This window comes from Mus musculus, chromosome 1, assembly GCF_000001635.26.
Source record: "Mus musculus strain C57BL/6J chromosome 1, GRCm38.p6 C57BL/6J".
Classification (NCBI taxonomy): Eukaryota; Metazoa; Chordata; class Mammalia; order Rodentia; family Muridae; genus Mus; species Mus musculus.
Genome location: NC_000067.6, coordinates 173774237 through 173826202, shown reverse-complemented (window position 1 = coordinate 173826202; position 51966 = coordinate 173774237). Strand labels below are relative to the sequence as shown.

The window sequence follows — 51966 nt, the reverse complement described above, 5'->3', positions numbered from 1 at the left end:
GAAGATTCATATGTGGCATTATATACCTTGTCAATTCCTATCACAATAGGTCAGTATTGTCAGTAGGAACTAGAGAGAAACCATACAATGTATTGTCAGGTTTCCTTTAAAATATTCATATTTCTATCCACAGATTAGTGCTACTCTCGGCCTTGATCAGAGAAGCTGCTTTGTGACAGTGAGTTCCTTTTAATCTCAATGACTCAGAACTAGGAATAGGCTTTGTGACTACACTTTGGTTTTTGGAATTTGAGATGATACAGGAGCAATGAAAGTGATGGTATCTGGACACATGATCAGTGTCAACTATGAGATTGATAATACAATTAGACTTGTTTGCTTTGAATTGACCTCAAATGCAGATGAGAGGTTTCTGAGAGCTACAAGGTACAGTTACATGGAGGTATGTGCTTCAGGGAAATAATAGTCTTCCTAAAATTAGTTTCATTTAATACTCTACCAAAACTTGAGTGATGGAGTTGTGTAAAAAATTCAACAGGTGGCATGAAAATTCAGTTTTGCCCCATTAATGCAGGTAATATTTTCTTATCATCAGTTTGCAGTAAGAGTGTCTTAGTAAAGATAGGAAATATGGAGAAACTCCCAAACTATAATCCCCTAAGGTAAATAGTAAAATAATTATATTTATTTAGAAAGAGATGTTTAGTGGAAATTTGCATTAGTTATTTCAAATCCTGGCTCAGTAGTTTTTCAAATGACTAAAGACTTAAAAGAGAATCAGAGTTCTCACCTACAACATGGAAATAATGTCTATCAAAGAGGATCATAAGGAAGACTCACAGTACACAGGAGTTCACAAGGATACCCAGAGCACATCAGGCCACACGGCACTGGCACTAGAATCCTCACTCTTTGTCAAGCTGACATACATATCCGTGTAGAATGCTTACTACACCAAAATAAACTCATATAAAATTCAACTTGAAAAATTCCAAGATTTGACCTCTTCAGGCCCATAGAAATGCTATCTGATCTCTATTGCTACAAGAATCCTCACCAAGTCTCCAAAGCTCATCTCACAGCACCTGCTCTAGGCACACTGCTTGTGCTCTTTCTGAATTCCAAGGGCGACTTTCCACACATTTTACCTTAAATACTGTAGCTCCTTTCTCCCATTGTATCACGCCCCCCCCCTCTATCTTGCTGATGACTGGTAGGAATGAATAGCATATGTCATGGTGTCATGAGAGGGAGGAAAGCTGACTCCCAGGAAAGAAATCCATTACAGACGGTAGTCAAGAGTAAACAAAAAAAGGTGGCTCATAGAGACAAGATACTGTGCACAAGAGAGAAGTCTGTGACCAGCTGTATAGCAACTGATCTGACTTCATCATTTTCTTATTCAAGGTCGTCATGCCGGAAAAATGAAGAACAGGGATGTAAGCCCAATTCAATGGTGGAAATTTCCTTATGAAACATGGGTGCCATGGAAAATGGCAAAGAAATGTATACACGTTGAAATATAATACACACAACAGCCAGTTCTTAATTGTGGGTAACAATGCTTTAGCTTATTCTTTATAAAATTTTTATAAACTTTCAATGTTTGCATGCTAAAGTTTCAGAACATGAAAAAAATAAATGCTGTACATTAAGCAATATTTCCAGTAATTTATCTCTTTAATCTGTGAGTTACTTTAAAAGTATTTGGTGACCTGCTGAAGATCATATTTGTGAAAGATTTGTGTCAAGCAATATCCAAATTTATGTTTTGAGTGTGATATTTAAGGTAAAGAGCTCCTGTAGGAACAAAGAGGCTATGTTATCTTCAGGAAAATCAAGATTCATAAAAAGGTAGGGTAGGTAGAGACTGAAATCTAGTATAGAATGCAGTTGAGGGGAGCAATTCCTTCTATGGTTTTCCATGAGTACATTTCAGTACGCTACACAGTTTAGTCGTTTGAGACAAGAACTTTACAAAATGAAGATGTTAACCTGTAATCTACTATTAGCCACTATAAGGAATCACATCTACAATTTTACATACAATAATATAAAAGGAGTCTTGAAAGAACAAAGAACAAGTCTTAGAATTAAGGGGCACAAAAATAAATAGAAAATGGATAAATAAAACAAACATAATACATAAACAAATGGATGAACAAGTACTGAAGATGCCCAACAAAGGGAACACAGATTTCCACATCAAGAAACCAAAGTACCTAACCCTCAACCCCAAAGAAACAAAATAAGTACCCCTCCAAATTAGTATTCCCATAGTACTAGTCCCAAAGAAATATCATCTGTAAATCGATGATTTCAAAAAATAAGTAAAGAAATTTTCAAGGAATTTGAACAGAGTATGGATAAATATCAAAATGAAGACGGGAAAACACACAAAAATAAATGAAATATGGAAACATATCAAGGAATGAAACTAATAATTAAGAAGCAGATAGAATCTCAGATGAAAAGCCAAAATGAAATAATTCTAACAATAAAATACAGGAATTAAAGCAAAGGACGTGGAGGAAGGTATAGATTGGAGCAGTGCAAGAGCTAATAGGTCTTGAAAACAAGGTTAGGGAAATTATATTGCTCAGTACTCAGTCAAACAAACTGTTAAACAAAAAATAACAAAAAGATAGCAAACAAAACACTCACTAGCCATAAACAGAGCACTTCAAAGTGTAAGTCACTTTTAAAAAGAAAGTGTAATGGTCGCATGTGAGGTTCCCAGCATTCATACTAAGAAATCAGGACCACTTCTCATTAGTTACTGGGGATATGATGCCTTTTTGCCACTGACTGCAGTTCCATATACATGTTGTACATAATCTCATAGGCACACACACAGTACACATAAATAGAAATAAGAAATCTCTAAGAAAGAAGGTAGAGATATAACAGTTTAGTTTTTATGAGTTCATTATTCATTTGTATAGTTTGTATTTGAATCAGAAAGGCTAAAATGTTTAACCATTATCATTGTCTTCTGTATATAAACAAAGCAACAACTGTCAAATTCATCCAAATATTCTAAGTAGGAGATCCATAATTATAACAAACTGCTTTTTTGAGGCATGCTAACTGCTTACAATTTTACATGATATGGAAACAATAAGCAATACCATAGTTAATCTTCTTACATTCAGGAAATACACTTAGGTCTTGGTAATGACAGTTGCCTCTAACAGAATATCCAAGGCTTCTGCCACTCTGTCAGCTGCCAGGGGAGTAGATATTGAGGATTAACTTCATTTAACTGCCAGGGTCCACCTCCAATGTGGGGTGTTTCTTCTTTTCTGTCAGTTCTTCTTGAAGCAGCATAGGAGGAAGAGCGTAGGTGGAGGGTAAGACTTTGTTCTAGGGTAAGATTTTGTCTTACAAGAAATTTAAGGTTGCTGTATAATAAAAAGTTTACTTATCTAAGCCTAAATTACTATGCTATTGTAGCTGACCTGCCTTCTGTGATCCTCTGAGGCCAGAAACTGCAGTCTCAGGCACTCAGCACCTCATCTTAAAACAGCAGGAGATTAAGTAAAGGATTAGTTGCTAGAGCCTTTTCCCTATTGTCCAGATGCCTCTTGCTTCTCAGGCTAGGGGGAAGTTTGGAGCAATAAACTTCTAAACCAGGAGAAGATAATAACCCTTGCAGAAGGAAAAACTTTTACATAAGCAAGTGTGCATAATCTCACTTAAATTCATATTCAGTTTCATTCATGCTCATTTATTCATTTTCATTCAAACCTAGCTGGGCCCAACTTGCATGCATTCTCACAGTTACATACTTACACACACATCCATACTCACATATGCATATGGAGCAAAAGACCAAGCACCGGTGCAGAAAAAACTCACTCATTCTGGATGAAAATTTTTCTCCAATCTTTATTACATAGAGAAAGAAAAGGTTTCTTCCTTTTTAATGCTAACTGAATTAAATCCATGTTTGTAAGAAAAAAGCTTTGTTTCTTTTAGTAAGACTAAACCTGCCTTGTCCTTACCATGGGACCTGTTCTGTCCCATGGTAAGGAGAAGCCTGCCTGCCCCTTCTGCTCTCTGTGACATCTTTTTTCCTCTTTCCTTCTGCGTTCTGCACATTCCTCTCTTAATATTTTATGTTACCTACAGTTTCTAAGTTACTCCACTTTGCATTCTCCCTCTAATCTAAAAAGTGTTCTAAAATCTTCTCCTCAGCTCAGTTCCTCTCTCAGCTCAGTTCTTCTCACCTCCGTTCCTCTCACCCCACTCCCTCAGTTCTGAATCTTCTCTTTGTCCTCAGCTCTTAAACATCACTCAGAATACATGATCACATGTTACAAAGTTCATCAAAAGTTTACACAGAAAATCAAATCATAAATTGAATTAGAAGTCTACAGCAGAGAATGTTTACATGCATATCCATTAGGAGTGATTATCTAGCTAAACACCCATCACCTGTCTCAGCTCCACAGGTTCACCGAAGGTTTACAACCATAACTAAGTTATAACTGAAGTTTGGTATAGATAAACCAGTCAATATTTTATCTTCTGTCCTAGCACCTATAATAAATCGTTAGTTCCTTTTTTATGACCTTTGGTTAATTGTTTTACAACCTCTTGGAATGTGCTCTGAGTAGGAGAAGGTCTGGTTATCACCTAAGAGCAATTAACTGGTGACAGTTGAGAGACTGGCAGAGTTCTCATTGCAGCTTTGATTATCAGAAAAGGACCTAACAGCAGTCCCATTATAAAACAGCTTAATAATCACAGATATTATTTTAGGAATTCTTATAGGATCATCATGAAGCCTGGCAGTGGTGGCACATGCCTTTCATCTTAGCACTTGGGAAGCAGAAGCAGGTGGATTTCTGAGTTCGAGGCCAGACTGGAATACAGAGTAAGTTCCAGGAAAGCCAGGGCTATACAGAGAAACCCTGTCTATAAATAAATAAATAAGTAAGTAAGTAAGTAAGTAAGTAAGTAAGTAAATAAATAAATAAATAAATAAATAAATAAATAAATGGTTTACAGACACTATTGTGGATGCCAGCAAGTGCTTGCTAATACAGAAGTGGATACTCACAGCCATTGATTAGACTGAGCACAGTGTCCCCAAGAGAGGAGCAGAGAAAGGACCCAAGGAGCTAAAGGGGCTTGCAGACCCAGAAGGAACAACAATATTAACCAACCAGTACCCCCAGACCTCCCAGGAACTAAGCCACCAGCCAAAGAGTACACATGGAGGGACCCATGGCTCCAGCCCCATATGTAGTAGAGGATGGTCTTGTGGAACATCAATGAGAGGAGAGGCCCTTGGTCTTGTGAAGGGTCGATGCTCCAGTGTAGGGGAATGCCAATACAGGGAAGCAGGAGTGGGTGGGTTAGTGAGCAGGAGGAGGGGGATGGGATATTGGAGGTTTTATAGGGGAAATGAGGAAAGGGGATAAAATTTGAAACCTAAATAAAGAAAATATCTAATAAAAATGAAAAAAGAAATGGTTTAATCCTAGTCTTTTTAAAAAATTATTAATTTTTTTAAAATAATTAAGAAATGCAAGATAATAGTCAGATAGTCAAATTCATGGTCATATTAGAGTATAATTTAGTTAATTACAATAAAATGTTTTCAAGGTTATTCAAATAGTAAATAAGTAAATTATTTTTTACCAATTCACATAGCTAAAGATAGACAGTCTTCAAAAGCGTCAGGGATCCACAGACTGTGGCATTCAAAATTATTTTACTATTAAAAGCTCACTTGACTACAAAACAGATCTGCCCCTGATAGTATCCCTATTTCACATCAAAGAAGATGTTGGGCATCAATACCTCCATGTGTTGTTTAAAGCTTATTGTAAATATAAATGTTTTATGTGTGTATTGTTTCTAGGAACTAAGTGTTCAAAGGAGTGATGGACACTCAGACTGGAATTAAAATTTTCTACAATATACTGTACTTTCCTCCTTCCTTCTCCTCCTCAATCTCCATTCTTGGTAACCCATGAACTGTATCAAGAAAGTGGAAACATAGCTTCAGCAAGAAGTTAATATCTAACCGAGCATATCTGTACATAACCAAGTTACCAAGGTTGGTAGCAATAGTGCTTGTAGTATAGAGAGATAATAGACTACACACCAAAGAATTTCTGATTTAATTATTATCACCTAGCATCTCCCCATATCCTAATCCAGAGATCTAAAGCCCAGGGCTTGCAGCAAATTAGTAACTTGAATCAGTTCCTCACAGATAAAGTAAAAGTAAAGACTTCCAGTACAAAGCCAAGAATGCAAATACAAGGCAAATCTGAACCAAGCACTCCCTTGGGGGAAAGCCAGGAAATTCTGCATGAATATCCCCACAGGTCCTTGCCATTTGGTGAGCCAGCTTAGAGAGACCAGGAATACAAGGTTCATATCTAAATACAATAAAGGCAATATAAAGCAAGCCAATAACCAATATCAAATTAAATAGAAACAAAGTAATTCTCTACTAAAATCAGGAACAAGACAAGGATGTCTACTCTCTGTCTGCTATATAGTACTTGATGTCCTAGCTAGAACAATAAGACAACTAAAGGAGATCAGGGAGACACAAATTTGAAAGAAAGATGTCAAAGTATCACTATTTGCAGATGACATAATAATATGTGTAAGTTATACCAAAAAGTTTACAAGAGAGGTCTGACACCTGATAAGCATCTTCAGCAAAGTGGCTGGACAAAAAATTTACTAAAACATCAATTGCCCTTCTTTATCCAAATAATAAGCATGCTGAGAAAGAAATGAGAGAAACAATTCCCTTCACAGAGCCACAAAAATATGAAATATCTTTTTATGACTCTAACCAAGGAAGTGAAAAACCTATATAAGAAAAACTTCAAGTCTCTGATGAAAGAAATTGAAGAAGATATAGAACAATGTAAAAATCTCCCATTTTCATAGGTTGGTAGGATGAATATAGTAAAACTGGCCATCTTACAGAAAGCAATCTACAGATTCAATGCAATTCGCATCAAAATCCCAACACAATTATATTCAGTCCCTGAAAGAACAATTTTCAACTTCAAGTGGAAAAAACAAAAATCCAGGATAGCTAAAACAATACTGAACAATAAAAGAACTTTTGGAGGTATCACAATCCCTGACTCTAAACTGTACTACAAAGCTATAGTGATAATAACTGCATGTTATTGGTATGGAAAGAGACAGGGTGATCCATGGAGTTGTATTGAAAACTCCATGAAATAAAACCATATAACTATTAATTTAAGACAAATTAGACAAAAACCATACAATGGAGAAAGAGGCTTCAACAAATACTGGTGGTCTACCTGGATGTCTACATGTAGAAGAATGCTAATAGTCCCCTATTTATCACCCTGCACAAAACTCAAGTCCAAGTGGATCTAAGACCTCAAGATGAAACCATATACACTAAATATCATAGAAGAGGAAGTGGGGGAAAAGTCTTGAATGCATTCGGGTAGGAGACAACTTTCTAAGCAGAATGCCCATATTTCAGATACTAACATCAACATTTAATTAATGGGACCTAATGAAACTGAAAATCTTCTACAAGGCTAAGGACACCATGAATTGGACAAAACAGCAGCCTCCGCAATGGGAAAAGATCTTCACCAACCCTATATCCTATTTCTCAAAGTTCTGTCAGATGATCCTGGTCTAGAAGGCTTTAGACCAATGCTTCAACATTTTGAAGTATGGGACTCTCCAGGTGATCAGAAGTCTCTATAAATTTTGGAAGCTATATTTTTGCTTGTATTTTCAGGTAATATTAGTCATTCTTGGATTTCTGAAAGGGTTGAAAAACTACATAGTCTCCAACGAACCCAGGCTATTTACTTTGAGAGAACAGATTTGAGGGAACGGTTTTCACATGGCATTCAATCTAAGTCCAGTACATAAGACAGGTACAGAATTATAGTGGTTTTTAAAAAAAATTTTTATTACGTATTTTCCTCAATTACATTTCCAATGCTATCCCAAAAGTCCCCCATACCCTCCCCCCCAATCCCCTACCCACCCACTCCCCCTTTTTGGCCCTGGCATTCCCCTGTACTGGGGCATATAAAGTTTGCAAGTCCAATGGGCCTCTCTTTCCAGTGATAGCCGACTAGGCCATCTTTTGATACATATGCAGCTAGAGTCAAGAGCTCCGGGGTACTGGTTAGTTCATAATGTTGTTCTGCCTATAGGGTTGCAGATCCCTTTAGCTCCTTGGGTATTTTCTCTAGCATCCTCCATTTGGGGCACTGTGATCAATCCAATAGCTGACTGTGAGCATCCACTTCTGTGTTTGCTAGGCCCCTGCATAGTCTCACTAGAGACTGCTATATCAGGGGTCCTATCAGCACAATCTTGCTAGTGTATGCAATGGTGTCAGCGTTTGGAGGCTGATTATGGGATGGATCCCTGGATATGGCAGTCTCTAGATGGTCCATCCTTTTGTCTCAGCTCCAAACTCTGTCTCTGTAACTCCTTCCATGGGTGTTTTGTTCCCAATTCTATGAAGGGGCAAAGTGTCCACACTTTGGTTTTCGTTCTTCTTGAATTTCATGTGTTTTGGAAATTGTAACTTATATCTTGGGTATCCTAAGTTTCTGGGCTAATATCCACTTATCAGTGAGTACATATCATTTGAGTTCTTTTGTGATTGGGTTACCTCACTCAGGATAATGCCCTCCAGGTCCAACCATTTGCCTAGGAATTTCATAAATTCATTCTTTTTAATAGCTGAGTAGTACTCCATTGTGTAAATGTACCACATTTTTTGTATCCATTCCTCTGTTGAGGGGCATCTGGGTTCTTTCCAGCTTCTGGCTATTATAAATAATGCTTCTATGAACATAGTGGAGCATGTTTCTTTCTTACTAGTTGGTACATCTGATGGATATATGCCCTGGAGAGGTATTGCGGGATCCTTCAGTAGTAGCATGTACAATTTTCTGAGAAACCGCCAGACTGATTTCCAGAGTGGTTGTACAAGCTTGCAGTCCCACCAACATTGGAGGAGTGTTCCTCTTTCTCCACATCCCCGCCAGCATCTGCTGTCACCTGAATTTTTGACTTAGCCATTCTGAATGGTGTGAGATGGAATCTCAGGGTTTTTTGATTTGCATTTCCCTGATGATTAAGGATGCTGAACATTTTTTCAGGTGTTTCTCAGCCATTTGGTGTTCCTCAGGTGAGAATTCTTTGTATAGCTCTGAGCCCCATTTTTTAATGGGGTTATTTGATTTTCTGGAGTCCACCTTCTTGAGTTCTTTATATATATTGGATATTAGTCCTCTATCTGATTTAGGATGGTAAAGATCCTTTCCCAATTTGTTGGTGGCTTTTTGTCTTATTGGCTGAGTCTTTTGCCTTACAGAAGCTTTGCAGTTTCATAAGGTCCCATTTGTCAATTCTCGATCTTACAGCACAAGCCATTGCTGTTCTATTCAGGAATTTTTCCCCTGTTGCCAATATCTTCGAGGCTTCTCCCCACTTTCTCCTCTATAAATTTCAGTGTCTCTGGTTTTATGTGGAGTTCCTTGATCCACTTAGATTTGACCTTAGTACAAGGAGATAAGTATGGATCGATTTGCATTCTCCTACATGATAACCACCAGTTGTGCCAGAACCATTCGTTGAAAATGCTGTCTTTTTTCCACTGGATGGTTTTAGATACCTTGTCGAAGATCAAGTGACCATAGGTGTGTGGGTTCATTTCTGGGTCTTCAATTCTATTCCATTGGTCTACTTTTCTGTTGTTATACCAGTACCATGCCGTTTTTTAACACAGTTGCTCTCTAGTAAAGCTTTAGGTCTGGCATGGTGATTCCACCAGAGGTTCTTTTATCCTTGAGAAGACTTTTTGCTATCCTAGGTTTTTTGTTATTCCAGATGAATTTGCAGATTGCTCTTTTTAATTTGTTGAAGAATTGAGTTGCAATTTTGATGGGGATTGCATTGAATCTGTAGATTGCTTTTGGCAAGATAGCCATTTTTACAATGTTGATCCTGCCAATCCATGAGCATGGGAGATCTTTCCATCTTCTGAGATCTTCTTTAATTTCTTTCTTCAGAGACTTGAAGTTCTTATCATACAGATCTTTCACTTCTTTAGTTAGAGTCATGCCAAGATATTTTATATTATTTATGACTATTGAGAAGGGCGTTTTTTCCCTAATTTCTTTCTCAGCCTGTTTATTCTTTGTGTAGAGAAAGGCCATTGACTTGTTTGAGTTAATTTTATATCCAGCTACTTCACCGAAGCTCTTTATCAGGTTTAGGAGTTCTCTGGTGGAATGTTTAGGGTCACTTATATATACTATCATATCATCTGCAAAAAGTGATATTTTGACTTCTTCTTTTCCAATTTGTATCCCCTTAATATCCTTTTGTTGTCGAATTGCTCTGACTAGGACATCAAGTACAATGTTGAATAGGTAGGGAGAAAGTGGGCAGCCTTGTCTAGTCCCTGATTTTAGTGGGATTGCTTCCAGCTTCTCACCATTTACTTTGATGTTGGCTACTGGTTTGCTGTAGATTGCTTTTATCATGTTTAGGTATGAGCCTTCAATACGTAATGTTTCCAAGACTTTTATCATGAATGGGTGTTGGATTTTGTCAAATGCTTTCTCCACATCTAACAAGATTATCATGTGGTTTTTGTCTTTGAGTTAATTTATATAATGGATTACGTTGATGGATTTTCGTATATTAAACCATCCCTGCATCCCTGGAATAAAACCTACTTGGTTAGGATGGATGATTTTTTTGATGTGTTCTTGGATTCCGTTAGCGAGAATTTTATTGAGTATTTTTCCATCGATATTCATAAGGAAAATTGGTCTGAAGTTCTCTATCTTTGTTGGATCCTTCTGTGGTTTAGGTATCAGAGTAATTGTGGCTTTATAGAATGAGTTGGGTAGAGTAACTTCTACTTCTATTTTGTGGAATAGTTTGTGAAGAACTGGAATTAGATCTTCTTTGAAGGTCTGATAGAACTCTGCACTAAACCCATCTTGTCCTGGGCTTTTTTTTTTTTGGTTGGGAGAACATTAATGACTGCTTCTATTTCTTTAGGGGATAGGGGACTGTTTAGGTCATTAACTTGATCCTGGTTTAACTTTGGTACCTTGTATCTGTCTAGAAATTTGTCCATTTCGTCCAGGTTTTCCAGTTTTGTTGAGTATAGCCTTCTGCAGAAGGATGTGATGGTGTTTTGGATTTCTTCAGGGTTTGTTGTTTTGTCTCCCTTTTCATTTCTGATTTTATTAATTAGGATGCTGTCCCTGTGCCCTCTAGTGAGTCTGGCTAAGGGTTTATCTATCTTGTTGATTTTCTCAAAGAACCAGCTCCTCATTTGGTTGATTCTTTGAATAGTTCTTCTTGTTTCCACTTGGTTGATTTCGCCCTTGAGTTTGATTATTTCCTTCAGTCTACTCCTCTTGGGTGAATTTGCTTCCCTTTGTTCTAGAGCTTTTAGGTGTGTTGTCAAGCTGCTAGTGTGTGCTCTCTCTAGTTTCTTTGTGGAGGCACTCAGAGCTATGATTTTCCCTCTTAGAAATGCTTTCATAGTGTCCCATAAGTTTGGGTATGTTGTGGCTTCATTTTCATTAAACTCTAAAAAGTCTTTAATTTCGTTCTTTATTCCTTCCTTGACCAAGGTATCATTGAGAAGTGTGTTGTTCAGTTTCCATGTGAATGTTGGCTCTCGATTATTTATGTTGTTATTGAAGATCAGCCCTAGTCCTTTGTGGTCTGATAGGATGCATGGGACGATTTCAATATTTTGGTATCTGTTGAGGCCTGTTTTGTGACCAATTATATGGTCAATTTTGGAGAAGGTACCATGAAGTGATGAGAAGAAGGTATATCCTTTTGTTTTAGGATAAAATGTTCTGTAGGTATCTGTTAAGTCCATTTGTTTCATCACTTCTGTTAGTTTCACTGTGTCCCTGTTTAGTTTTTGTTTCCATGATCTGTCCATTGGTGGAAGTGGTGTGTTGAAGTCTCCCACTATTATTGTGTGAAGTTCAATATGTGCTTTGAGCTTTACTAAAGTTTCTTTAATGAATGGGGCTGCCCTTGCATTTGGGGCAGAGATATTCAGAATTGAGAGTTCCTCTTGGAGGATTTTACCTTTGATGAGTATGAAATGTCCCTCCTTGTCTTTTTTGATAACTTTGGGTTGGAAGTTGATTTTATTCGATATTAGAATGGCTACTCCAGCTTGTTTCTTCATACCATTTGCTTGGAAAATTGTTTTCCAGCCTTTCACTCTGAGGTAGTGTCTGTCTTTTTCCCTGAGATGGGTTTCCTGTAAGCAGCAGAATGTTGGGTCCTGTTTGTGTAGCCAGTCTGTTAGTCTATGTCTTTTTATTGGGGAATTGAGTCCATTGATATTAAGAGATACTAAGGAAAAGTAATTGTTGCTTCCTATTATTTTTGTTTTTAGAGTTGGCATTCTGTTTTTGTGGCTGTCTTCTTTTTGGTTTGTTGAGGGATTCTTTTCTTGCTTTTTCTAGGGCATGGTTTCCGTCCTTGTATTGGTTTTTTTTCTGGTATTATACTTTGAAGGGCTGGATTGGTGAAAAGATAATGTGTGAATTTGGTTTTGTGGTGAAAAACTTTGGTTTCTCCATCTATGGTAATTGAGAGTTTGGCTGGGTATTTTAGCCTGGGCTGGCATTTGTGTTCTCTTAGGGTCTGTATAACGTCCAGGATCTTCTGGCTTTCATAGTCTCTGGTGAAAAGTCTGGTGTAATTCTGATAGGCCTGCCTTTATATGTTACTTGATCTTTTTCCCTTACTGCTTTTAATATTCTATCTTTATTTAGTGCATTTGTTGTTCTGATTTTTATGTGTCGGGAGGAATTTCTTTTCTGGTCCAGTCTATTTGGAGTTCTGTAGGCTTCTTCTATGTTCATGGGCATGTCTTTCTTTAGGTTTGGGAAGTTTTCTTCTATAATTTTGTTGAAGTTATTTGCTCGCCCTTTAATTTGAAAAATCTTCATTGTCATCTATTCCTATTATCCGTAGGTTTGGTCTTCTCCTTGTGTCCTGGATTTCCTGGATGTTTTGAGTCATGATATTTTTGCATTTTGTATTTTCTTTGATTTTTGTGCTGATGTTCTCTATGGAATCTTCTGCACCTAAGATTCTCTCTTCCATCTCTTGTATTCTGTTGCTGATCTATGGTTCCAGATTTCTTTCCAAGGTTTTCTATCTCTAGCATTGCCTCACTTTGGGTTTTCATTATAGTGTCTACTTCCCTTTTTGTCTTGGATGGTTTTATTCAATTTCATCACCTGTTTGGTCGTGTTTTCTTGCAATACTTTGAGGAAATTTTGTGCTTCCTCTTTAAGGTTTTCTACCTGATTAGCAATATTCTCCTGTATTTCTTTAAGTGAGTTATTAATGTCCTTCTTGATGTCCTCTACCACCATAATGAGATATGCTTTTAAATCTGGGTCTAGTTTTTTGGGTGTGTTAACGTGCCCAGGACTGGGTGGAGTGGGAGAGTTGCGTTCTGATGATGGTGAATGATCTTGGTTTCTGTTAGTAAGCTTCTTATGTTTGCTTTTTGCCATCTGGTAATCTCTGGAGTTAGTTGTTGTAGTTGTCTCTGGTTAGATCTTGTTCCTCAGGTGTTTATGTTAGCCTCTATCAGCAGACCTGGGAGACTAGCTCTCTCCTGAGTTTCAGTGCTCAGAGTACTCTCTGCAGGTAGGCTCTCCTTTTGCAGGGAAGGTGCCCAGATATCTGGTGTTCGAACCTGCTTCCTTGCATAAGTTGTGATCCACTCACAGAGGTCTTAAGATCCCATGGACGGTCCTGTGTATACCTTATGGTTGTCCTCAGACTCCACGCCCAAGGTACCCCTGTGTTGGCTTAGACCAGAAGGGACTTGTGCCCCTGATCAGGCCGGGTTTTCTGTTTCCCTAACTAATGCAGTCTCAGGTCCCGCGTGATTGGATTGGAGGAGATGCTGTGTTCCACTCACCAGAGGTCTTAAGATCCTGTGGCGGGTGTTGTGGGTAGCTGGCGGGTGTCAGCCGACTCCGCGCCCTAGCTACCCTGGTGCTGGCCGGACCGGAAGGGCGAATTATTGTGTTTCATGTTAAGATAGAGGACAGTTTTAATTTACTAACAAAATTTTGGACTGGGTATTAGGTCTATCTTATACTAGATTAGTTACAAAATAGTGATAATTGTGCTCAATTTATATTTTGAGAGAAATCCTTTTTCTTTAATTAAACAGAAAGGGTGACATTTTGCAGGATTTTCCCTGTCTAATCACATAAGGGTAGCAAGAAGCCTGTGACTTAACAGGGAAAAGGGAAATAGAGCTAAGGGTGGCAGAGAGGGAGCACATCTCAAGGGAGAAGAAAGAAGGAGAATGGAGGAGAACATGAACCAGTGTTGCTTGACCAGCCTCAGTTATGATATCATAAATTTGGAATAATTGGGATAAAGCTTTTATCATTAACAATGGGCTCTGAAATTATTGTATTGGCATGTTGTAAGTTGTGATTTTATTGATACATAAATCTGATTGGTTAACTATAAGCTTTACGAGTTTTAATTCTACAGGGTCATTGGGTGTTGAGATGACTGACCATGGGGTGCGAGGGGAATTATGTGATAGCAAGAGGAACTCAGAGGCTCCTGCCAGAGAGTTGGTGGGCTGAGAGACCTCCAAGTTGACAGCATCTAGTGGGAGCTCTGAGGCCCAGCAGGGTGGGAGAGTTGGTGGGTTGAGAGATGCAGGAGCACGGAGAGTTGGCAGGTTCTTTTTAATATTTCCCACAACAGCTAATATACAAAATACATAAAGAATTTAAGAAGTTTCACACCAACAAACCAAAATATCTCAATTAAAAATGGGATACAGAGCTAAATAGAGAATTCTCAACATAAAAAATCTCTAAAGGCTAAGAAATAATTAAAGAAATATTCAATGTTCTTGGTCATCAAAATGTATAAGTCTAAAGGACTCTGAGATCACATGTTATACCCATCAGAGGGCCAAGATCTAAGCAAAACTAAAGGGAAAATACATGCTGCCCAGGATGTGGAACAAGGGGAATATTCTTTCATTGCTGCTGGTAGTGCAAATCTGTACAACAATTCTGGATATCAATTTGTCAGTTTCTCAAAAATTTGGAATAATACTATCCCAAGACCCAGCTATCCAAGATCCAAGACTACTCCTGGGCCTATACAAAAAAGATGCTCCTCTATACCACAAGGATGCTTGTTTATCTATGTTCATAGCAACTTTATTCCTAATAGCCAGAAATGAAACTACCCACATAAAAATGTTGTTTATTTACACAAGAGAATACTATTTAACTACCAAAAACAAGGACATCATGAAAGTTGCAGGCAAATGGGTAGAACTAGAAAATATCCCAAGGCCCAAGTAAGGATGCTTAAATTCCACTTAGAAAGAGGAACGAAATAATCATGGGAGAAAGCAGGAAGAAAAAACATGGGTGGGAGAGAGAGGGGGGAGAGAAAAATGGGGCCAGGATCAAGTATTGTTAGAGACAGAAGATGGGCCTAGAGGGCCAGGAGAATGGATGGAAACATGCAGCTGCTGGGGCTTCAGGAGTGGGAAGAACCTCTAGAAAGTATTATAGACCTGGTATGATGGAGGCCCCCAAAGCTAAATGTGTGTGACCTTAGCAGAAATGCCCAACAGCAGAGATATAGAACCTGAAGAGATCACCTCAGTAGTCACACCAGACTCGTAGTGGAGGACCCGCCTACAAAGCTTTTGAACCCAATTTGTTCCTGTCTGAAAAAATGCAGGGACAAAAATGGAGCAGAGACTGAAGAAATGACTGACCAGTGACTGGCTCAACAGGCACAATCTCTGACACTATTGCTGATTCTATGTTGTGCTTGCAGAAAGGAGGCTTGCTTGGCTGTCCTCTGAAAGGCTCTACCAGCAGCTGACTGAGACAGATGCAGATACTCACAGCTAAGCACTGGAAACAGGTTAGGGACTTTTTGGATGAATTGGGGGAAGGAAAAAGAAGCTGAAGATTATGGCAACTTTTAGGAAGAAAAACAAGGTTAATAAGCCTGGATCACTGGAACTTAGATACTTGGCCACCAACTAAAGAGCTGTAGGGAGTGTATGTGGGTGACTATACCTAGCAGTGAGAGTTATGGAACCTGAAGTGACCACCTTTTGTTTCCAGGCAGTACTCCCAGTAGAGAGATAAGGACACTAACCAATTCTCAAAAACTTGGTCTCAAAATGTGTCCTGTCCATAAGAAGTGCAGGGACAAAGATGGAGCAGAGATGGAGAGAATGGCCAACAGATGACTGTCCCAAATTGAGACCCATCAAATGGAGAAGAACCAATCCCTGAAACTATTAATGGTATTTTGTTATGCTTGCAGACAGGAGCCTAGCATCACTGTCCTCTGAGAGGTTCAACCCAGAAGCCAAAATAAACAGATGCAAGATCCATAGCCAAACTTTAGACAGAGCTCAGGAGTTTTATTGAAGAGTTGAGGGGATAGAGTCTCCACAAAAGACAATACTGTCAATTAACCTGGACTCCTGGGTACTCTCAGAGACTGAACTACCAACCAACGCATAAGCATAAGCATAAGCATAAGGATAAGCATAAGCATAAGCATAAGCATGGGCTGGACCTAGGGCCCCCACACATATGTTGCAAATGTGCAGTTTGGTCTTCACCAACAACTGTAGAGGAAGCTGTCCCTGACACTGTTGCCTGTCTATATCCTCTTCCCCTAACTGGGCTGTTTTGTTTGGCCTCATTTGAAGAGGAAGTGGTTAGTCCTGCAGTGACTTGATGTGCCATGGTGTTTTGATACCAAGGCGGTTTGTCCCCTACTTTTCAGAGAAGGGTTTGAGGAGTGGGCTGGGAAGAGATGGGAGCTGCAATCTCTGAATATAAAGTGAATACAGAAATTAATTAATGAAACAAAAATAAATGAAGTTTCTAGGTCAATGCCAGCTTGACTTCTCCATGTCCTATGACTGAAGGGTGTGGCATTTTGTCAATATGGGTTTCATATCTATTAAGATATCCATTCACAGGTTGTCACAATCATAAATATATATGCACAAAACACAGGGCACTAAATTTTATCAAAGAAATTCTATTTGTTTTAGCAAGAGGCTTTTTTATTAGATATTTTCTTCATTTACATTTTAAATGCTATCCCCCAAGCCCCCTATACCCCCCGCCCTCTTCCCCAACCCACCCACTTCTGCTTCCTGGCCCTGGCCTTCCACTGTACTGGGGCATATGATCTTCACATTACCAAGGGCCTCTGCTCCCATTGATGGCTGACTAGGCCATCCTCTGCTACTAGATACACAACTGGGGGTGGAACTGGTTAGTTCATATTGTTGTTCCTCCTATAGGGTTGCAGACTCCTTTAGCTCCTTGGGTACTTTCTCTAGCTCCTTCATTAGGGGCCCTGTGTTCAATCCAATAGAAGACTGTGAGCATCCATTTCTATATTTGCCAGGCATTGGCGTAACCTCACAAGAGAGAGCTATGCCAGGGTCCTGACAGCAAAATCTTTCTGGCATACGCAATAGTATCTGGGTTTGGTGGTTGTATATGGGATGGATCCCCAGGTGGGGCAGTCTCTGGATGGTCTTTTCTTCTGTCTCAGCTCCAAACTTTGTCTCTGTAACTCCTTCCATGGGCATTTTGTTCCCCGTTCTAAGAAAAAGAAAAGTATCCACACTTTGGTTTTCCTTCTTGAGTTTCATGTGTTTTGTAAATTGTATCTTGGATATTCTAAGTTTCTGGGCTAGTATCTGCTTATCAGTGAGTGCATATCATGTGTGTTCTTTTGTGATTGGGTTACCTTACTTAGGATGATACCCTCCAGATGCATCCATTTGCCTAAGAATTTCATGAATTCATTGATTTTAATTGCTGAGTAGTACTCCATTGTGTAAATGTACCACATTTTCTGTATCCATTCCTCTGTTGAGGGACATCTGGGTTCTTTCCAACTTCTGGCTATTATAAATAAGACTGCTATGAACATAGTGGAGCATGTGTCAACAAGAGGCTTTTTAAGACTTATGTTATTATTTTAAATTATGTACGTATGTATGTATGTATGTATCTATGTATCTATGTATTTATGTATGTGAGGTGTGGTATGTACACATTAATTCAAGTCCCCACAGAGCTGATGTTATGGGTAGTTGTGAGCCACCTGACTTGGGTTCTAGGAACCAAAATGGAATTCTCTATAGGAGCAGTGGGTTCCTTCATGGCCCCTTATGAATTCCCTGACCTTTATGATTATTTGATATAAAACACATTAATCTGAAGATTCAAAGCTGATATCTAACAATAAGAAGAAACATATAATTCTAGTCTTTCTGAGTCTGGGTTATCTCACTTATAATGATTGTTTCCAGATCAATCCATTTACATACAAATTTCATCATTTATTATTTTCTTAACAACTGAATAATACTCTATTTGTAAATGTACTATATTCCATTATCCATTCATCATTTGATAGACACCTTGAATATTTCCATTCCTGGATATTGTAAATAGAGCAGTAATAAAGATGGATGAAAGGACATTTCATGAAAGGGCAAGATAGCCTTTGGAGATAATTCATCAGGAATGACTTTCTAACATGGGATGGGTCTCAAGTTGGGCCAGTCATTGGTTGGCCCTTCCCTTAATCTCTCTTTCATCTTTACCCCTACACATCTTGTAGACAAGAAAAATTGTGGGTTGAAGGTATTGTAGCTGGATTTGTGGACTTCCATTGGAAGTCTTCTCTGGTTACAGGAGATGGCTGTTCACTACAATTTGATAAGCCAAGGATGGTTGACACCCAAGGGAGAAAAAAAAGGAGAAGTAGAAGAACTAGAGGTAGAGAAGTGGTGAGGGAGAGACTAGGAAGAGAGGATGGATGGGAAGAAAGAATCAGGCTGTAAGGCAATTAAATAACTTAATAAATAATACCTCCTATTAATGGTTATTAAGTAATTTGGATCAACACACTAGTAAGTATATTTGACTTACTAATAACTTAGTATTTAGTTAGGACATTGAAAACATTTGTAATTTTATTTTTAACAACTACCATATAAACTAGGTAAATTTCCTACTATTCCTTAATATTAAGATAAATTAAAAACAAAAATTAATAAAATATAAAATTGGACACCAAGTTAGTTCTTCTTGACACAAATATGATTTTCTGCTGTTGGTTTCTGTCAAAAAATATATGTTGTGAATCAGAAATAATATATAATAATAAAAGTTCCATAAATATATGCTTTTTAAAAAAGGAGTTGGTTCTTTGAGAAAAATCAATGATTGTTAAGTCCTTAACCAAACTTTCCAAAGGCTGTGAGAGAGGATACAAACTAACAAAATTAGAGGCAAAGGGGGACAGAACAACAGACAGTGATGAAATCCAGAGACTTAAAAGGACCTACTTTAAAATCTGTACTCCACCAAATTGGAAAAATCTAAAAGGAATGAATATTTTTCTTGATATATACCACCTACCAAAGTTAAATCACGATCAGAAAAGCAATTTAAACAGATATATTCCCTTAGTATTAGAGAGGCAGTAATTAAGTCTCCTAAAAACAACAAAGCCCAAGCCCGGGTGGCTTTAATACAAAATTCTATTAGGTTTTCAAAGAAAAATTAACACTCTTCAGATTATTTCAGAAAATAGAAACAGAATTAATATAGCCCAGTTCATTTTAAGAGACCACAGTTACTCTAATATTTAAACCACATAAAGACCCAGCAAAGAAATAGAATTACTTTCCAAATTCTGTCACGACTAGACCTACAAAAAAAAATCTCAATAAAATACTAGCAAACGAAATCTAAGAATACATAAAAAAGATCATGCACCATGGTCAAGAAGGCTTCGTGCCACAGACTCTGATTCAGGGGGTATATATATATATATATATATATATATATATATATATATATATATATATATATATATATATATACCCGTAATTTCTTTGACAGAAGCACAATTCAGAGATATTTGACTCTGCCTAGAGAAGAGATTCAACATATATAAATTTATAAAAGTGATCCACATTCAAACATAATGAAAGACAAAAACTACATTAATGTCTCATTTGGCAAAGGACAGTGTCAATAGGACAAAATGGCAACCAACAGGTTGGAAAAATACCTTTACCAATCCTACATACAATAGAGGGCTAATATTCAATATATAAAAAGAACTCAAGAAGTTAGGCTCCAGAGGATCAAATAATCCTATCAAAAATGGAGTACAAAGCTAACAAAGAATTCTCAACTAAGGAATATCGAATAGCCAAGAAGCACCTAAAGAAATGTTCAACATCCTTAGTCATCAGGGAAATGCAAATCAAAACAACCCTGTGATTACACCTCACACCAGTAAGAATGGCTAAGATCGAAAAACTCAGGTGACAGCAGATGCTGGCAAGGATGTGGAGAAAGAGGAATACTCCTCTGTTGTTGGAGGGATTGAAAGCTGGTACAACCACTGTGAAAATCAGTCTGGCAGTTCCTCAGAAAATAGGATGTAGTACTACCTGAGGTCACAGCCATACCACTCCTGGGGATATACTCAAAGATGTTGCAACATATAACAAAGACACATCCTCTACTCTGTTCATATCAGTCTTATTTATAATAGCCAGAAGCTGGAAACAACTCAGATGCCCTCAGAAAAATGGATACAGAAAGTGTGCTCCATTTACATAATGGAGTACTACTCAGCTATTAAAAACAATGACTTCATGAAATTCTTAGCAAATGGATGGAACTAGAAAATATCCTGAGTGAGATAACCCAGTCACAAATGAACACACATGGTATGCAATCACTGATAAGTGGATATTAGCCCAGAAGTTCAGGATACCCGAGATACAATTCACAGATCATATAAAGCTCAAGAAGAAGGAGGACCAAAGTGTGGATGCCTCAGTACTTTTTAGGAGGAGGAGCAAAATACTCATGGGAGAAGAGTGTGGAAGGGACTTGAGAGGAAGAGAGGAAGAGGAGAGGGGAAGGGGGACAGGATCAGGTATGGGAGGAGAGAGGGATGATATACAGAGGAAAAGGAATTTGAACAGCGGTGTTTAGCAATGGAGGACAGGAAAGGCCATCAAGAGACTGCCCTACCTGGGGATCCATCCCATGTAAGACACCAAACCCAAACACTATTGTGGATGCCAAAGTGCTTGCTGACAGGAACCTGGTATAGCCATCTCCTGAGAGGCTCTGCCAGAGCTGACAAATACAGAGATGGATTCTCACAGCCAACCATTGGACTGAGCACAGGGACCCCAATGAAGGAGTTATAGGAAGTACTGAAAGAGGTGAAGTATTTTCCAACCCCATGGGAACAACAATATCAACCAACCAGATCCCCTCTGGCTACCAGGGACTAAACCACCAACCAAAAAAAGTACACATGGAGGGACCCATGGCTCCAGCTGCATATGTAGGAGAGGATGGCCTTTGTTGGGCATCAATGAGAAGAGAGGCTCTTGGTCCTGTGAAGGCTTGATGCCCCAGGGTAGGGGAATGCCAGGGCGAGGAGGCAGGAGTGTGTGGGTGAGAGCACCCTCATAGAAGCAGAGAGAGTCAAGTCAGGGATGGATAGCGAGTTTCTCAAGGGGAAACCGGAAAAGGGGATAACATTTGAAATGTAAATAAATAAAAATCCAATTTAACTTTATATGCCTCAGTACAGGGGAATGGCAGGGCCAAGAAGTGGGAGTGGGTGGGTAGAGGAGTGGGTGGGGGGGAGGGTATGGGGGACTTTTGGGATAGCATTGGAAATATAAATGAAGAAAATACCTAATAAAAATAAAGAATAAAAATAAATAAACAATCCTATTTTTAAAATCCTAAAAACATACAATATCTTGGAATGAAAGTAACCAAAGAAGGAAAAGATTTGCACAATGAAAACTTTAAAACAATAAAAGAACTTGAAGAAGTTAAAAGAAGATAAGACGCTTTCCAATTTCATGGGTTTCCAAGAGCTGCCAAACACCAGCACTTGGAAAGCAAACCTCGATGATTTTCTACCCAGGTAAATCTGTGGACCCTGCCAGATGAATGATGGTATCCCTGGAATCGCACTGTTTCTATATTGGCTTTAAAGCTTCCTATAAAGCATTTCCCCATGTCTGACTATAACAATAGTACAGACACCATCCACTATCCTACAAAGGAAGAAACAGTCAGTCAAACACTGCTTTAAGCTCTGAAGCTACCAGATGTTCAGCTTTTTTCCTTGAGTTTCCAAGGCTTCATCTGCTGGCACTACATAGCCCACAATCTGCTGTCATTTCCCATTAAAAATCTCTCAGGGGTCATTTTCTTAAACAGTTATAGAAGACAGTGAAGCCATAGTACAGAGGGCAGTTACGCCCAATTACTTTTTTTTTAAGCTGAGGTTGAAGTTGTATGTTTCTTATAACACTATGCTCTGGGGAAATATGGCCTAGGAACCACTAATGAATGAATGGATGCTTTGGAAATTGCTTAAACCAAAAGTGATTCATCACAGATATTTCCCTATTCAGGAAATGTTCAAGCAAGTACTGTTGTGGTCCGCAGATCACAGCACAAAGCACTCAGAAACTGATCTCAGTTAAACAAGGCTGGTTTATTGAACACACACCCCAAGACTGATTGAACAGGGCTCAGCTCAGATACAAGAGTTATTTTCCAGGGTCAGTTTATATGAGTGAAGGCTACAGATTGGGAATTTGATGATGACGACGACTATTTAAGCCTCAGAATATGGTCAACTTGACCTTTCTTTCAGTCAAACTTTTTTTGAAAATGATTTTATCTTCTTTTTTTTTTCATTTTATTAGATGTTTTCTTTATTTACATTTCGGATGTTATCCCCTTTCCTGGTTTCCCCACTGAAGACTCCCTATCCCCTCCTCCCTCCATCTGCTCACCAACCAACCCACACTGGCTTCCTGGCCCTGGCATTCCCCTATACTGGCTGTGCCTACAGTCAAGCTGCTTTTGTGTCAAACAAGCTGGCAGGCATGAAACAAAAGTATTACAGCTGAGGTAGCAGGCTTCATCAAATCCAAGGAACAACAGACTCTCAGGCGCTCCCCTCTGACCACTTTCATACTGAACAAACAAAGAAGGGTGAGGTGGCTGAGTGACTCGCTTGTATCTCCTTGTGATTCATCTTCTTTCAGATGAGAGTGATTCCTAGTGACCCACTTGTAAGTCTACTAGACATAAAACATGCAGTGTTGCAATTTCTCTCTCTCCTGTGTGTGTGTGTTTGTGTGTGTGTGTGTGTGTGTGTGTGAGTGTGTGTGTGTGTGTGTGTGTGTATGCTTCTTTCTGGAAATTACATTAATAACAGGAAATAAAGTGCTCTATTTTAAGAGCTGGGGAAATGGAAAGCTATGAACAGTGCTGGGAGGAGCCCAGTTTCATCTTGTTTCCCAGGAAGACAGCACACTGTAAAACATCCAGCCCTGCTCAAGCTAGGAACTTACTTTAACCAGTTCTCTTGTTCCCCCCCCCCCGTTATTTTGTAAATACTACATTTTCTCAGCATTTAATAAGATTGCAATGCATTCTGGTGTACTTTTTTGAGTCATTTCTCTTTCTACTCAAAACAGAGAAACTGCATTTCCTGACTTGAAGATTTATAATCTGAACATTGTTGAGAAATTTCCACGGAGGTAAGTCTCTCCCCTTTTATATATAGAAGAGATAGCTCCATGAAACCCACAAGAACATAGGGGATCAGTGTGGTTCTTCCCAGTGGCTGGTGGGGTGAGCACAGATCGTTCAGCTGCCAGCAGGGCAGTGAACCTGCTGCAACAGGTTCTGATACCTCATTCAGGAAGATGACAGCATCTTTCTTTCTCCATGCTTCGAGCTTGAGGTAAGAAAACATGAGCTTTGATTAGTGCAGGTTATAAAATTAGCTTCCTAAGTATAAGTGTCAATGAATGGAAAACAAGAAGGCTTCAGTAGCCTGGGCTGGGCGGTGCAAGGGAATCTGGTGGCTGGACTGAGTAAAAGACAGTTTAGTGATATAAAAAATTACTGTGATATAATATTCAGTGAAATCATGCATTTGAATAAGGAGCTTCATCATCTGGTCTTATTTTAATATTAGACAGCATGAGAACTAGTGGACATGTGCAGTACAACGTTCCTAAGAATCACAAATACAGTTATTCAAATACTTCCTGTTTCAATATGCATATGTAACTCTTTCTTTCTCTCCCCTTCAAAAAAGGGAGTAAGAATAGTATTTAGTCACTGAGAGAAACTTTTTGTCATCATGAAAGTTATTCTTTGTGATAGGCTAAATTTTATTTATTTTTGTTTTTATTTTGTTGTCATAAAATATAGGGACTATGAAGGTCAGTTAAATACAATCATTTCTGTTGTCTATTTTGTCTACTTTTAGGATATTTTAAAGGCTTTCTGTATCCTCTGGCATAGGACTCCGTGTGTACTCAAACTTTGTAATTTAAATGTCAATTTGAGATTTGTACCTGGATTAGACCTATGTTGCTAAGTTTATCAGTTATCCTGCTCAAACTTTCCAGATTTTTCCAGATCTTTTTACCCTACTAACTCAGTAATGACTACACTGTCATATTAACTGTAAACCTGTGGGTTCTCCTTTTTATCTTTTTTAAAAAATTACAGATTTGTGTGCTCTCACAGATATTGAATGTATGTGATGTATATGTATGTGCATGGATACGTGTACTTGTGTGAAGATATATTCCATGTTTCAGTAGAGCTGTGAAATAATGACGAAGAACATGCACTATTATTAACTGAAAAATCCATAGTTAAAACTACCTTCTTCTAAGATGGGAGGGTTTATCTTTCTATGGTATTTAATAATAGTTTTGCCTTCGGTACTATTAAAGCTCCACTAATGTAGATAAATAGGATGTTCTTTAGTTTCTAGTGAATTTAATTTTAGATTTCTCTACTGTTGGGGAATCTTTTATAAACAACCTATAGGTAAATTTCTTAAATAACAATTGGCAGACCTTGTCATTGGACTGGTTAGCGCTCCCAGGGTAGAGTGGCAATCAGCAGAGTTTTGTTTTGCTTCTGCTACTGTTGTTTCACCCAGGATGTTCTTTATATTCTCTTCCGTCTGTCCCTCAACCTTGGTAATGTACTTCCTTTTAGGTGCACCTACTCAAGTTTGAAATTTTCATTATAGAAGAACTGTATTTTCTTTGATAAGTGCATTTTGCTTATATTCACCCTCTTCCCCCTTCCATAATCCCTTCCAGGGATATACTGCCTCCCCTACCCACCCAACTTGGTATTTCCTTTTATTTTTGAAACCCATCAAGGACATTTTCTGTTCAACCAACCAGGGGCCTCATATGCCTTTAATAAGAATGATTCTTCCTTTCTCAGCAGCTATCAAGTGTCAAAATTTCCTTAGCTGGTTATGTGACTTAGTGTCCAATGCCCCCTCCCCTCCTCACTTCATTCTGTGATTTTTGTCTGGTATAAAGGTGCACAAGGCTCCTGATGTGTCACAACTGTGTTGAGTTCAGATGTGCTACTTCCCAGCGGAGTTTGGCAAACACTGTGCCCCTGTAGTCATCTGCCACCCCTGACTACTAGAATTTTTCTTCCCCCTCTTTATAAAGTATTTCTGACCAGAAGGGTAAGATTGCTGATTGTGTTTCTCTACATAGTGTGCACAACAAAGTGTGCATAGTTAGAATGTAGCTTCTGGGTCAATATAAGCTGATTTTCCTGTATTCTATGACTCAAGGATGTGGCGTTGATATCAAGTTATGGAAGGATACTAAAAGCATTATAAGATTTTGGGGGATAATATATATATATTATATATATAATGTAACCTATATAGATAAAGGTAGAAATTTAATTTCTATTGCTTACATATCATTTTTGTGTGAAATAGTTGTGATCCTATTCTTGATACATTCTCAGAAGGATAGTGATTAATACCTAACTTTTTACTCTTGGAAAAAAGTTTCTATCCTCTCTGGCAGTTTCTACACGTACTTTTACCTCCAAGGAAATGGGAGATTTAGATTGCTTTGTTGATTTTCTGGCATTGGGGGAACGTCTGACCTTTTATGCCCTTTACGACTTCGTTATTTGTTCTATAAATTGGTACTGTCATTTTTTTAAAGAAACTGTCTCCTAAGTTCTTGGAATATAGTTATATCTTTTGTAGAACAGTTCAGTAAGCCAGGATTATTAACTTTAGTGATTCCTGATGCTTGCTCAGGATGACTATAGAGGCAGCCAGAGAGAGCCAGGAGAAACAGTTCTTTGTTTTAAGAAAAAGTTCCAGGCTCATCATAAATTCAGCTGTAACCCTGACTAACAAAGTGGCATTAAAACTTACCATACTGCCAAAGCCAGGAGGAACTGAAGGATAGGAGCTCCCTAGGATTGGAGCAGGAGTCCACAGTAGGTCCAGTAAATCCAAAGGTCCTTGTCAATGGGACGGAATCTATCTATTGTATTGCCATAAGAAGCTCTAGTCACAAAACAAAACCATTGCACCATTCCCAGGGTTTGTAGCATGGCTTCTGTTGTGTGTGTGTGTGTGTATACATACATATATGTGTGTTTACATCTATACACATATATGCATATATGTATATATACATTAATGTGTATATAAATATATAAGGAGTCTTCTACAGTAGTAGATTTTGGTATGAATTTTTTGAAATGTAATTAGTGTTAGTTACCCCTCCTTCCATTCCTTCCACTCCCCTGCTCTTCCATTCTCCACCTGATTTAACTCTTAAATTTTCAAAGTTTATGAAAGTATCCAGAGAAAAAAATGTGAGAATGGCTTTCCAAGCAATGAAAAAGAAATCAGCTACATCATAAATATTGATAGTAGAAGGAATGCTATATATTTTGAAACATGTGATCTCAGGAATAAAAATAAACATAAACAGATTATTGAAGGGCTTCCAATATATTTTAGGATGAAGGGATATTTTTAATAAATTAAGAAATTATTAAAAATTTTGAGAGGATTTAAAGATAGTAGGTAGAAAATAGTGACTATATACAAGTAAGACTCACTAAGGCAAAGCTTGAAAGGATAAAATCAAGAATCTATTGAAGCTGGGTGGTGGTGAAGCATGCCTTTAATCCCAGCACTTGGGAGGCAGAGGCAGGCAGATTTCTGAGTTCAAGACCAGCCTGGTCTACAGAGTGAGTTCCAGGACAGCCAGGGCTACACAGAGAAACCCTGTCCAAAAAAAAAAAAAAAAAGAAGAAGAAGAAAGAAAGAAAGAAAGAAACTGTTGACATAATTCCATCAAGTGAACTCTACAGCTAGACTCTGAAAAGTATGTAGATGGTTGGGAAATTGATAGTTCTATAAGCAGAAAGGATCCATCAAATACAATCCAACTCCAGGGGAGACAGAATTCTAAAGAGAGGTGTTTGGGGCAAAGCCTAATAGACAAGGGTCAGTGCCTTAGCATAGCATAGGCCATGAGACGTCAGCCATTGTTCATTCAGGTGCTTCAACACCAATAAATAATGAGAAAAGTATTTTAGCACTTATAACCCATACTTTAAACACTACAATTTCTGATTCAACCCTTTCCCCTACCACAACTGCCAGTGACCTAAATCACTTAATATTTAAGGGGAGATTTTTCCTAGACTTGTTTATTAATACAGAAGTTCTATATATATTTTGTACAGTGGTGCACCTTGTCTTTAACTCTCTTTATCACACACAATTATACACTACATTATTAATGGTTGTTCACTCACATGGGAATATCCTGCCTCGAAAAATGTCTGAATATGTTTGTAATCCTGTGTCTTTAATTTTTATTTTTTTTTTAGGTTTTCTTCTTTGATTTTTTTTTTTAGGTTCATCTATAATTTGAGAGACGATGGCTGAATACAAGAAAATTGTTCTTCTAGAAGGCTTAGAGAACATGGGGGACTATCAGTTTAGGACAGTCAAATCCTTACTAAGAAAAGAACTAAAACTTACTAAAAAATTGCAAGAAGATTATGACAGGATTCAGCTGGCAGACTGGATGGAGGACAAGTTCCCCAAAGAAGCTGGACTAGACAAACTGATAAAAGTGTGTGAGCACATAAAAGATCTTAAAGACCTTGCTAAAAAACTTAAAACAAAGAAGGCAAAAGGTAACAGGGGGCACCCTGCGTGAGCACTCACCCTTTCTCCACACTTCCCAAACTTGCTAGCTCCCTGCGTGATCACAGCTGGTCTGCCCCATTTCCATTGGGAACTATAGGGGTTGAAACATTTGGAATATATACAAATTTGATATAAAATTTGCTGATTTTGAGAAATCCTTTCTTACAAATAAATTTGACATATTTCAGAATAGACATCCTTTGTATTGGAGGTAAATAAAATAAGGAGCAGTTTTGAGATAGAGTAGAACACGGTAGAAAAACTAGAAAATAAGGTAAAATTTGAACAAAGGCATTTAAATAAAATAAATGTAATACTCAGTTAACAATCTTACACTTTCTCTAATATCTTTTCTGATAAGAAATATGATCTAATATTTACGTGGAAGCCTGCATCTTAGAGATGTTAGGTTAGATCTTAGTTAAGACGTTTCTCACTAGAAAGTCACTGGGTTTAAAATATAAAAAATATACTGGTATAAAACTCTGGACCATAGCAGTTAGCATAAGGATGATCAGGCAGGGAGACCCACATTTTGAGAACACCCAAGTTACACAGAAAAATGTATACCCAACAAATAAGAAATCCAAATCCAATGTCACCACTTTGATACATCAAATATCAAGTCAGTCTTTCTTTCTCTTTGTATATGGTTTTGAATGATTTTCCTCAGAAGGTTACCTACTGTTATTACAGTCTGTGGTATAAGAGGGTTCAGTTGATATAAAAAGAAGTTCCCAGGATGGAGAGACTATGTCTGCTATATCTGGGAAGAGCAAAGACTCCCCTCAGGCAAACTGCATGCCTGACTTGGTTCTCTGAGCTACCTATGGCCAGGAAGAGGCCATGCAGTAGAAGAAAATAAACACACAGACATATGAAGAGACCAAAAAATTCTTGAAATCCTTGTCTTTCTATAAAATCATTAATGAACATGGAATGGAATATCAATTTCCTTTTATTTGAGGAAAAGAAAGAAAATAACTAATTCTGAATGAGCTACAGCTATCATCCCCATTTCCCTGGGTTTGGTGTGTTTTCTTTACCCCTGCAGTTCAAAAGAAAAAGAAAGGAAAATGCAGAACAGCCATTAAAAAAAGAAGGCAAGATGAACTCAGTTCCTCCGAATCTCTTTTCATCAATAAAGAATCATACAAGAGTGTACTGTCTTCAAAGGTAAATTGGCTACTCTCCCACCAACAGTTTTCTACTCATGTTCTTCTCCTTGTTAATTCTTTAAGAAGATTTAATACTCTATCTAGTCTGAGACCATAGTGAGAAGAGGGTTCAAGTCAATATATATATATATATATATATATATATATATAGTAACCTGTCGCTCATTTGGTTTCAGATTTACTATGTGGTCTAATTTGCACAGTATAAGCCTCAGTGATGCAGACATCAAATCATTACACAGATTTTCAAAGACAATTACTGTAAAGTGTCTGTTTGGGATGTGGTTTCTAAAATGACAAAACCTAAATATGGAATTAGTCATTCTACACCTGATGCTGTTCTGCCCCCATGGGGATAAGTTGAGTGTCATTAATGCATTGTTTCTACTACTCTATAAGGCAATTCTCTATCTCTTGATTAGGGTTTCTATTGCTGTGAAGAAACAACATGACTAGGTCCACACTTATAAAAGAACACATTTCATTGGGACTGGCTTACATTCAGAGGTTTAGCCCATTACTGTCATGTTGGGAAGCATGGCTGAGGTCAGGCATAATGCTGGAGAGGAGATGAGAGTTCTATATATCCACAAGCAGCAGGAAGAACGAGTAACACTGGGCTTGCCTTGAACATGTGAAACCTTTAAGCTAACCCCCAGTGACCCACTTCATAAAAGCACAACAATCCAACCAGGCCACACTTCCTAAGCATGTCACTCTGTGGTGGGCAACCATTCAAATCTATGAGTTTGTAGGAGCCATTAAAAAAATTAGATTTACTAATTTTATCTATGTGTACAACATTGCTGTCTTCAGAAGAGGGTGTTAGGTTCCATTACAGATGGCTGTGAGCCACCATGTGGTTGCTGGGAATTGAACTCAGGTCCTCTGGAAGAGCAGTCAGTGCTCTTAACCACTGAGCCATCTCTACAGCCCATAGGAGTCATTCTTATTCTAACTACTACACAATACAATTCATCTGTAAAGAATGAGGTATGTGGCAAGCAGTGGTTGCTCATAACTTTAAACTCAGCAATTGGGAGGCAGAGACAAGGGGATTTCTGAATTCAAGGCCAGGCTAGTCTACAGAGTGAGTTCTAGACAGCCAGGATTATACAGAGAAACCCTGACTTGAGAAAATGGTGTGTGTGCACAATGGCACAAATATAATTAGAATTTAGTAATAAAAGCAAAGATTTTTATGGTCTTGAAAATATTGTGCTTCATTTAATTTTAAAGACATTCCCAAGGGCTGATGATAAAACTATAGAAAAACGCAACTTAGTATGTACAAGGTTCAGGGTTAAATTTCCAACACATGAGAGAATCTAGAGAGAAAGACAATGTTGCTTTTCAGAAAAAGAGAAAACAGATCACAAAAACTGAAGGTGGAAAGAAAAAAGAAGCTCACCCAGGAGCAGGCTCAGCTTCCAGAAACTTCAGGAACCAACATAAAAAAAGATGAAGATTGTCTCCAGAATCCTCATAAGTCTCCACCAACACCACCCAGCAGTTCCTCAAACAAGGTATCACTTTCCTATTCCCAATGATTGCCCCTTCCCAAAGCACATCACTGGGCTCCCCACAATCTTGGATAACCTTCTCACTAATCCCCTACTACAAAGACTTTCCTTATTTTATTAAATAACACATTAAGTTATCTTATCATGTAACACAGTCTCGGTTGGTACTGGAAAGGTAAGTATTTATTAAAAGATTTCTGGTGTTGTTAACCAACTCTCTGCTTTGGGTTCAGAAGAAAGTATAGGGGACACCAGAGTGTTTCAACCTGACATTGCCTAGTTTCTTCTCAGCCTGTTTCCCTTTGCTGGTGACCCATCTTCTGAGGCTATGTTCCTCATTCTGTGTTGTACTCAGGAGGTATTAAGACATGTGATATTTCCCTGTTTGGGAAATCTTGATCACTGTCCACTACTAACCAAATGTTCTAGAACTGTAATAGTCATTTTGCTGAGAGTCAGCCTCAAGCCTGTTCCACGTATATCCCAAACTCTCCCTGCCATTCATCATTAAAGGGAACAGCTCCCTCTTAACCACCCGAAGAATTCTTAATATAATTACAATGATTATAACAGTGACAGTACTTCCCTTAATAATGTACTATTTAACGTTATCATCATTTATCAGGTGTTTATTTTGAGACCCTGGCTGCAATTTATACAAACCTCATTTTGATACATGTTACAATTGTATTTAACAATCTATGTGAACAATGTTCAATTCTTTTATATGATAGAGTCCTGTGACTTACCATGGAATAAAGTCCTTGGGCACATCTAATTATCTGTGCTCATAAATGGTGACAGAAATACAATTGGAGATGTATACTGTGGGAAGCCAATAAACGCCATTACAAGATGGCGCTGGTTTCAATAAGCTGACGCCCATGAATATGGGTAAACAACCAATGTGAGCATGTGCAGTAGAGTTTTTTTGCCGAGTCACTGCCTGGCCTGAGGCATGTAAATGAGGTACTGAAAACATAACCAATCAGGTATAGACACACCACTCCTAGGCCTATATAAGCAGCACCAGTGCCAGGGCTCGGGGTCTTTCGTTTCACTATCAAGCTCTCCCAATAAACGTGTACAGAATAATCCTGTTGTGGCATCCTTCTTGCTGGTGAGTCAGGCATCTACAAGTGGTGCCGAAACCCGGGAACAAGACATCTTAAGGCACAAACAAAGACCCTCAAGAAAGGGAGGATTCAAAACTACATTTCGTGAGAGAATTAAGGTAAGTCTCTAAGAGGTATGCTTTCTTTCAAAATAGATCCTGTAATTGTTGCTGGGGTTGTGTTGCTTCTTTTCTTTCTTGTCCTGATATTGTGTTATTGTCTTAATTTTCATCGCCCTAGACAAGGAGTGTATCTGCTGAAAATAATTTCACGTAGATAATGCTTTAGTCCAAGACGATCATGGGTACTGGCCAGTCTACACCATTAGTAGGGCCAGTACAAACCTTGCTCAAAGAACGAGGTTTAAAGATTTCTGAAAGTACAGTGAGAGGGTTCTTAAAAGAGATAGACAGACTCGCTCCTTGGTTTGCCCCCACTAGGTCGCTAACACTACCTAGTTAAAAAAGTTAGAGAGAAATATAAAGAGAGGAAAAACTGAAGGGAAAGTGAAAGCAAAACAAAACCTTTATGGAAGTTGATTAAGGCTTGTATCCAGAGAGCCGCTGAGGCAGCAGCCTGGGCGGGCCGCAGACAACCGGCCACCATCCGGACCAGAGGACAGGTGTCCGCCTGGCTTGGGAGGCGACCTCAGCCTCAGCAGCAGCGGTCCTGGGTTCCGGGACTCCGCGGGACCTAGGAAATTAGTCTGAACAGGTTAGAGGGTGCACCAGAGAACCGGACAGCTTCTGGGACGGGCGGAAGCACAGAGCCGCTGAGGCAGCAGCCTGGGCGGGCCGCAGATAACCGGCCACCATCCGGACCAGAGGACAGGTGTCCGCCTGGCTCGGGAGGCGGCCTCGGCCTCAGGAGCAGCGGTCACCATCTTGGCTCCAGGACTCCCTGGAACTTAGGATTTTAGTCTGCACAGGTGAGAGTCTGCACCACAGAAGCTGACAGCTTCTGGGAACTGCCAAAGCAACACAGCTTCTGAGAGAGGCCCTGTTTTGGGCCTTCTTCTTCGACCAGGAGGAGGTCCAAAAACAAGATATCTGCGCACCTTCCCTGTAAGAGAGCTTGCCAGCAGAGAGTGCTCTGAGCACTGAAACTCAGAGGAGAGAATCTGTCTCCCAGGTCTGCTGAGAGACGGTAACAGAATCACCAGAAGAACAATATCTAAACAGAGTCAACTATAACTACTAACTCCAGAGATTACCAGATGGCGAAAGGTAAACGTAGGAATCCTACTAACAGGAACCAAGACCACTCACCATCATCAGAACCCAGTACTCCCACTTCGCCCAGTCCAGGGCACCCCAACACACCCGAAAACCTAGACCTAGATTTAAAAGCATATCTCATGATGATGGTAGAGGACATCAAGAAGGACTTTAATAAATCACTTAAAGAAATACAGGAGAACACTGCTAAAGAGTTACAAGTCCTTAAAGAAAAACAGGAAAACACAATCAAACAGGTAGAAGTCCTTACAGAAAAAGAGGAAAAAACATACAAACAGGTGATGGAAATGAACAAAACCATACTAGACCTAAAAAGGGAAGTAGAAACAATAAAGAAAACTCAAAGTGAGGCAACACTGGAGATAGAAACCCTAGGAAAGAAATCTGGAACCATAGATTTGAGCATCAGCAACAGAATACAAGAGATGGAAGAGAGAATCTCAGGTGCAGAAGATTCCATAGAGAACATCGGCACAACAATCAAAGAAAATGGAAAATGCAAAAAGATCCTAACTCAAAATATCCAGGAAATCCAGGACACAATGAGAAGACCAAACCTACGGATAATAGGAGTGGATGAGAATGAAGATTTTCAACTCAAAGGACCAGCAAACATCTTCAACAAAATTATTGAAGAAAACTTCCCAAATATAAAGAAAGAGATACCTATGAACATACAAGAAGCCTACAGAACTCCAAATAGACTGGACCAGAAAAGAAATTCCTCCCGACACATAATAATCAGAACAACAAATGCACTAAATAAAGATAGAATACTAAAAGAGGTAAGGGAAAAAGGTCAAGTAACATACAAAGGCAAGCCTATCAGAATTACACCAGATTTTTCACCAGAGACTATGAAAGCCAGAAGAGCCTGGACAGATGTTATACAGACACTAAAAGAACACAAATTCCAGCCCAGGCTACTATACCCAGCCAAACTCTCAATTACCATAGATGGAGAAACCAAAGTATTCCACGACAAAACCAAATTCTCACATTATCTCTCCACGAATCCAGCCCTTCAAAGGGTAATAACAGAAAAAAACCAATACAAGAACGGGAACAATGCCCTAGAAAAAACAAGAAGGTAATCCCTCAACAAACCTAAAAGAAGACAGCCACAAGAACAGAATGCCAACTTTAACAACAAAAATAACAGGAAGCAACAATTACTTTTCCTTAATATCTCTTAACATCAATGGTCTCAACTCCCCAATAAAAAGACATAGACTAACAAACTGGCTACACAAACAAGACCCAACATTTTGCTGTTTACAGGAGACACATCTCAGAGAAAAAGATAGACACTACCTCAGAATAAAAGGCTGGAAAACAATTTTCCAAGCAAATGGTATGAAGAAACAAGCTGGAGTAGCCATCCTAATATCTGATAAGATTGACTTCCAACCCAAAGTCATCAAAAAAGACAAGGAGGGGCACTTTGTTCTCATCAAAGGTAAAATCCTCCAAGAGGAACTCTCAATTCTGAATATCTATGCGCCAAATACAAGGGCAGCCACATTCATTAAAGAAACTTTAGTAAAGCTCAAAGCACACATTGCACCTCACACAATAATAGTGGGAGACTTCAACACACCACTTTCACCAATGGACAGATCATGGAAACAGAAACTAAACAGGGACACACTGAAACTAACAGAAGTGATGAAACAAATGGATCTGACAGATATCTACAGAACATTTTATCCTAAAACAAAAGGATATACCTTCTTCTCAGCACCTCATGGTACCTTCTCCAAAATTGACCACATAATAGGTCACAAGACAGGCCTCAACAGATTCAAAAATATTGAAATTGTCCCATGTATCCTATCAGATCACCATGCACTAAGGCTGATCTTCAATAACAAAAAAAAATAACAGAAAGCCAACACTCACGTGGAAACTGAACAACACTCTTCTCAATGATACCTTGGTCAAGGAAGGAATAAAGAAAGAAATTAAAGACTTTTTAGAGTTTAATGAAAATGAAGCCACAACGTACCCAAACCTTTGGGACACAATGAAAGCATTTCTAAGAGGGAAACTCATAGCTCTGAGTGCCTCCATGAAGAAACGGGAGAGAGCACATACTAGCAGCTTGACAACACATCTAAAAGCTCTAGAAAAAAAGGAAGCAAATTCACCCAAGAGGAGTAGACGGCAGGAAATAATCAAACTCAGGGGTGAAATCAACCAAGTGGAAACAAGAAGAACTATTCAAAGAATTAACCAAACGAGGAGTTGGTTCTTTGAGAAAATCAACAAGATAGATAAACCCTTAGCTAGACTCACTAGAGGGCACAGAGACAAAATCCTAATTAACAAAATCAGAACTGAAAAGGGAGACATAACAACAGATCGTGAAGAAATCCAAAACACCATCAGATCCTTCTACAAAAGGCTATACTCAACAAAACTGGAAAACCTGGACGAAATGGACAAATTTCTGGACAGATACCAGGTACCAAAGTTGAATCAGGATCAAGTTGACCTTCTAAACAGTCCCATATCTCCTAAAGAAATAGAAGCAGTTATAAATAGTCTCCCAGCCAAAAAAAGCCCAGGACCAGACGGGTTTAGTGCAGAGTTCTATCAGACCTTCAAAGAAGATCTAATTCCAGTTCTGCACAAACTTTTTCACAAGATAGAAGTAGAAAGTACTCTACCCAACTCATTTTATGAAGCCACTATTACTCTGATACCTAAACCACAGAAAGATCCAACAAAGATAGAGAACTTCAGACCAATTTCTCTTATGAATATCGATGCAAAAATCCTCAATAAAATTCTCGCTAACCGAATCCAAGATCACATTAAAGCAATCATCCATCCTGACCAAGTAGGTTTTATTCCAGGAATGCAGGGATGGTTTAATATACGAAAATCCATCAATGTAATCCACTATATAAACAAACTCAAAGACAAAAACCACATGATCATCTCGTTGGATGCAGAAAAAGCATTTGACAAGATCCAACACCCATTCATGATAAAAGTTCTGGAAAGATCAGGAATTCAAGGCCCATACCTAAACATGATAAAAGTAATCTACAGCAAACCAGTAGCCAACATCAAAGTAAATGGAGAGAAGCTGGAAGCAATCCCACTAAAATCAGGGACTAGACAAGGCTGCCCACTTTCTCCCTACCTTTTCAACATAGTACTTGAAGTATTAGCCAGAGCAATTCGACAACAAAAGGAGATCAAGGGGATACAAATTGGAAAGGAGGAAGTCAAAATATCACTTTTTGCAGATGATATGATAGTATATATAAGTGACCCTAAAAATTCCACCAGAGAACTCCTAAACCTGATAAACAGCTTCGGTGAAGTAGCTGGATATAAAATTAACTCAAACAAGTCAATGGCCTTTGTCTACACAAAGAATAAACAGGCTGAGAAAGAAATTAGGGAAACAACACCCTTCTCAATAGTCACAAATAATATAAAATATCTCGGCGTGACTCTAACTAAGGAAGTGAAAGATCTGTATGATAAAAACTTCAAGTCTCTGAAGAAAGAAATTAAAGAAGATCTCAGAAGATGGAAAGATCTCCCATGCTCATGGATTGGCAGGATCAATATTGTAAAAATGGCTATCTTGCCAAAAGCAATCTACAGATTCAATGCAATCCCCATCAAAATTCCAACTCAATTCTTCAACGAATTAGAAGGAGCAATTTGCAAATTCATCTGGAATAACAAAAAACCTAGGATAGCAAAAACTCTTCTCAAGGATAAAAGAACCTCTGGTGGAATCACCATGCCGGACCTAAAGCTTTACTACAGAGCAATTGTGGTAAAAACTGCATGGTACTGGTATAGAGACAGACAAGTAGACCAATGGAATAGAATTGAAGACCCAGAAATGAACCCACACACCTATGGTCACTTGATCTTCGACAAGGGAGCTAAAACCATCCAGTGGAAGAAAGACAGCATTTTCAACAAATGGTGCTGGCACAACTGGTTGTTATCATGTAGAAGAATGCGAATCGATCCATACTTATCTCCTTGTACTAAGGTCAAATCTAAATGGATCAAAGAACTTCACATAAAACCAGAGACACTGAAACTTATAGAGGAGAAAGTGGGGAAAAGCCTTGAAGATATGGGCACAGGGGAAAAATTCCTGAACAGAACAGCAATGGCTTGTGCTGTAAGATCGAGAATTGACAAATGGGACCTAATGAAACTCCAAAGTTTCTGCAAGGCAAAAGACACCGTCAATAAGACAAGGAGACCACCAACAGATTGGGAAAGGATCTTTACCTATCCTAAATCAGATAGGGGACTAATATCCAACATATATAAAGAACTCAAGAAGGTGGACTTCAGAAAATCAAACAACCCCATTAAAAAATGGGGCTCAGAACTGAACAAAGAATTCTCACCTGAGGAATACCGAATGGCAGAGAAGCACCTGAAAAAATGTTCAACATCCTTAATCATCAGGGAAATGCAAATCAAAACAACCCTAAGATTCCACCTCACACCAGTCAGAATGTCTAAGATCAAAAATTCAGGTGACAGCAGATGCTGGCGAGGATGTGGAGAAAGAGGAACACTCCTCCATTGTTGGTGGGATTGCAGGCTTGTACAACCACTCTGGAAATCAGTCTGGCGGTTCCTCAGAAAATTGGACATAGTACTACCGGAGGATCCAGCAATACCTCTCCTGGGCATATATCCAGAAGATGCCCCAACTGGTAAGAAGGACACATGCTCCACTATGTTCATAGCAGCCTTATTTATAATAGCCAGAAGCTGGAAAGAACCCAGATGCCCCTCAACAGAGGAATGGATACAGAAAATGTGGTACATCTACACAATGGAGTACTACTCAGCTATTAAAAAGAATGAATTTATGAAATTCCTAGCCAAATGGATGGACCTGGAGGGCATCATCCTGAGTGAGGTAACACATTCACAAAGGAACTCACACAATATGTACTCACTGATAAGTGGATATTAGCCCAAAACCTAGGATACCCAAGATATAAGATACAATTTCCTAAACACATGAAACTCAAGAAAAATGAAGACTGAAGTGTGGACACTATGCCCCTCCTTAAAAGTGGGAACAAAACACCCTTGGAAGGAGTTACAGAGACAAAGTTTGGAGCTGAGATTAAAGGGTGGACCATGTAGAGACTGCCTTATCCAGGGATCCACCCCATAATCAGCATCCAAACGCTGACACCATTGCATACTCTAGCAAGATTTTATCGAAAGGACCCAGATGTAGCTGTCTCTTGTGAGACTATGCCGGGGCCTAGCAAACACAGAAGTGGATGCCCACAGTCAGCTAATGGATGGATCACAGGGCTCCCAATGGAGGAGCTAGAGAAAGTACCCAAGGAGCTAAAGGGATCTGCAACCCTATAGGTGGATCAACATTATGAACTAACCAGTACCCCGGAGCTCTTGACTCTAGCTGCATATGTATCAAAAGATGGCCTAGTCGGCCATCACTGGAAAGAGAGGCCCATTGGACACACAAACTTTATATGCCCCAGAATAGGGGAACGCCAGGGCCAAAAAGGGGGAGTGGGCGGGTAGGGGAGTGGGGGTGGGTGGGTATGGGGGACTTTTGGTATAGCATTGGAAATGTAAATGAGCTAAATACCTAATAAAAAATGGAAAGAAAAAAAAAAAGGCTTTTATCCAGGACAAAAAATATGAACCAGCTGTTAAGGAAGGGCAACGACTTACAAAAACACCAAAAAAAGTGTCAAAAAATAAAATAAAAATAAAATAAAAAAGAAGGAGCACACAAAAAAATAAGTAAAGGAAGAAATATAAAAAGAGAAAAGGAAAAAAAAACAAAATATAGAGATTCAAAAGATAATATAAAGAATAAAGATCAAAAAATTAAGTCAAACCTTAGTGGTACATCTACCAACCATTGTCCCTGTGCCTATTGAAGCAAATCCAAAAAAATTCCCAATCATGAGTCTTGTTCAACAAAAGAGAGATTTTAAAATCACAGCTGCCATTGTTACTGCCATTTTGGCGTCCACGATTTCAGCAGTTACCGCAAATTTGCTATGGCCAATCAAGTTAATACTGCTGACACCATAAATCAGGTAACAAAAAAAAAAGTCAGAGACATTACTTACCCTACAAAGGGCAGATTCTCATATCGCCTCAAAGTTATTGTTAGTAAATCAAAAAGTAAATGTTTTACAACATAACATGGAACAAATAATAGATGTCATACAAATGAGTTGTGTGACATCAATCCTGCATGTGTACATTACTCCCATTAGATATATTAATGATTCTTTTATTAAAAGTACAGATTTATCAAATTATCTAAAAGAGAACTGGTCACAAGAGCTAGAAAGGTTACAGAGAAAGCTGCAAATACAGATCCTAAACCTTAATAGAACCAGAGTGAAACCAGTGACCCTTAGAGACTTTACCTCTTGGCTTACCTCTACACTTTCTTACTTTAAAAAATGGGTGGGAGTAATTTTGTTTAGTGCTGCCATATGCTGTGGACTGGTATTTATGCTTTGGTTGGTTTACAAATTCAAAACCCAACAAAAATGTGACAAGGTGATTATAACTCAAACACTTTTAGCCATTGAAAATGGCACCTCCCCTGAGGTTTGGTTATCTATGCTCAAAAATTAGTTGACATCTGAGTCCTCTATTCTTACACCCCACAGATCTATGAATCCATTACACTAAAATGAGAGAGACTCAACGATCATTGATCAGTCCTTACACACCGCTGAGGTTTCCTCATCGCACGCAGTAGGGTGATCATGATTTGCCCTTCTAAATCCTTCCTGATCGTTTTGTGCTGAGAAAGTGCGAGACTAGATCATCAGATTAGGCCTTTTCTATTAAATAAAAAAGAGAGAGATGTGGGAAAACAATAAATGCCATTACAAGATGGTGCTGGTTTCAATAAGCCAACGCCCATGAATATGGGTAAACAACCATGAATATGAGTAAACAACCAATGTGCGCATGTGCAGTAGAGTTTTTGCTGAGTCACTGCCTGGCTCGAGGCACGTAAATGAGGTTCTGAAAGTATAACCAATCAGGGATAGACAAGCCACTCCTAGTTCTATATAAGCAGTGCTAGTTCTGGGGATTGGGGTCTTTTGCTTTCACTATCAAGCTCTCCCAATAAACGTGTACAGAATAATCCTGTTGTGGCATCCTTCTTGCTGGCAAGTCACGTGTCTACAGTATACAGTCCAGGAAAATAGGCTACAGTTAAAGGCAGTTATGGTTTTAGTGGCATCAGTATCATAGCAATGGTTGCATTTTAGAAAACTTGCACCTTGAAGTAGCAAAAACACACCAGAAAACGGTAAAAGGTGCGATTACATTTGTATGTATCTATTTGCCTACTAACTTAATTTCCTGTTTTATAAATGGTGGGAAAACATCCAAATCTATGAGTCAATAGGAGACATTCTTATTCAATCCACTGCACAATACACTTCATCTGTTAAGAATAAGGTGTGTGCACAATGAAACAAATATGATTAGAATTCAGTAATAAGTACAAAGCTTCTTGCAGTTTGAAAATATTGTGCATCATTTAATTTTAAAAACATCCCCAAGGGCCGATGGTAAAACTATAGAAAATCATACCTTAGTGATTTTCAGGGTTCAATTACCAACACATGAGAGAATCTAGAGAGAAAGACAAGGTTGCTCTTTCAGAAAAAGAGAAAACAGATCACAAAAACTGAAGGTGGAAAGAAAAAGCTCACCCAGGGGCAGGCTCAGCTTCCAGAAACTTCAGGAACCAACATAAAAAAAGATGAAGATTGTCTCCAGAATCCTCATAAGTCTCCACCAACACCACCCAGCAGTTCCTCAAACAAGGTATCACTTTCCTATCCCCAATGATTGCCCCTTCCCAAAGCACATCACTGGGCTCCCCACAATGTTGGATAAGCTTCTCTCTAATCTCCTACAGCAAAGACTTTCCTTAATTTATTAAATAACACATTAAGTTATCGTATCATGTAACACAGCCTCGGTTGGTACTGAAAAGGTAAGTATTTATGAAAAGATTTCTGGTGTTGTTAACCATCTCTCTGCTTTGGGTTCAGAACAAAGTATAGGGGACAGCAGAGTGTTTCAACCTGACATTGCCTAGTTTCTTCTCAGCCTGTTTCCCTTTGCTGGTGACCATCTACTAAGGCTATGTTCCTCATTCTGTGTTGTACTCAGGAGGTATTTTGACATGAGATATTATCCTGTTTTAGAAATCTTGATGGCTGTCCACTACTGACCAATGCCCTATAATTATAATAGTCACTTTTGCTGAGAGTCAGTTTCAGACCCCTCATAGGTATATCCCAAACTTTCCCTGCCATTCATCATAAAAGCGAACTAACTGCTTCCTCTTACCATCCCGAAGACTTGTTAATAGAATTACAATGATGTAACAGAGAAGGTACTTCTGCTAATATTGTATGTATTGAATGATATCATCATTTATTAGCTGTGTATTTTGAGACCATGTCTACAATTTACACAAAACTCATTTTGTTACATGGTACAATTGTATTTAATAATCTATATGATCAATGTTCAATTCTTTACCTGATAGAGTCCTGTGATATATTGTGGATTGAAATCTTTGGGCATGTCTAACTCTCTGTGCTCATAAATTGTGACAGAAATATAACAGGAAATGTATACAGACCAGGAAAATAGGCTACAGTTAAAGAATGTTTTGTTTGGCAACAGCTTCATAGCAATGGTTGTATTTTAGAAAAGTTGTACTTTAAAAGTTCAAAATATATAAAGAATCCAGTAAAGGTGGCTTCTCCTCTGAGACTAGAAAAGTGTTATGAAGACCCAAACTCTGTTGTCTGAAGTAAAAGTGTTCCCACATACATAGTTTTACTTAACTGGAAATATGGTCATTTTAGCGATCTAAAAAATAAATGTTTAAATGAGTCTGGATGGGATTCAGGCATACTACAGCACTCCAACAGCTGAGCTACATCCATATCTACCAGAATTCATCTATGTAGTCCATTATTTTTTGGTACCTGTCACACCGTTTCATTTACATCAGCAAACAGTATGGGAACTGTGCTCTCTGTGTGCTATAGAGAACATATATAAGACAGAATTAATGGATTAGAAATTCTACATGAAGGAAAGCCCAGAACTATGAACTAATTTTACTACAAGCCTAGCTTCTCTCAAAATGACATGTAGTTGAACCAGATCAAGTAAGATCTGGCAAGTTTTGTAAGATACTTTGAACAAACATTCCATCCCAGACCAATGACAATTCACTGGCTTTCAAATGAAGTTATAATATTGATTATGAAGGGAGGAGGCTAAGTGTTAGCCTAAGTGTGGGCTAAAATAATTTCTTCAGACAAGGAGAAAACTGACAGGATAAAGGTCCTCTTTTCAGAAGGGAAAATGAAAAGGTATACTTGCTCTGATTTTAAAAACAATTAAGCAGGATTAAAAAAAATTCTCAATCCTATTTTCCTTTAGAAACAGAAAAACAGAATCATCCGAAAACATAGTATCTCAAAGACAGAGGGTCCTCAGGAAAAGCAACAACGTGTAGAATTGTCATCAACCAGCAACTTCCAAGCTGTAAGCGAACTCCTGACCTTTGAAGGACTTTCAGCAATTCCTTCTAGCAGACTTCAGTCTTCTCAGAAGCCTCTAGAAGCTCACTTGGATTTAAAGATGTCTCCAATCTCTCCAACATCACCTTGCCACAATCTTCCAGTGTCTCTATCCTCAGACTCAAATGTTCATCTGAACTCTAATGCACATTCCATCCTGTTCAGTGGTGCCCAGGTTCCTCATGTACAATCAGCAACAGGATTCAGTAATGTCGGGGTCCCTCTTATGCCTTCAGAAACAGTGTTCAGTTCTTCCAGTGCTCCTCAGATATCTCAAATAACAGTACCTAACAGCATCCGGGACCTTTACCTTCCTAAACCAGCAACATTCAATAGCACAGAGGCTCCTCACAAACAGGCAATAGCATCCAGAAATGGCCAAACTACTAGAGCGCCATCAGCAAAACTGACAAGCAAATCACAGTTCCTAAAGTTGCATCCTCCAGCAACAGCATCCAGCAATTCTCAGGTTCCTCATATTCTAGCAACCATGCCCAGAAGCATCTCTGTCACACAGGTACCTCAAACAACAACATCCAGTAGCATTCAGACTCTTAACTCTGCTACAGTAAAAGCATCCAAGAATGTCAAGGCCCCTCAAGTATCTTTACCAATACGACCCAATTATTTTCTGGCTTCTGTGGCACCTCCATCAGCAACACCCAACCATCTTACATCTCCTGGGCCACTTTTGTCAAAAGCCATAAGCAGAGCCCAGACTACTCAAATTGAACCAGGAACAGAATCCATTTGTGTCCAGGCTCTTCATGCTCCTCCATCAACAGTGTCCAGAAGTAAGTGCACCACTCCATTGACACAAGGGGCAGAATCCAGTACTGGGGAATTCCTTCCCCTTCCTAAAGTAAAAGCATGCACGATATTCCAAGCACCTCGTGTGTCTTCACCAACTGCATCCAGCAGTATCATGAAGCCACATGCAACTTCATCAACAGCATCCAGCAGCAGTCTTCTGGCTCTAAAGTTGTCTCCAGTAACAGCATCTAGGGCTCTCAGTGCTATTCCAGGGCTTTCAGAAACAATACACAGAAGTCCATCCAGGGTAATGACCTTTTCTTCTAATAATATTATGACAGAGATTAGCACAAACTAGGAAGGCTTCTTCGTTAATCTTTATGTGCACATGATATTCTATTCAAGTAATCACTAATTTTTATTGTGGCTAGTTACTGATCCTTCCCTAAATTCAATTGTAAAATATATTGTATGTGATTCTCCAATCAGAAAATGTCTGTCAGTGATCACTCAGTCATTCCTAATCTGTAAGGAATATTATGAGACACTTGATTTAGTTTTGCACTTTGCACTTTTTGTCAAGATGCTGTTTTCATACTGTGAACCACTGCTCATTATACCGGAAATGTATTTCCCTATGATGAAACAAACTGATGATAGTGAAACCGTGCCACTCAGAGAGTGAAGTCTGTATACATCTCCATGTCAGACCACTGAGAGTGCTGCTAGTTTGTAGCTGCCTTCCTGTCCTAGTACCCAGGTTGCCCATTCCTGCCAACATGCCTTCTCTTTCTGTCCTTCAGTGTCACCCCATCTCAACATTCTTTCCTGATGCACGAAAATGAAGTAGGATACTGCGGAAGAAATCAAAGGGAACTACCTTCATACTTTTTTTCTGGTTCCATGATTTTCCTCAATGCTTGTTATTAGGTTAAAAGAAGAGCTTCTAGCCGGAACCCTTACTTCTTAACAGTGTTTGAGAGGCTATTCTTGTGAATGCCTACATAACCCTTTTGTGAAAAACTTCTAATGTTTTTTAGAAAATGTTTGGAATTAAAATCTTAAAAATGTTCCTTGATAGAAAACTTGACTAGAGCATTGAGACTTTCCATTCATCCCCCAGGAATATAATATCTTTACCTCCCAGGTATAATTTTTATTAACTGGAATCAATAGGTTGTGATTTAGGTAAATTTCAAGTAAATATTTAGGTGAATATACATTTCTTCCTTTAGCTATGTTGTAATATAGCAAACGTTGTTTATATGTTCTCCTTTCTATTCAGTGGGATTGTTCCTTATGAGCTGTCTGAACTATATTGTCTCATCCCAAGTGTGTTTTATGTAGGCACCAAGGAGAGGAACTGTACCAAAGGAGCCTTCTAGGGAAGAAGGTCGCCATCAAGGTCGCAAACAAGTGATGGTGTTGAAAGTAACAGAACCATTTACATATGACTTTGAAGAAACGAAAAGGATGTTTCATGCTACAGTGGCTACTGAAGCTGAGTTCTTCAGAGTGAAGGTTTTTGACACAGCTCTAATGAGCAAGTTCATCCCAGGAAAGATCATTGCCATATCACATTATATTGGGTGCAATGGGTTTCTGGAGATATACAGAGCTTCCTGTGTGTCCGATGTGAATATTAACCCAACAATGATTATCTCAAATACACTGAGTGAAAGTGCTATTGCAACTCCGAAAATTTCTTATCTTCTCTCACAAGCAAAGGGGACATTTGTGAATGGAGAATTTGTAGTATTTAAGGTAAGCCATTGCATTATTTGTAAAATATCTTCTGCAATCTGAGATTTAAGTTTTCATTTGATCAACTGGAATTTGTTCAACTTACTTAACACAGGAAATCATTGCCTTCCATAGCAGAAAGAGATCAGTCAAGGTTTCTGCACTTTTGAGATTTCCATGATCTCTTACTATTCTTCTACTCAATATACCACTAGGAAAACTCTTTAGAAAGAGATTTAACCTTTGGCATTTTCCTGACTAGGACAATTCATTAATAGCCACCCTAATCCCAGACACTGTTCAGTTCATAGCACACTTTCTTTTTAGACTTTCTTGGGTAATTTCATTATCTGTATTAGGAGCAACTCAATTGTGAATAAAGAGCCAAACTCCTAGCCTTGATACAAGAATAAGAAACCAAAGATTATTCTGCCCTAGAATATTGCCATGTCCACAAGTCAGGATTATATGTCTACTGTGTTCTCATTCTCATATGCTTTCTTCTTTTATCAAGATCTTTTGATAAAGAGAATATTGTCTTAAGTAATGAAAGAGGAGTTTAACAGAAAAGCTTAATTTCAGAGTTTCTAACTCGACACAATGAAAGTGGGGATTTTTTTTCCCTTTTTTTCTATTACATATTTTCTTTATTTACATTTCAAATGTTATCCCGTTTCCTAGTTTCCCCTCCGAAAATCCCTTATTTCTTCCCCCCTCCCCTGCACCCCAACTCATCCACTCTCATTCCTGGTCCTGGCATTCCCCTATATTGAAGCATAGAGTCTTCTCAGGATCAAGGGCCTCTCCTCCCATTGATGAATAACTAGGCCATCCTCTGCTAGAAATATAGCTAGAGCCACAAGTTCCACCATGTGTTTTCTTTGATTGGTGGTATAGTTCCAAGGAACTCTGAGGATACTGGTTAGTTCATATTGATGTTCCTTCTATGGGGCTTCAGTCCCCTTTAGCTCCCTGGGTATATCTCTGGCTCCTTCACTGGGGACCTTGTGCTTTGTCCAATGGATGACTGTGAGTGTCCACATCTGTATTTGCTAGGAACTGGCAGAGCCTCGCAGGAGACAACTATATCTGACTCTTGTCAGCAGGCTTTTGTTGGCATCTGCCTAGTGTCTGGGTTTGGTGGGTGTTTATGGAGTGGATCCCCAAGTGGAGCAGTCTCTGGATGGTCATTCATTCCTTCAGGCTCTCCTCCAAACTTTGCCTCTGCAATTCTATTTCTGTAACTTTGGAATGTTTCTTTAAGTGCCAATACACCAATTCATTTGTGTGCCTGTTCAATGTATAATTGTAGAATTCCATGTACATGGATACAGTCATGGCTTTTTACTTGTTATCTCTTCTGTCTTTGTCTGTGCTGGTGCATTAGGTTACACAACAAGTAAACTCAGTGGGATACAAACTAACACACCAGAACTAAATGCTGTAGTGGCTTAACCTTTGTGAGATTTGGAGTAGAGTGAATCGAGGTGTGCACTGAGCAAATGTGAGCCATTTTTAAAGGAGTTGTGTTTGTATGCATGTGGGTGTGCACATGTGTGTGCATGTGTGTACATGTGTGTGCATTATATGCATGTATGTGTGCATGTCTGTGTGCATGTGTGTGTGCATATGTGTGTGTGTGTGCATGTGTGTGTATGTCTGTCTACATGTGTGTGCGTCTTTGTGCATCTGTGTGCATATGTGTCTATATATCTGTGTATGTGTCTGTGTGTATATTTCTTGTGCTATTTCTTTGTTTCTTTTTTGACAGTTAGTTTTGTTTTATTCTTGTTGCTTTGTCGTTTTTAATTGCCTGTTTGTTTTTTTAATTGAGAGAAAGATGTATAGCTATCAGTGTGAGTAGGGGAGATCTATCTGAGAGGAGGTAGGTGAAGGGAAACTATCATCAGAATATATTGTATGAAAATAACTTCATTTTCAATAAAAGTTAAAATAAGTGGAAAAAGGTGGGCTTATAGTAGTGCTCCCTAACTTCATAATGAACCACATGTAACCTTTATTCTCAGGCCTCTTGGATGCCCCTACATAACCTGCAATGCAATCAGATGGTTTTGTTGTTTACTTCTGTTGGTTTGTTTGTTTTCATTTTTGATCCTTTTTCATGGGATCTTTAAGAAAGCTCAGATATTCTGATATGGTACTACTAGTGCTTAGAAAGATACTGATTTTTCCTAAAGATACCCAGCAGATAAAGACCACATGCAGGTAAAGCTTCAGAGGGGTTTCCAAGGCTGGAGAGATGGTTCAGTCATTAAAGGCTAGGCTCACAAATAGAATATCAGGAGTGATTTCCAAGACAAGATGTGTTCACTGGAACAGCATATACAATATAGTCCCTGTGATTTACTTTTTCAGTGTTTACTTTTTTCTTTTTCTGTGAGGGTTGAGAAGAAACACAAAGGTTAGGAAACTAGTATTGAGGTTGGAAGGCAAGTTTCAGGAGTAAGTTCTCTCCTTCTACCATGAGTCCTGGTCATTGAACCAACCGAGGTCATCAGGTTTGACCACAAGCACCCTTGCCCACTGAGCCATCTCATTGGCACTTGCATCACCAATTCTAAACAAAAGAACCATAGTTGCCTTGTGGGGGACAGGTTTATGTTGACACATTTTAGTTCTCATAGATGTGACAACCTTTGGCATATTTCCTAGAAGATTCAATGTTAATTTGCTTTTTTCAGAAAACTGAGAGGCATGAATGCATTTACTATGGAATTGGAGATGATACAGGAAAAATGGCAGTGGTGGTTTATGGAAGACTCACCAATGTCAGGTGTGAACCAGGCAGTAAATTAAGACTTGTCTGCTTTGAATTGACTTCCACTGAAGATGTGTGCCTCCTGAGGTCTGTAAGGCACAGTTACATGCAGGTACGTGCTCTAGGAAACACCAATCTTCCAAAGAATCACATACTTTTTAATACTCTACTAAATCATGAGTATTGGCAATACATAGAAAATCCAACAGGTGGAGGAAAAAGTAATGTTTGCTCATTTAACATATAAGCTTCATTCCATTATTTTTAATAAGGGATTTTAAATCATAATAAGGAAAACAAATACAGAAAGACTCAAACATTATTATATGTTTAGCTAATTGTTTTAAAAGAAAACTTTCCCGTTTATCAAAGGAGAAAGAATATTTGACAGGAAAATTAAGGTTTTTCTTTCAAATTCTGACTCAAAATTTTCAAATCAACCAAAGACTAAAACACAAAGAACCTCAGGGTCTACATTTTTAATATGCAAATACTTTCTGTTGTAAGGATCATGGACCGAAATCATAAGTTCCCAAGGATGCCCTGAGCAAATCAGATGACAAGGTTTTGTAGTAAATCTCCAATCCCTATAAGCCTATGCAAAGAATACACCACGCCACTCAGGTATAATATATATAAGACACACAGTTAGATTAGGCAGATATACAACTACCGAACTCTATTCCTAAGCTATGAGATCCCTTACTACTTGTGGCTTCTCCAGGTCATGTGGTTCGTCTCAAACTTCCTTCTACCTCCTCTTCCTACATCTTCATCAGTCTCCACCTTCTCCATATCTGCCCCTCTCTTTCTTCTCATCACCGCTCTAAAACCTCCAGCCACACCTTTCCCTTCTACTACCAAATCACACGTTCACATGAAGTCACCTAAGTATATAATCCACTTCTTGTTGGGGCAAGGCCTCTTGAGGAAACAGAATTAACATCAAAATACAAAGAGGACCAGGGCAATCTACAACAATAAATTGCTAAAATCCACCCTCCTTTTCTTACTTACACACATCTGTCTGGGATTCATTTTACACACACACACACACACACACACACACACACACACACACACACACACACACACACACCACTATTATAATGTAAACAAGAGAACCATAACTGATGACTTCTTCATTCACATAGATATGTTCTTACTCTACCATAGTTCTCCAAACCATCAGCCATTTGCCAAAATTCCAATCCTTCTCCCATGACAACAAAGTCTCTCTTTTCTTACTCCCAACCTCCCTGTTCAATGAAACTCTGTAACTCAGTCCTTACCTAAGGCCTTGCAACACTTGTATTTAAGGTCAGAGTGAGAAAAGGGCACATGGCACTTGTGGTGAGTAGTCAGCAAGAAATGTGTGCAACCAACTGCATTCCAACTGATCTGACTTCATTGTTTTCTTCTTTAAGGTCATAAATGAAGGAAAGCCACTCAACCCAGACTCAGTCAGGAGAAACTCTCTGGAACCATACTTCTGATAACCTGGATGCCAATGACACTGTTTGTGGAGATAAGATTCAAGTACAGAAAATAAATGTGCACAGGCCTGTTGAAATACCAGTCTTATAAAGACCAGCTCTTAATTCTAAGAAATGGTGCTTTCTCATATTCTTTATACATTCTATTATCTAAATTTCATAGGTTGTCTCTATAACTCCTCTAACTGTTGGTTTGTAATTTTTATACCTAAAACTTAAAAAATAAAATCCACACAATTTCTGTAAAGCAGTGTGCCTTTGGCACTATCCTTTAACCATTTGAGATGTGCTTTAAAATAAAAACTTAGTGACCCTTACATAAAGCTGGAGAATACAGGCTTCAAATGTGATGGGTCAGGACAAAGCATGTTCAGAAACAAATAGACTGTGTTTTCTGCCCATGAAGTCAAGGTATTAATAAGATGTGGGAAAATGTTGAACTCAGCCTTGAGTGTAGTTTCCAAAACTAATATGCTGAGAACAGGATCAAGTCTTCACCTCCACTATGCTGAGTAATGTGACTGCATTACAGAGTTTAGGTATTGGAAAAAAACTCCCCCAGAATGAGGTGTTTAGGGCGGGGCATACTATTTTCAACTATAAGGAATCCCATCTTCAATTCCAGAATCAAATAAAATCACTGCAAATTTTTAAAGCAAGATGAAGAAGGCTTATGATAAAGGAAATCAAAGAAATTAAGAAATTAGTATTCTCACAGAGGCCTTTCTAGATTATTTCTCACTTCTCTCACTGATGGGAAGACTTACTTGATAAAGCAACTGAAGGAACAATGGGTTCATTTTGCCCATGTTTGAATGGTAGAGAAGGGTGAGATGACTGGCCATGTACCTGCAGGAGGAAGCAGAGAGAAGTGAGTTCTAGAGTCAATCTCTCTCTCTCTTTCTGTCTCTGTCTCTGTTTCTCTCTCTGTGTCTCTCTCTGTTTTTCTCTCTCTCTTGCTCTCTCTCTCTCCCTCTTTTATTAAAGACGTGCACATGATACTCTCCACATTTATGATGAGTGTTTGCAAATTCCTTAACACAGTCTAGAAACTTCCTCTTGCACAGCATAAAAGGATTCTCACAAGTAATTCCAGATCCTGTGAGGTTTACAATCAGTATTTACCGTCACATGAGGCAATGATGTGAAATAGAGGTAAGGAGCATACATAGGGATTTGGACAGCAGAAATATAGGCAGGAAGAGGCAAGAACTAAGGATGGGTAACTCTCTCATCTTGTAAATCCATGTGTTATCCCCCATTCTAATGATACTGGAATTTTGAGCTTAATGGGATTTGTTTAATTCTAAATCACTTCTCACCAATAGATTAATGTCCTTAAAAACATTTGTGGAAGGAAATTCTATTTGTTTTTAGTATTTGTTTTGCTTTAACATGATCATCCAGCATGTGAGTGTGGGACAGAATATTGTTTAGCACCTTGAAACTCCACTTTTCTTTTCCTATAATCACAGTGCACCTTCCAGAGAGAGATCATTATCCGCATCTACTGTGTACACACAACATTCTTCAAACAATACACCTGAACCCTATTATCAAAGTAGGCACCCATACTCAACATATTGCAAATATATATGCTATGAACCTTGAAAATGATTACTGTCTCGAGAAATACCTTCATTAAAACCTTATTTATAGTCAAATATGTCACCTTTTCGATACTATGAACAATGGACTGATCCAGTCTAGACTAGTTTGAGTAAATGTACATCCAGACAAACTATTTCTTTAAAGTGAACTTTTATGATGGATATTCTGTTTACCACCTCCTTCCTATGTATACTTGTGTGTGTGTATAATCAAAGTAAAGTGCTCTATGGAAAGCGACATGCAGGAGGAAGAAATGCCTACCTAATCTATGCTGATCCACCGAAATAAAGACTTACTTCTGTTACATCCCTTCAGCAAAACAACTACTCCTCTTGAACTCCATGAAAGAAACTCCAAGGAAAACCTGGAGCCTGTAAATACATTTACTTATAAGGCCCACAATTGCTTTCTGATCTGTACTGACAGTTTGCATCTAATAAAGTTTCACTGGTTCTATAAAAATCTGTGTGAGTCTTTACCTCAAGTCTTTGAAGAAAAAGGGAAAGATTGTGGAAACATGTGGCTTAGTTTCAGACCATCACCATATCCAGTATCAAAGGTACAGAAAGAAACAAAATAATCACCAAATACCAAAGGTTAGGTCTTGGCTTTCTAATGTTCCAGAAATGTCAGTATTGCATTTATTTTCCTTATTTAACATTTTATCTGTAGTGATG

The 51966-nt window shown here is 38.6% G+C and overlaps 1 pseudogene; it reads left to right on the top strand.

The window, feature by feature from the left end:
• Positions 23448 to 51751, top strand: Ifi203-ps (interferon activated gene 203, pseudogene; annotated as a pseudogene).